Here is a 71134-nt window from a genome sequence, read left to right on the forward strand (position 1 = left end):
GTTTCGGTCTAAAGCTAAGGCTGACCAGCCAGGACATTGTCTGTCGGGATGGTGGCAAGAGCTCTGGAGGCCTAGCGTCGAGAGACCTTGAAAAGAGGCATCCCAACCTGTCGCCAATCTGGAACCATGACTCTGTCCGGCCACAAGAGGTCAGTGCAAGGCTGCCTTGAGTCAGAACAGCAGCTGCAAATGCTCCTGGAACTCAACCTTACCACCTCCACGAAGATCAATCAGAACCACAGTGACCAAGGATGGATGTGAGGCAGAGTCAGAAAACATCCCAGCCAGGCTGCACCTCCAGCCTCCAAGGCTGACCAGAGCCTTCACTTGTAGCAGGCTTTTTCCTTTGGGCCACCAACCAGCTCCCAAATCATGACACGGAGACTTATTAGTTATGAATGCTCAGCCTTATCTTAGCTCTTATTGTATCTGTTTCTCGTTATTTATGTTTTGCACCAGGGCTTTTTACATTTCCTTCCGGGTATCTCACTTTCCTGCTGTCTCTATGCCTGGCTGGCTGTCAGGAACCTGGCTTCTGTCCCCCGGCGTCTCCCCGCTTTTCTCCTTTGCTTCCGAGCCTAGATTTCTTCTTCTCCTATTTATTTCTTTTGCCTACCATCCCTGCCTATCCTTCTCTTGCCCAGCTATTGGCTGTTCACTTTTTAATTAGATCAATCAGGTGCCTTAGGCAGGCAAGGTGAAATAGCAACACACCTTTACATAATTAAACAGATGTAGCACAAACAAATGTAACACACCGTTACATGGTTAACAAATGCAGCCGAAACAAACATAACACACCTTTACATAGTTACCAAGTGCAGCCGAAACAAATGTAACACATCTTTACATGGCTGAATAATATTCCACAGCTTAATCAGAAGTAACACATCTTTACATAGTTAAATATTCCACAGAACTCACTGAATATTCCTACTGAGTCAAATTTAAAGTTGAGAAGACACACAGTCCTCTGGAAAAACCAAGGTGAAGGCCGGCAAAGATGGCCCAGAGGATAAAAACACTTGCCACACAAGCCTGATAAACTGAGTTCCAGGTAAGAGTGAAGCAATACTGCGAAGTTGCCCTCTGACCTTGACATGTGTGTTGTGGCCCACAAACACCCACACTCTTCTAAGGCATTAGGCTTTATGTACACACATGTACTTATACATTAATAATGAACATTTAGGAATTAGAAAAACCGAAATGAATAAGTCCAAACATACATTACCCAAAGGGGGTTATGATTCGAGCAATGTGGTTGGACTCAAAGGACAGATTATGAATCTCAGTCACGCACAAATCGCAATAAATTCATCTTCTGGAGGACAAGCTTAAAGTGGGGAAGGAAGGCGATAGTATCAGCGCCCTTATCATCGCTGTAACAAAATGCTTGACAAGGGCAGCTTAAGGAAAGACAGGTTGACTTGGGCTCACAGTTTGAGGGGATGACGTCCATCATGGCGGGGAAGGCTTGGTGAGGAGCAGCTGGAGCGTAGTGCAGCCACACCGCGTCCACAGCTGGAGCGTGGTGCAGCCACACCGCGTCCACAGCTGGAGCGTGGTGCAGCCACACCGCGTCCACAGCTGGAGCGTGGTGCAGCCACACCGCGTCCACAGCTGGAGCGTGGTGCAGCCACACCGCGTCCACAGCTGGAGCGTGGTGCAGCCACACCGCAGCCACAGCTGGAGAGTGGTGCAGCTGCATCACGTCCACAGCCGGAGCGTGGTACAGCCATACCACAGTCGCAGCTGGAGAGTGGTGCAGCCACACCACGTTCACAGTCTAGAAGCCATGATAGATGCTGGTGTTCTATTTCTTCTTTCCTTTATTCAATCGGGGATCCCCAGTCCATAGGATGGTGCTGCCCAGTCAGGGTAGATCTTCCTGCCTCAGCTAATGTTTTCTAGAAACATCTTTGCAAACATGGCTACAAGTTTGCCTCCCAGGTGACCCCAGATCCCATCAAGGTGACAAGATCAACCACCGCAGTCACAAATAATGCTCATGACTTGAGTATCTGCTGTAAAGGCACTGCTGTGTGGGAAGCCAGCCGCTGGATGCTCCATCCCCATACTGAGAATGTCTGGGACTTGACAATTGTTCTATTGATACCAGATTGTTGTCCTTAACTCTGGGAGCCTTTTCTGTCTTGCTAATTGATCTGAGCTGCAGCAGTGGAATAGCCTCCAGCATATGAAGGTGGCCCTCTTCAAGTTTATCCATCCCCCTCCCCAGTCCTCCTTTCCTCGCCTCCTTTTCTTTCTTTCTCTCGCCCTCCTCTTCTTTCTCCTCTTCCCTTTCCACCTCCTCTACACCAGGGATGAAAGCCAGAGCATTGTGTCCCCTCAGCGATGTTCTCACCCCTTCCCATAGCTCCTTAGTCTAACTACATCTTGGAAAACAGGCCAGGTGAAATGTAGGTTTGTGACTATGGTCAGCAGAGAGATCAACATGCAGGGCAATGAACCCAGAAGGATCGTGTCCCAAGCTTGCCCTGGTTTTCTTTGTCTACTGGCAATAAACCCGACGTGTGGATGTGCACATAGTTATCTTTTAATGGGGTTGTGAAAGTTAAGAGTTGCCTTTTGGGAGCTGGGTGGTGATGGTGCACGCTTTTAATCCCAGCACTCGGGAGGCAGAGGTGGGTGGATCTCTGTGAGTTCGAGGCCAGCCTGATCTATAGAGCAAGTTCCAGGACAGGCTCCAAAGCTACAGAGAAACCCTGTCTAGGGGAAAACAAAAAACAAAAAACAAAAAACAAGAGTTGTCTTTTGGAAACTGATATTCAAGGCTCTGATAATCTAATCAGATAAATAAGAACCACTTCTCTCAAAGCCTCCCACAAGGTCAAGGCTCCTTCGTTTCACATTATTTCTGGTTTTGTTTGACTGTCTCACTCTGTTTCTGAGACAGGGTCTCGATGTGACCTTTCTGCCTCCCTCTCCAGCTTCTAGAACGACAGACCCGTGTCCCTGAACTGAGCCCTGTCTTCCTTCGCTTCCGTTTCTTTGCAGAATCCCATACTGTTTTTTCCAAATGTAGGCTTTGCCTCTGCTCACAGTGGCTAAACTTAAAATCGGAAAGTAAATTCACTCAAGAAAATCAAAGCGAGGCGAAGTATCACCTTTATGTACTTAAAGTCCCTTCCCGTTTCAGTGTCCCACAGGCAGCTGGCCAGTCAGGGTCACACTGGCCTGTTGGCACTCAGCAGCAGAACAGTGAAGTTCTAACTCCTGGTAAAGAGCAGGGCGCCATTCAATAAAGAGGGCTTAGAACCAACAGCCCCGTCTCAAGTATTCCTTCCGCACAATAAACCGAAGATGAGAGAGTTATGATTCTCTGGGGTTCTGTCACTTGAAGCCACAATATTGGAGTAGACCCTGTCAGATGTGTCTTCATAGTTCTTTGTCCCCGGCTGACCCACATCCCCATGGGGTTGTGACGTAGACTTCAGGGCACAGTTTTCTGCCATTTGTAGCTCTTTCGAGGACTGTGTCATGTGTTAGCCAAGCTTACTAGCAGAATTTACTGACGCTTGAGGTCACTCTGAGCAGGGCAAAGGGGACTGGGTAAACTGATGAACTTGGTTTATGAACTGGCTTGTGTCTGGGGTGACTGTCCAAACTTGTGCTTTCTAATCAAATGACGAATGACCAGACTTTTGCTCAGCTCAGCAAATGTCTATGGCTTTCATTAGACTGGCCTGATTACAATAAGTTTACTGTAAATGGGTCACCCAAATAATTAGGTATAAGGTAGAACTGTGGGGACACTGAGTATCAAAATTCTATAAGCGTCTAATTCCAGGTGGATCTTTTTCACAGAATGAACGACCACCCTTGGTGGAGATCCTAATGCATTCACCGCCACTGTGTGTTTCCAGACACCGACCCTGGAATAGCACCGACAAACCTGCAATGGACTGCACTTTCAAGGGCTCTTGCGTACATCACCTCATCTGAGTTTGCTGTTGGCTCTAGGAATGGAATAGGCAGGTACGTCATGTCTAGTTCCATTATTAAAGGTGGATACCAAGACTCGGAATAAGCAAGCACATTTTCCAGCAGTGAGCTTCTTATCCGTGTAACCAGTACTGCCATCCACAGATGGCAGTGGTTAATTCTGTGTATCAATTGGTTGGACCGGAGAATGCCCATCTATGGTCATACGTCCTGGATGGGTCACTGAGGGCATGCCTGGATAAACTGAGTAAAGCCGACTTATTGTCTTTAAGATGGGTGGGGTCTCACTGGCTCAGTAGAAGACCCGAATAGAACAAAAGGCTGAGTCTGGGCGAAGTCTGGCTGCTGGGAGAGCATTCTGCCTCTTGCACCTGAATTAAAGCTGGGAGTGCACACACTTCTAAATCCTGGCACTTGGGAGGATTGGGAGGCCCTGGCTAACCTGAGCTAAAAGTGAAACCTTATCACCAAGTAAAACAAGAGCCTGGGTTGCAGCTCAGTTGGTAGGGGGCTCACTTGGGATTCACACAGTGCACAACACCATGCATGGCGGCGCACATCTGCAACACCAGCCTCTAAGGTGTAAGGATCAGAAGTTCATGATCATCCTCAGCTACATTGGGAGTTCAAGGCCAGCCTGGGCCACATAAGACCCTCTCTGCCTCCTGAGTGCTGGGATTAAAGGCGTGCACCACCACTGCCTGGCAAATTTGTCAGTTCTTATAAACTATTTCTTGTAACAAATGTCTCTGGACTCTCTCTCTCTCTCTCTCTCTCTCTCTCTCTCTCTCTCTCTCTCTCCATGTGTAAAATGTTCTCTTCTGTTTGATTAGCTATATTTCTCCAGAGCATCCTAGGACACCAGGTCTTTCAAATTGGTCGATGTTCTTACTGACACTTCCTTTGGAGCACTGCTGCCTGGGTAGAGAGAGGTCCTGGCTCTAGTGAGTCAACTCAACATCATGTTTCGGCCTGGCCTTCACCCCAGAACTGGATTTAGGGACTCAGACATCAGCAGTACAGCTGGAGAAGGAAGACTTCTCATCTTCGCAAAGACCATGCTCCTTCGCTAAGGTGCAGCGCGTACCCAAGGGCTCCTGATGAAAGACCTCGTTGCTTTGCCCGTACCGAGTGCAGTAAGAACCATTAGCAGGAATACTGAGGTGTAATGTGGGATGACCTTTTGTGAATGTGTTGCTCTTATTGGTTAATGAATAAAGCTGCTTTGGCCTATGGCAGGGCAGAATAGAGCCAGACTAGAAGAGATAGAGAGAGAAAGCAGGTGGAGTCAAGGAGATGCCATAGACCTGCAGGAGGAAGAAGATGCCGGAACTTGTACTGGTAGCCACAGCCTCGTGGTAATACACAGAATAATAGAAAAGGGTTAATTTAAGATGTAACAGCTAAACTAGGAATACACTTAAGCTATTGGCCAAGCAGTGTTGTAATTAATATAGTTTCTGTGATTATTCAGGTCTAGGCGGCTGGGAAATGAACAAGCAGTCTCGGTTTACTAAGGTGACTTTTCTCAGCCGCTCCAGGCAAGGAATCTGACTCTCCTGAAGGGCCCATGCAGGTCCTGTGTGTCTTCATCTGTTAGATTTTATCCCTGTCCTGTTTAAAACAAAACCAAAACCCGCAATGGGAAGAATCTACGTGCCACAGCTGTTTTTGTCTTGTGACGCTGGGCATGTGCTGGAAAGGTAGTCTACCCCTGAATGCTGTTGGCTGTCTTTAGGTTTGGAATGTGAGCTAAGTGGCCCTTCCCGCACTGGCACAGAATGGCAGGGGCAGCTGGCAGCATTTCAGGGCTGTTGTCCGTTTCCTGCATGTCATGTAACTCTTCCTGCAGTTGCAAAGGCTGCCTTGATTCAATTTTCAGTTTAGCAAATTGAGCCCCTGCTTTGTGCAAGAGGCTGTGCTAGATGCTTGGGCAAGACACAGAGGCTCCTAGTCCTTATGGAGTTTTGCAGTCAAGGAAAAAACAGAGACATTAGGCAATTTCAGTAAAGGGCAATGATTATGGTGAGAGCAGAAATGTCAAGGGAAAAGGGCAGGAAAACATTGCCCACATGAAGTAGGATGTAAGGCTCAGTGCTTGGACACAGGGCAAGGAGTGGGGGGGACTGGTAGAAGCCTAGTGGTGCTGGGTATTGGGGACCTTCGCAGGGCCCCAAGCCTGTTGACTACCAAGCACCTGCAATGTGGCTGGCCCCAGGTAGAATGTGCTGGAAGCATGGAAGAATGCATTTCTAAGCTTAGTTCCAGAAAAAACGGACTATAGATTGGTAGAAATTATATGGGCTCAGTGAAGAAATATTTTAGATATTCAGGGTTAATGTTAAATTAGTTCTCATTTTTTTTTACTTCTTTGATGTGACTACTAGAAAATAATTTGAGACAGGGTTTGACTCTGTAGCACTGGCTAGCCTGGCACTCCGTAGCCTGGCACTCGGGTCAAGCAGACTGGCCTTGCATTTGCACCCACCCTCACTAGTGCTGGAGTTGAAGGGGGCCCAGCGGGGCTGAAAATTTGAATTGCATGATTGGGACTTCTCAGGGTGTGTTGTTGCAGGCAGTGGCTCACACCTGGAGGCCCATGCAGGAGGGAGGCTCAGGCAACATTGCAACAGCATAAAGCCAGCTTGGGCTCCAACAAGTCCTCCTGCATGCCTGTGGTCTCTGCACATAGGGGTGGAGGCCAGAAGGTCAGGCACTCCAGGACAGCCTGGAATACCTGTCTCAAAAAAGTTAAGAAGGGAAGTCAGTATCCAGACTTCATCCTTTGTGCACGGCAAGTGTTTAAAATGTTTTAAACAGAGGTGATCCGGTCCGGTTTTCCTTTTCCAAAGGGAAAGACTAGTGACAGAAAATCAGGGAGGGGCTGTGAGGTGACAGATCTGAGTTAGCAGGGTGGGGCTGGCAGAGAAATCTCTCCAGCTTTGGCCACAAGCCTGTCTCCAAAAACCAAAACAGAAAGTAAAACCCCACCTCTTTAGAAAGCTGAGACAGGGATGGCAAGGCCAAGGCCAGGCTGCCACAGTGAGACTGTTTCCCACCCCTCAAAACAGTCACAACTGTTACTCCCGGAGGCGGGGAGGATGGGTTGAATCCCCATCACAGACTCCCCAACCCTTTCAAACACAATGGTTAGTGCCCAGAGCTAACAAGGGATCACTCACAAATTCCATAACTTAGGGAACAGCGTGCATAGCCACAAACCCATACTGACAGGACTAACAAAGTAGATGAACGAACATATAATGAAGGAATTAGCATACCACAGTAACTTTCTTAGGGAAGATTCATACAGGGTAGGCAGAAACCAACCAACCAATGGGGAGGTCTGAGCAAAAACAGGTTGTCTGGACTTGGAATAGTGATGCATACCCAATCCTAGCATTCCAGAGGCAGAACTACTGCAAGTTTGAGGAAAGTCTGGGTTACGGTGAGACTCAGTCTCAAAAAGTGAGTCAGATGTTAGACCAGGGGTTAACTTGTTCTTTGTAATGTTCTCACGAGCACAGTGAGATTTTTTTGGTCAACTAAAATAGTGACCTTATAAATACCACACCCTATTTACAACTTGCCGTGTAAGTACCCAGCAGTATGCCCACTGAGGCTAAGGTAGCACTTCTTGGTCTGAGTGACTTTACCTTGGAGACTAGGTCAGCATCTTTCTCGTCGGCCACAGCGCTTGCACTGCATATAAACTCACTGTGATCTAGTTAACTCCAGTGTACTTAACAAGGTTTCACTGAGGGTCAGAGCTACATCTGAACTTTAAATTATCAAAATGTACAAGAATATACAAAACTAAAACGTGAACTGACTGGTGGCTCACACCTTAAACCCTAGCACGTGGGAGGCAGAGGCTGGAGGGCCATCTCAAAAACAACCAAATGCCCCAAAATCATTTCTTTAACTAGCTGGCTCACCTAGCATCTCATCAAAGAAACCTGGCCTCAGGTTCCAATTGAGAGATGAGACAGAGAATGGAGTTTAACAAATCAACAAACCCACTGTTTATACCAAAGGAAACTCTTTATTGTAAACAAGGTATAAAGTACAACAAAAAATATTGTGCAAATTGGAACTCATGATTCATCATTTTTTTAAGAAAATTTTTTTCAAGGGTTCAAGTTTGCATGTCAGAAACCTACACCCAGGATACAGAAACAGTTTAAATGGGAGGTATAGCGAGTTTTTCACTATAGATTTTCAACAATTTACCTTTACTACCAAGTGAATTATCTATCCACTTTACACCACAACTCACTGTTCTAGGCTGGGGACGCAGCTTGGTGGGAGAGCACTTGCAGAACACATGCGAGGCCCTGGGTCCGACCCCCAGAACTGCAGTGTAACCACGCGTGACAAAGTCTCAGTGAGTTCCGAAGGTGCCCACACACTGTGGTGGCTGAGAGCACACCTGCATCGTGAACATCGTTTCAGGTTGGAAGTGAATGTTCTAATGACAGTTCTTCTACCTATCTATTCCCACAGCCTGAAAAACTCTACTATAAATAAAGAGGAAAATGGTCCATCTGTAACGGCTGTTAATTTTCTAATTTGAAAAAGCACACAGTGTATCTTTGACGTAAGTGTCCTTTATGATGACACAAAGCCATCTTTCTCAGGAGTTATCTCAGATTCGACATCCCTTCTCATCAATACATACTTTCATCTTCAGGGTTTTTTTCCTAAACAAAGTGCAGCGTATCTTACTTAAGTCTACAGAAAACACATTGGTATACAATTTCCAAATCTACACGAGAAACTGCAGGCAAACTAAAACCTAAAGTAGAGTAAAATGCCTAAATGTTAAAACTTTCAAAATAAAAAATGCACGAAGAAAAATATTTTAGCTGTGCTTCCAAGCAATTAAATTAATGAGGGTTCCAACTCTTTGACTCCCCCTTAACAATGTACAGTTGTCCAACTTTAAATACCAACAACAGTGGGGAAATGACACTTTTAGATATACTTACTACTAACCACACCCGTGGAGGGGACTGAAGGACGATAACTCCAGGAGAAGACGGCATCTCTGTGGAGCACAAGCTCATTCCCCAGCTCCACCTCTGTACCGGAACTTCCTAACTCCAGATTCTTGAATCCAATGCTTTAAAGAACCACATGGCCAAGCTGGCCTCAAGTATAAACTGCAAAAACTAAGTACCAATGCGGACATGATTCAAGATCTGTGCTGACCTCATCCGAAACCTTCATCGCTATTCAAAGGAGTAAAAGCTCTCTCATCTCTGTGTGGTAAGAAATGAAACCTGCCCTTCTGTGACCTGCCTGCGGCCGAAGCACTGGCCATCTAACCCAGGCTGGCCCTCCCCAGGCCAGGGGGCTTCTGCTTTGGCCCCTGCTGGAGGACCACAGACTCGCAGAAGCATCTCGACACCATCGCTGGCTCCTGACTGACCAAAGTTAGTTCTGATTCTTCATCCTGTGGCCTGTCACTGTGCAGAAGCGGGGGTCGGAGGTAGAGCGGCATCACTTAGCTTGCTCACTTCCATCTGCCAGTTTGGGAGCTTCTTGGCTGATAGGTGGCGCCGGGCGTGCTTGGTCAAATGGTCACTCCTCATGAACCGACGATCGCACATAGGACAGGCAAATTTCTTCTCGCCCGTGTGGGTCCGCCGGTGCCTGGACAGTTCATCAGAGCGAGCAAACCTCCTCTCACACCCTTTCCAGCTGCAGCTGAAAGGCTTCTCCCCTGAAACAAAGACAGCCAGACGGTTACTATCCCGACGAACCTCTAGACTGAACATCCTACCACATCTAGAGCTGTACGTGGAGACATCATTTAAAACTGAAAGCTAATCACTTTACAGATTACCGGAGTACATGCTAGATGTGCTTGGCGTGGCGCCTTAAGTCCCAGCGCTTGGGAGCCGGAGATGATCACACATTCCCAGATGTGTGCTGCTGCTGCTTTTGGCTCCACCCCCCAAATGCACCACGCAGACCAGGGACAAATTTAACAATTTTAAAGATACTTTATCATATGCAAAGCAAACCCTTCAATATACAAGTTTGTACTTGTGATTGTGGACTAACCCCACGTGCGTACTCATCGCTAAGACAACACACACGTGTGCAGTACCTGTGTGTGTTCTCACGTGGGCCTTCAGGTGGGAACTTTTAAAGTAGGTCTTGCCGCAGCCAGGATGGCTACAGACGTGACTCCTCACTCTGGACGAGTCCATCTGCGGAGTGACTCTTGCTGCCGAAGGAGAGAACCCGGGCGCCGGGGCGATGGGGGACAGTCTGGTGCCATTGGGGCTCACCACCGTAGGTTTCGGGCTCTGCACAACAGGCTGAGGAACGACGAACATGACGGTGCCCTTGGGCACCTGGGTGCCCATGAACAACACAGGGGGGCAGACAGCTGGTGGCTGGCTGGCTGGAGAGCTGGGGACAACTGTGGTCACCAGAGAGTTGTTTGCAGGAAGGGGAACCATCTGGCAGATGACAGGCAGAGGTGGCACGCCCGCAGGGGACACTGTAGGTGAAGGGACCAAGACAGACTTCTGCAATGGGGACGCAGGAGCCGGCTGAGACCGACAAATGACTGTCTCTGAGGACGGCACAGCAGAGTCACACGGCGGGGCGGCACCTGCCTTCTCGTCACCCTCTGCCGGTGCGTTTGGCTCACATTTGGATCTGTTTGGTGGCACGGCTGCGCAGGGTATGTTCTTTCGTGAAGCCTCGGTATTTAGGTGGGTTCTTCTCCGGAAAGAACTGTCCTGATGGCTGAGGATGCTAGCTGCTTTCACAGGGCAGGAGTGGTGGGTACAGAGCTGGGCATCAGCTGTGTGACGGATGACACTTGTTGCTTGAGCCTTAGGGAGGGGAGGGGCCGCCATAGGACTCTTTTCTTCCTCTTTGGGAGGAGCAGCAATGGGAGCTTTGGGGGCATCGGAGAATGATTTGAAGTGGCCAGTAGATGGCGCTGGTGCCATCAGAGTTGACACTTGAGAGGGTTCAAAGTCAGAGGGGCTGTAAGGCGGAGTCAGACACTACAAAGAGAAACACCAGCAACACTGTGAGATAGAATTCGTTTATGTGAATACTAAAAAATGCTGCAATTTACACCCACTTAAGAATACTCACAAACGCTGGGATCGTGTGAAGGTCGGGTGTCCCTGGCAGCAAGCTCTCCTCCTCTGAGGTGTCAGACACTGGAGTGACAGGCCTGGTCTCAAGGAATTTCTTAAAACCATGCTTCCAGTCACAGCTCATAGACACCAGCGCCTCCACAGCCTCAAAGTCACTCTTCTCCGTCTTGTTCCAGGGGTACACGCTCTCTCTCAGCTTTTCAGACATCAGCTCCATCTTCTCTTCCTGTACAAACCAACGTTAAACTTCATCAGCATTCCAGCTACTCAGGTGACAGGGATGTACAAACTTTTTGTTTTCAAAACACGCTTTGACGTTAAAGGATGCCACCTTACCGCAGCAAGGGAACCAAGACCAGGGTTGGTTGGTCCTAAGGTGCAGTTTGACTTAAAGCAAACTACTCCCAAGTTAATACTTACATCCAGTTATCTGAAACTGATAACTTCATTACAAAAGGTCAAGTAAAATAAATAGGGGAGGGGATCTAGCCAGGCACCTCAAAAACAAAACACAGAACAATCCAAGGCGGGAAAAACCCAGGTTTATTTTGGGCAAGTTTCAAGCTCTCCATCTCTATTACTTTACTGGATCTATCCAACACAACGGGACCAGATAGGCATAAAAATCGATGTGCTGAGAATTTGCAAAACAAACAAACCAAAAACAAACTCCTCAGACTGCACAAGTTGATTTAAACTAATTTAAAACACACCTTGGTAAGAGTTTGTTTGTGCAACTCCACTAAGAGTTCCTTGAGCTGCATTTCAAAAGAAACACCTACTATCTCTATTTTCCTTTTTAAACCTTCCAAATCCTCTGATCAATGCAGAGGCTGCAAAAATTATGAAGTCTTCTAAACTGGGGGAAGGGGGGACATAGAACAAGAGCTCAAGGCCAACTTGGGCCATATAGCAAGTTCAGGGCCAGACTCACTCAAAAAGACAGAGCAAAACTAACAAATAAAATTTAATTGTAAAGATAGTCTTAAATCTTAAAAAAAAAAAAACACAAAAAACCAGAACTCTATCTTCCTAATGAGGGTGTGGGGGAAACAGACATTGTTCTTGGACTATTACTAACAACGTCATTGCATAATCGTTCGCGCCTTTATGTAAGCTGCCATGCGAAGCCTAAGTGTAAAAAGCCTCTAGAGGCACCGACGCAAAGAAAGGGGTGGAAAAAAGGCAGGCAGGCAGGGGTGAAGAATGTGCGCCGGGAAGGGAAGCTGGGAGGGGGGCAAAGAGCCGGTGCGAGGCAGGAAAGGGAAGCCTGGCGGGGGCGGGGCGCGGGAGGCCGGCGGGGGAGATCCTTGCTGGCGGGGACCAACGGATGGGGCCGCCCTAACCTCAATGAGGCTGGCGGGTGAGTCACCGGGAAGCCTGCCCGCCGCGCGCACGTCCCCGCGCCCCACCCCTGCCATTGGCCAGCCGGCCTGCGGCCCGTGCCCGGATTGGCTGGGCGGCCCCGGGTGGGCGGGGGCGCGAGGAGGAGGAGGGGGCCGAGGCATGTGAACAAAGCGTGATCAGCGGCTGCTCCGGCCGGCGCAGGAAACGTGAACTGGGAATTGCCGCGCCGTCACCTTTCCCCTACTTCCTGAGCTCGGCCCCCGCCCCCGCTCGCCCGCCCGCCCGGGGAGGGGCCGCGGGCGCCGCCGCCAACCGCTCGCCAGTGCGCACCGGGCGGCGCGAGGGCTGGGCGGTGTCGGCTCCGGAGGCGCCCGCCCCTTCCCACTGCCCCCTCCCCGAGCCGCGGTTCCCTTAGGAACCGACAGCAGGGCCGGGTCTCGTTCCCGCCCCTGGCGGAGGCCGGGGCTGGGTCACTCGGGGACGAGGAGCTCCCCGGGTGCACCCTCTCGCCGCCCATGCCCGGGCCTCCGCCTCAGCTGCGGGAGGAGGAGCCGGGTCCCCGCGGAAGCACGACCGCCGCCCTCCTCCCGGGAACGACCGATCCGAGCCCCGGGCGCTCCGCCCACTCGGCCCGCGGGACCTCGACCCACCCGCGTCTCCCGCAGGCGCCAGGCGCCCCCTCGCTGCTGCTTCCGGCAGCCCCGGACCCCTCGCACGCCGCCTCTCTGCAGGCTCCCAGACGTGCGGGCGCCCACGGGCACGGGCTCCCCGCCTCGACACGCGGCCCCCGCGTCTCGCGGTCCCTGCTCCCCCGCCCAGCTGTCGGGCTCCAAGGCAGGGCCCTGCCCCCCCTTCCCTGCCGAGAGTAATCCACCGGCGGCCACCTGCCTCCAGGGATGGGAGTCCCCTCCCGACGTCAGCGGGGGTGCGCGTCCCCCCCCCCGGCGCCCAGAGACCCCGCGTGCCATCCACCTCCCCCAGCCCCGGGCGACCCCAGCTGTGTGGTCCCCACCTGGCAGCACCCCCTCTCCTGCCTCCCCGACGATCAGGCGCCCGCCTCTCGGGCAGGACTCCTGAGCAGTCCTTGCCACCGCGGGTCGCACTCCTGGTGCAGACAGGGGCATCTCCCGCCAGCTCCAGGTGCAGGGCGCCCCCTCCAGCGTAACTGTGCTTCCAGGGAGGCAGCCCCCCTTTCCTGCTCACTCTCCTCCTCGGGTCTCCCCGCGATGCGCTCCCCCTTGTCTGCTGGACACCCAGGGACAAGATCGCTGTCCCCTGGTGCGGGTCCCAGGCTTCCCCTTAGGGAAGACCCCTCCTCTGCACACGCCCTCGATGATTGACCCAGCCTGCAGGAAGGGAATCCCTACAGGACCCCTGCTGCAGCCTGGGTCCTCGTCAGGCGTGGCTGCTGGAGAAGACTCGGGCTTCGCGCCCCGGCTGGGAAGGACCAGCATCCCCAGGTGACTTACCGAAGTCTGCTGGAGTGAAGCGCCGAAGTTGAGCATGGTCGGGCTGCCCGGGCGGTCGCAGGGTGCGAGCTGTGCCTCTCGCTGAGCCTGGCTGTGCTGGCTGAGGAGCCACAGACGGGCGCGCTGGAGACACTAGACGTCGACGCCGCCGCGCTCCGCGCCGTCTGCCCCCCTCCCCATTCAGGTAGCCGCTCTGCCTGCCCCGCGCCGCGGGGCGGGGGAGGGGGCGGGGCCTGGCGCCGGCCAATCAACGGCAAAGGTGTGTGAGGCTTCGGCCAATGGGCTGGCGGGGCCACGCGTGATCAGCGGCTGCCCGGCTGCAAGAAGCTCTGTCAGTGGAGCGTGTACACAAGCCGAGGCGCCGTGTTCCCTCGGTCCTGCCCCGGGGAAACTCCGGGGACCACCTGACTCGGGACGCCCCGCGCCCACCCCTCGTCTCTCAGCCCTCCCGTCCCCGCCCATGCGTGCCCGGGGGCGGCGCCGCCGGTGGGGGCAGAGCCGAGAGCGGGCGCGGTGGCGGGCGGCGTCCAGGCTTTGCGGAGAGCCGGCCCCACGTGGGGGGTGGGGTAGGGAGGGGAGGAGAGGGGAGGGAAAGCCCGCTCCGCCCGGTCCCCCTTGGCGCCCGCGGTCTCCGGGCCCCGCCAGGGAGTGGGCGGGACCCCGAGCGAGCGAGCAGGGGAGGGAGGCGGAGGCCGCGAGCGCGGGGCCGAGCCTGGAGGTTTCCTCTGCCAGCGGGGTCCTCGTGGGTCTGGCGTGGAGGCAAGAGCCCGGTGGACCACCGAGCTGGCGGCATCTCTGAGCGTTGGCCGGGCTTTGTCGCTCTGAGCCGCGAGGACGGGGGAACCAGTGCGCGGCGGTGGCGGGGAGCCCTGTCACGGAGCAGACACCTGCTCGCACTCGCCGCCCACGCCCCGGCGGCGGGCGCTGGCTCGCCCTCCCATCTGCAGCACAGACAACCGGCAGCAAGGCCCGCCTCTGCGCGTCCCTCCCGTCCTTCCTCCTGGGGCGCCGGTGTGGGGACTGCGGGAAGCCCGGACCGTACACGAGGCTGGTAGCTTGGCCCGGAGCCCTAGACCCGAGCTCTCGGTGGCAGAACCGAGTTTGAACTTGGTGTTGTCACAGTTTAAAATACAGTGCCCGTGCGAGCTGGCAGGGTGGACCCCTGCCTCCGCCTTGCCAGGAAACCGTTTGGTGGGATGGGGCGAGGAAAGAGGGCCTGAAGGTGGGATTCCTGCCCGGGTGCCTGCCCGCTCCACCACTCCCGGGTTTGGAAGCCGCCCGCGTGCAGCGCAGCAGTCGGGGCGGGGGCTGTGGCCTCCTGGTCCCAGAGCTCTCGGCTCCTCTTTGGCGTCCCGTTGCCCTGCCCCCCTTGACCGTTTGTGCGGGTTCACAGCAGCTGCTGGAGCCGGAGGCAGTGATAACGGGGCTTAAAGCAAGCTAAAGATTTCTATCTTCTCCCTTGGACAGGCGGGTCGCGAGACAAAAGTCACTGCCCCCACAGCGATCTTTCTCAGCCCGCACGACTGAAAGGGCTCATGCTGTCCCTGTCACCCCAGGATGGGTAAGGGAGGGAACTGTTTTAGAGACCGCCAACTCTACCACCATCCCATGGCTCCTTCTGGTATACCTAAATTCAGCCATCAACAAGAGTAATGATAATACCGTGGGCCAGAGAGGCCCTGGGTGGGGGTGGGGGAAGATGACTGAATGGCCTCCTGTCACTGCCTGCTCTGAATCCGCTGGAGGAGCGCCAGCTCAGCAACCCAGGCAGCTCTTCCTGCCTCCCTCCACCCGGTGCCCCTGCTTCAGTCTGCAGGAGTGTCCCTCCCTGCAGGCTTCCTTCCGCTTGGGCTGGCCCATCCTGTTGATCTGAGCCTGAAGGGTTGGAGCAGCTGGCCTGGGCACCTGCTGCAGCGCAGGAAGCTCCTGTGTGTGCCCAGCGGCACGCCTGCCCGCCTGTCTTCCTGTCAGGGAGCCGCCCCCTGGAGTGGTCACAGCCAGACCCACCAAGCCTGAACCCTGTGTCTTCCAGAATGTGGTGCTGCTGGCGTGGTGCCCCCCACCCCCCGCTGAGTTGTAGGGATCTTTCCGGACTTAGGGTGACCACTACAGGAAAGAGGAGAGAAGGGTAAGAGGAGCGGGTCGTGGAGGCACATCCTGGGGATTCAGAGAAAGCTTTTCCCCAGGCACTTCAGACCCAACACTACCAAATCTAAAACCGGTTCTGTGCGCTCTTAGAGTTAGTTCCTCATTGCACATCCAGCCACTGTCACCTCCCTCAAAAACTTAAGTGGGATCCTGTTGGTCCCCAGCTCCGTGCAGCTTTGGCGCAGAAACACCTACTGTCTGCTTGGCAGTGTTGTCTGCCTGCCTTCACCCTCCTCCCCTCTTGTCTTAGAATCCAGGGTCTCTTTGTGTAGTCCTGGCTGGCCTGACGCTTGCCATGTAGAACACAGTGCTGGCTAATTCAGGCCAACCCTCCTGCCTCAGCCTCCCAGGTGTTGGGATAATGGGCACCAGGCAGACACCTGGCTAAGGTTTTCACCTCTTGCTTGGATGAAGCTGTTTCTGTCCGTAATCTCGGGACATCCACCCACACCCCAGCTTGTTTTCCAGTGCCCAGATTCAATGCTAAAACCTAAGGTTCGATCACAACCCTCCCTACTGAAATAGATGACTGACCTTGGCCTATTACAGGAAATCAAAGGCCACCCCTTTATGAACTAGGAGTCCCAGGTACTTTCTCAACCTTTCCAACCGTCTGCCAAATTCTCCCCGTGCCCATAGCCCCCATATAGTGCACTTTCACGGCTCCATGCCGCACCCCCATCCAATAAACACGGTTACTCATGCCTCCGATCATTTATCCACTGCATCCAACGAATGTTCCTGAGAATCTGTGTGTTCTGGGCTGGCCAGTAGATGGGCCTTGAACTCTTTGATTCTCCTGTCTCTACCCTCCAAATACTGGGATTACAGGGGTGTACCACCACACTCTGCTTTCCATTAAGGCTTGAAGTTTAATCCCTGCCTTTTATCCCATCACTCAGGAATCAAATGCAGGTGGATCTGTAAGTTTGGGGCTAGCCTGGGCTACACAGTGAGTTTCAGGTGGAGACCGATTCCTGAGAAATTTTCAGGCTATGGACTGAAATGGGAATTTTCTGTATGGTATAAAGAGGCTAGACTGTCTTTGGAAGAACATAATTTTTTACCTGAAGGTCCCCTTTTTCTTTCTGGATTCAGGGTTCTTGCTCCCTTGCCATGTTAGTGAAACCTTACTTGATAATTGCAGGCTGAATTATTTGTGTGCTCCACAAGCACCTTGTGCTGGAAGTAAAGTGCTTATTACATCATATTGCAAAACCTATTATATAATACTGAGTCTGGCCTATGGTCCACCCAGATCTAAGCTCCTATAAGATGGTGGCCTCTTCATAATGTCTCCCCACATGTATACTCAGGCAGGCCTGGAACTCTCAGCAAGCCTCCTGCCTCAGCGCCCCAAGTGCTAGGATTATTGATGTGCGCGGCTATACCATAATTATCTTCCTTATTTGATATGTGTTCTATAATAAACACTTTTTATATTTTTTCCAATGAAGCAAATAAAATTATAGATTGTCTCTGAAGACCCTGGTATTACAGACAGAATGTGGGTCAGTATATGAGTGGGCCCTTGCTTAATTTGTGTTGTTGCCAGACCCTTTATAGAATATAGTTATCTTAGGCATGAGTAAGAAAGGAGCCTTGGGAGTCATAAGTGACCTCAGATGCTGACCCTTATTGCTAATGGTGTTTCATTCCCCTCAATCAGAATAGTGAAGGAAGGTAGCGATCCCCACTTGAACTACAGATCTTAGGACACACTGTACCTATCGGGCAGCTTCTCTTTGCTGCCTACAGCCCCCGAGTCCCATCCCCTGTCATTCATTCATCTCCCCACCGTTCATCTCCTCACCGTATTAGCTGAACACTGAAGAACCATCATAACAAAAGAAGTCCCTGTGTTGAAGGAACCTCTAGGATAGTGTGAGAAGCAAGTAACTGTAGCCATTGCTGCATTCTGAAGATGCTAAGAGAGGGAATGCACAGGTTTAGTGGGTGTCTAGGAAAGTGTCAGAAAAGGTTCCCCGAGTTACTCCCCAAAGCCTAGAGTGGAGAGCATCAGCCCAGTGTACTCTAGAAGCCCGAGTCACACACCCGAGAAGCAGAGAGGAGCTTAGTCCTGTGCATGCCATTGTGTGGGTGTGATAGGACTTTGGTCCCACGGATGGTGAGGATGAGTGTTAGTGAGATGGTCGTATAGGTCGCTCGTTCTAGCCCAGTGTGGAGAATGGACCTGAGGAGTGTGTGAGTGTGTGTGTGTGTGTGGGGGGGGAGTCTAACACCAGAGTCAAGGTGTAGGTGGCAAAGATGAAGCCTAAAAAAAGGAAGTAGAGACAGGCCTAGAGAGGCGAAGACAGAGCTGTAACTTAATAACTGGATATAGGGATAAGAAAGGAGAGGGTATTGGAAAAGATTGCTAGGTTTCTGGCTTAGTCCCCAGATCTAATGCCACATCATCGCCTAAAGAAGGGACCACAGAAAAGTCATGGGTTGTGAAGGACAGGAAGTCATTGTCAAGTTGGTTTAATTTTTTAAAAAAGATTTATTTTTTAAAAATTATGTATACGGGAGGGGGCAGCAGCCACAAGAGGGCATTGGACCCCCTGGAGCTGGAGTTAGGGACAGTTGCGAGCTGCCTGTCACTGGTGCTGGGAAATGAATTCAAATCCTCTGCTAAAGCATTCCATGTTCTCAGGCGCGAGCAGGCTCTCCAGTCCTGACAAGTTTGGTTTAGGGCATGCAGAGGTGAGGTTCTGTGTGACACATCAGACGGAGATGTCTAGAAGTAGCGTTGTCTTAGAGCTGAGGTTTAGGGGAGGGCAAAGTGTGGGCTGGTGTAGTGGGAAGGTTGCTTGCTTGTTCCCGGCTGCTCAACCCCGAAGTAATCACACAGACACACAGAAACCATATTATTTGCAATACTGTTTGGTCAGTAGCTTAAGTATATTTCTGGCTAACTCATAGATAGTTAACCTATCTATGCATTAATCTATGTATTGCCACGAGGCTGTGGCTTACAGGGTAAAGTTCTGGCATCTGTCTCCGGTGGGGCCACATGGCTTCTCGCTGACAATGCCTCCTTTCTCCCAGCATTCAGTTTAGTTTTCCCTGCCTAGATCTACTCTGCCCTATCTTGCCCCTAACAGGCCAAGCCAGTTTCTTTATTAACCAATGATATTCACAGCATACAGAGGAGAATCCCATATCAGGCTAGAGATCAAAATTCAAGAATCCTTGGGGTATAGTGGCATGCGAACAAATGAGGTTCCAAAGGAAAAGGGAGACGTAGAGAGAAGCAGACACGTGCACCCAAGGATGTGCTGACTGAGGGTGCTCAGAAGACATGAGGTCACGGGACAAAGTAGAGATGGAAGGCAAAGAAGGGTGGGTGGAGAAGCTGCAGGTGTTGGAAGGAGTAGAGGGAATGTTGGTTTTGTCTCCATGGTATAGTAATTGCTTTTCTCATCCCTGTAAGCAAATAACTGACTAAAACAATCCAAGGGACCATTTATCTTGCCTTACAGTGTAAAGGGATACAGTCCATCATAGGGACTGCATGGCCCTGGGAACTTGGGATGACTGGGCACACTGTGTTCAAAGACAGGATACAGGGAGAAAGGAACACGGTGTTCAGTTCCCTTCCTCCTTTTCCATCTAGGACCCAGCATGCACCACAGCGCTGCCCACACTCACAACGCTGCCCACATCACAGCGGGTCATCTCTCTTCACTGCTTAAGATTTACTGAGGGGAACACCCTTAGAGAATCACCCAAAGGCACGTTTCCAAGACAATTGTAGATCTATTCAAGTTAACAATGAAGATTAATTATCACACTTGAATGTGATAATGGCGCACACCTTTTTGATCCCTGCATAGGAGAGTTCTGAGTTCACGGCCAGCCTAGTCTTCATGGGGAGTTCTAGGATATCCTGGGCTAGATAGTGGGCTCTGTCTCAACAAAAACAAAAAGATAAGCTGTCATACGTGATTTTAAACTTATTTGGTAATATTTTTTATTCTTTGAAAATGTCATAATCAAAATAAAGTCTATTTTGTTCCTATCCACCTACCACTTCCTCCCACACCCTCCAGTGCCCCGTTCCCTCATCTCCCTTCCAATTTCATGGGTTCTTTTGTTGCTCTTGTCACTGTCATTCACCTACAGAGTTCAGTTAGTGCTGACTGTGTGTGCGTGGCTGTGGAGCTGTTCACTAGGGCACGAGCAGCCTACCGCAGCTATGTCCCCAAAGGACAGCGGCTCTCTCTTCATCTCACAACTCCCTTCCTCCTCGCCCAGCTCCTATAGTCCTTTTTTGTTTCTTTGCTTGCTTGTTTTTTGTTTTTCAAGACAGGGTTTCTCTGTGTAGCTTTGGAACCTGTCCTGGATGGATCTCATTCTGGCTGGGCCTCGAACTCACAGAGATCCACCTGCCCCTGCCTCCCATGTGCTGGGATTAAAGGCTTGTGCCACCACCTCCTGGCAAGCTCCTATATTCTTCATAAAAAGAAGAAAAACATTTTTGTTAATACAGGGTAGATCAGGCTGGGCCTAAACTCAGAGATCCTCCTGTCTCTGCCTCCTGAGTGTTGGAATTAAAAACCCAACCAAGAAAAACCTTTAAACAAGGCATGGTAATCCTAGCACTCAGGATGCTGAACAAGAGAATCACAAGCTGCAGGCCAGCTTATACTGCATAATGGGCTTGAGGCCTGGTTGGCTGTATAGACTCTATCTCAAGAAAACAACAAAAGATGTATTTTTTTATCCTTAACTCTCTTCAACTAGTAATTCATTGTCTCCCATGCAGTTGCTGATTAAGCTCAATCCTGCTTAGCTTGCAAGAGCTGGCTCATTCAGGGTGCTATGGCTATAAACGACGACATTTCTTTCTAAACATGCCCACAGAGGATGAGGTGGTCCATGCCTATAAACCCAACACTTGGGAGGCAGAGGCAGGCAATGGCTGTAAGTTAGAGGCCAGCCTGCTTTGTGTAGAAAAACTCAGTCTTCCCCCAAAACAGATAAACTACTTTGCCTCCGTTCACAGCCTTTGCCATCCTCCACCTTGACTCTGAGGATAACTTGCTAAGTGTCCTTTTTTCTTTTTAAGTGTAGGTTGTCCTACAGAATCACGGGTCTTACCGTGGTGTCCTCATGCATGTATATCAGCGTACGTTACGTTCTTACACTAGTGGAATCGAAGGCGGTGCTGAGCTTCCCAGCCCGGGTCCCCATAAGACTTGGCAGTTTCCCCCTTTGCCCTGTTGGCAGGCAGCCATTAGACACTACAGCCTAGGCTAGCCTGCAGAACGGTGAGAGACTATGTGGAGGTGCGTAGTCATTCGGAGAAGAGGTTATTCAGCTGGTAGCCCAAGTGTGCCGACACAAGAGGAAGGCCGGCCGGGGCCTTGCACTCTGTCCCTCAGGCCCAGCTAATATCACATGGAGAGTGAACCAAGTTTCCTAGTCTATCTCTGAGTCATAAAGTCATGAACAATGACAGACTGCTGCCTGGATGGAATTTCCCCATAGGCCCTGCAGAGTATGTATGCATGTGTGCATGCGTGTGTGTGTGTGTGTGTGTGTGTGTGTGTGTGTGTGTGTGTGTGTGCATGCAGCACTGCCGCTGTCTCCTGTCCCCAGATTTCCCAATAGGGACTCTACCTCAAACTGTTAGTGCAAACCCTTCTCCCTTAATCTATGTTTGTCAGATGTTTTGTCAAGCAATGAGACAGTAACTATACACAAGGACATTAAATAATTCTCCTTGGGAAAGGAATCTTAAACACACAAGAGTTAGACCAGAAGAAGTGGTAAAGTAGAAAAGGAATGAAAAATGTACAAAGAAAGATCTTGTTGAACAGAGAGAAATAAAGGATGTGGTGCCTCAGCCTGCTGCCTCAGCCTGTTCTCTGTTCCCTACTGCCTGCTACCTCAGCCTGCTGCCTGCTGCCTACCTTTCTCCCTGCCTGCCTGCCTGCTGTCTGCCTGCTACCTGCTGCCTCAGCCTGCTGCCTGCCTGCTGCCTGCCTGCTGCCTGCCTGCTGCCTGCTCCCTGCTGCCTGCCTGCTCCCTGCTGCCTCAGCCTACGGCCTGCTCCTCCATGCTGCCTGCTGCCTCAGCCCGCTGCCTGCTGCCTGCTGGAGCGATCACCACTGTTGTTTGACTCACTGAGTACGGAGGCCTACTTGGACCCACCACTAAAATTTAACTAAAAATTATTTTGAGCCTGATGGTGGCGGCACACGCCTCCAATCCCAGTACTTGGAAGGCAGAGGCAGGTGGATTTCTGTGAGTTCAAGGCCAGTCAGGGCTATACAGAGAAAACTCTATCTACAAAAACAAAACAAAAATTTATTTTGAGCCAGGCGTTAGTGGCGCTCGCCTTTAATCCTAGCACCTGGGAGGCAGAGGCAGGCGGATCTCTGTGAATTTGAGGCCAGCCTGGTCTACAAAGTGAGTTAAACTACACAGAGAAACCCTGTCTCAAAAACCAAAAAATATTTTGAATGTGTGTGTGAGAGAGATGTGTGTAGTATATGTACACATGTATATGTGGATGCACACACGTGTGTGAGTGTAGGAGGGCACAGAAGGATGTTGGGTATCCTGCTCTGTCACTATCCTAACACGGTCTCTCAGAGGCCATTGAGCCAGGCTGTAGGCCGGCATGTCTCAGTAGTACCCGTCTTCTCACACCCTGGAGCCACGCTATAGGCCAGAGTGTCTCAGTGGTCCCCGTCTTCCCAGACCCTGGAGCCACGCTATAGGCCGGAGTGTCTCAGTGGTCCCCATCTTCTCACACCCTGGAGCCACGCTATAGGCCAGAGTGTCTCAGTGGTCCCCGTCTTCCCACACCCTGGAGCCACGCTATAGGCCGGAGTGTCTCAGTGGTCCCTGTCTTCCCACACCCACAACACACTAAACCAGAGTTGCAGGTGCTCACAGACCTTTACTTGGGTTTCCAGGATTTGAACTCAGGTCCTTGTGTTTGTACAATAAGCACTCTTACTCCTGAGCCTCTCCTCAGTTTTTTTTAAATTTAATTTACTTGTTTGTTTGTTTTTTTGAGATAGGGTTTCTCTGTGTAACAACCTTAGTTGTCCTGGAACTAGCTCTTGTAGACCAGGCTAGCCTTGAACTCATAGAGATCCATCAGCCGCTGCCTCCTGAGTGCTGGAATTAAAGGCGTGAGCCTTCATGCCTGGCGGTTTTTGTTTTGTTTTTGAGACAGGGCCTCAAACTTTCTGTGAAACTGAGGACGACCTTAAATCCTGACCATTCTCTGTCCACTTGCTGAGAACTGGGGTTACAGGCTGCACGGCCACACTCAGGATTGTGCAGTGCTGGGGAGGCAGCCCAGAGCTTCATACACCATGCCAGGCAAACACGGGCTAACCTACTGCAGCAACCTACAGGAGGACTTTTTTAGCAAAGCAGTTTAATTTGTCTACTCTCCAGCCTTCTCTTTACCCCTCTGAGACGTGAGACGCCAGCAAAGTGGCCTTTCAGGGTTACACGGGGCCTAAAAACATAGCCATCACTCACAGACTTTTACAAAATGAGGAATCAGGAAATCCTGGAAAGGCTGAAGTAGGAGAGTCACAACTTCAAGGGTTGACATGGTTACAGAGTGGCCTCCAACTTAAGATCATCCTGCCTCAGACTTCTGAGGGCCAGACTTGCCAGGCACATGCTACCATGCCTGGCTTCACTGTTAGCGTTCTAACATGAGCCTTGTCCGGCTCGGCTCTGCCTTCTCACCTTCCCTCTTTACGCATACCATAAAAATCAGCTACTTGGGGCCAACGAGGTTACTCAGCAGCTCAGCAGATAAAGGCACTAGTCATGCAAACCGATGACCTGAATTTGGTCCTAGAACCTGCGGCAGAAGAAGAAAACCGACTCCTGAAGCTTGTCCTCCAACTTCCAGAGGCCAGCCTGAGTTGAGCCCTGATTGTTATTTAGAACAGAAAAGGGGAAATGATGTGGGATTCCCCTCTGTATGCTGTGAATATGTCTTATTACCATGGGTTAATAAAGAAGCTGTTTTGGCCAGTGGCTTAGCAGAGTAAAGCCAGGTGGGAAATCCGAACAGAGATATAAAGAGAGAGTAGGCAGAGTCAAAGATACGTCAGGTAGCTTCCAACGAAGACAGACGCCGAAAATTTTACCCAGTAAGTCACAGCATTGTGGTGATACACAGATTAATAGAAATGGGTTAATTTAAGATATAAGAGCTAGCTAGAAATATTCTTGAGCCCTTGGCCAAAGAATGTTGCAATTAATATAATTAATATAGTTTCTGTGTGATTATTTCAGGTCTAGGCTGCCGGGAAACAAATGAGCAGTCTCCTTCTGCATACACACTTATTATTATTTCTATACTTATTATTATTTATCATCATCATTATTATTACCCAGGGTCTCACACTTGCTAGGTAAGCATTCTACCATAGACCAATATCCCCGGCCTTTCTATGGCATCTTTAATTGAAATCTTTCGAATGTTGATGTGCTAGAACAGGGGAAGAGGGTCACCGCTGCTCTCCCTTGGCGTTGTCAGCTCCCATGACAAAATGTCGGGGTATTCTGCAGAGTCCACTCTTCCAGGAAATCTCCCCTGAACACACACACAGGAGCCTTCACGGCTGTAAGTGCTAACTAGCCTTACAACTGCCAACGCCAGGCGTGCAATGAGGAGGGGGAGGCTCTCACCAATCCCAAACAACCACCGGAGACAAATGGAACCTGAGATACTGCAAAGGAAACCATTCTGCCAGTTGGCAAATCATCCAGTTATCATGAGGTGGTCATTTGCACTCCAGGGCTCCTGTCTAGCGTGGCTCTAACACGCGCAGCTGGGCAGAGCACAGATGAGACCCTGATGTACAGGACTGTGGTGCCCTGTGGATGTCTGGGGTTTCTGTTAGCAGCAGAGTCACAGGCCCCGCTGACACTCCTGTGGTTTTTTCCTATCATTATAGAAGGAAAATGCTGGGGTTTGGTTAAAGTTCAATAAAAATAAAGATACTAAAATCTTCCTGTCGGCTTCACAGACCCCCTAAATTCTACCCACAGATGCCTGGCATCTGAGACCCTCAATTATCACTCCTGCTTACCCTTAAAAATTAAATTATACTCAAAAATAGCAAAAATGTTAAGAATTTTTTTTTATTTCATGTATAGGGGTGTTTTGTCTACATTCATGTCTGTGCAGCGTGTATGTAGTAACCGTGAAGGCCAATGAGAGTGTTAGATCCCCTGGGACTGGAGCTACGGATGGTTGTGAGCCACTGTGTGGGAGCTGGGAGTCTAGTCTGGCTTTCTAGAAGAGCAGGCAGTGCTCTTAACCATTGAAACATTCTCCCCATGCAATACCACCCAACACCCTTTAAAGAACAAAAACGAACGGCAAACCCCACTGCAAGGAAGAACTCACTTATTTCTATTCATGCCCCCCCCCCCCCCAAGATCCAGCTGTCCTTGGTTCTTAGTCCCTTTGGGTTGTCATAACAAACCGCTAAGCTGTGCAGTTTAGAAATGCAAACATTTCTTTCTTGGGTTTCTGAAGGCTGATGCTCATTGGCATGGTACCAGGCTTGGTGAGGACCTTGACACGGACTGTGCCTTCTCATCTTCCAATGGTACTGTAACCATCCCTCATGATCTGCAATGACCTTCCCAAAGGCCCCCTTCCTAGTGCTGTCCCTTCGGGGATTAGGATTTCAACATAAATTTGGGGGGGGGGTTCACAAACATTCTGACATGGTGCCCTCAACTCAAAGTTGCTTTGAAGGTGGAGAGGGGTTAAGGCTCAAGTGGCAGTGTGTTTGGTCTCAAGCAGATAGCTCAAACCCTTGAGAACCACAAGACTGGAGACCCCACTCTCAATGGGCCTTTGATCAATTCAAGGATGACCTCTTGGGACTGGGGATGAATGAACTCTGGGTGTTTAAGAATCTGGTGTGAAGAAGATAGGGGGAAGGAGGCACACATAGTCTGCAAACCCATCTGAGGATCCTTCTGGTTTTCCGTGGACTGTGTAGTTCCCTCAGCAACCAGTCAGGAACGAGCAGCTATCCACAAGGAAACCAGGGGTGCTGAGAAGAGTTTAAAGCAGCCGACTGAGGAAGAGCGCTTGGTAACCGCAGAAGCATGGCTTCTCAAGCCTTTGTGTGCTCTGACTGTCTTGAGGCTCTTGCTGAAAGCAGACCCTCTCTCTCCTCTGCTCATGCTGTTGTTCTCGGTGCTAGAAACGAACCCCAGAGCTTGTGCATGCTAGGCAAAGGTTGGACACCGAGCAATAGGCCCTGGGAGTTATGTTGAGATAATAATAATGTTGAGATAGTCTTTCACAACATTCAGGCTGGCCTGGAACTTGAGATTCTCCTGCCTCTCCCATACTCAGCTTCGAAGCAGATTCTCATTTAATGGATCCGGATCAGGTCCCCAAATCCTGTATTTGCATCACATTGTGTCCTTGATCACATGAGACTTTAGTAGTAGTAACTGTGCAGGGGAGAAAATGGTGGGCTTCCATTCTCAGAGCCTTGTGGTCTTCAGAAAACCCGATTCTAAATTGAATCTGGTGTGCACAATGCCAGGTGGGCCACATAATGTCTATGACAAAGTCTCTTCTGATTTGGAGGCAAGAAACAACAGTCCCTGCCCATCTGGCAAGGAACTGACTCAGTGACATTATGATATTCCTCATCTCAAACCAGACTGTAATTGGCATCTGCTATTTGTAAGTTCTCTAGGAGGTTTTGGTCATGGCCTCTCGGGAGATTTAAGGAAAGCTAGCCCGGGAGAGGGAGGGGCAGCAGACTCTTGGTGTGACTGGAGAATTGCTCGCTCGCTAGCAGGTCAGTGGCCTCAAAAACTGCTCCAGGGAGATTCTGGCTAAAGTGCTGTAGGAACTCCCCAGGGCTTTCTCTCAAGAAAACACAGCTCAGGGCTGGAGGGGTAGTGCTGTGGTTAAGAGAGCTTGCTGCTCTTGCAGAGGACCAGGGTTCAGGAGCCGGCACCCTCTTCTGGTGGTTCACATGACCTGTAACTCTGGGTCAAGGGATCCAAAGTTTCTGGACTCCTTAGGCAGGTGCGGAAGGCAGAGGGAGGCGGATCTCTGTGAGTTCGAGGAAACCCTGCCTCAACCTTCCTCCTCCCACCCAAACCAACCAAGCAACAACAACAAAAAGACCTTTCAAAAGAATAAAAGAATACCCATCTCCTTCGGTTTCACAGGACTGAGGGAGGCAACGGGGGCCCCTTTCTCTCCCTTTTGCTGAGTGGCTAAGAAGGATCTTTGGTTCCTGTTCACACTCCATCTCCCCCTCCACATGCTAAAATAATGGCTGCCAAGCAGGGGCACTGAATATGAATAACTTAAAAAAAAAGTGGTTTTTTTTTTTTTTTTTTAATGAGTGGGAGGAAGTTTGATTAAACTTCCTGCTGAAAAGTGAAACTCAAAGATATTGACATCTATTTTCTGTGGTTTGGTAATCTATGTGCTAGTTCCTAAAGAATGAGTCTACTAGGTTTTTAGTATACTATTTAGTTTTCAGCTCTTGGTATTGGCCCTTGTGTGTGCTATGTAGTTACTTGTCAATCTACGTCTCCAGCGTCAGTCTGTACTTCCTGACAAAATTATCCCAGAACATCATCTATGTTGCTCAGACTTGTGAAACTGTCACCAAAGAGGCAAACTTCCGCCAGGCATCACAGTCCAGAGTGTGTAGCTTGCGGTGAGTTCCGGGATAGCCTGGGCTACACGGTAAGCGCCTGCCTCTGAAAACAAAGTTATTCAGGTATCTGTTTTACAAAACGCTTAAGATTTTATCCATTTTAAGCCTCTTTATGGTTGGATATTTCCCTCTTTTCCCTTCGTCTTTTCCAATGCCCTGCTCATCCGTTAGGCTTCTCCATCAGAGTTCATATGATATTTATGATATTTATTAACTGAGTTGTTAGGACAGCAAGTGACTGGCCTGCAGAGACCCAGTCCCAGGAGGAGTGGCGGGGAGTGATGGTAGCCGAGGACTGATGGCTTTTGGTGTTGTTGTTTTGGTTTTGAAATTTTATTATTTTAATTTTTAATTGCTTTTCTTTTCTTTTAAAAATATTTACTTATTTGTTTTACAATCAAACCATTGTTTCCCCTCCTTCTCCTTCCAGTCACTCCCCTCTGCTAATGTTTTAATAGGGAAATATTTTAGAAGTAATTTGTTCATAAACAAATGCTTTTGCTTTATTTATTTATTTTTTTGTTTGCTTATTTTCTGAGACAGGGTCTGGTACAACCCAGGCTGGTCTCCACCTCACTGTGCAGCTGGAACTGCCAAACTCTTGATCCTCCGGTTTCCTCCCAAGTCCTGGGGTTACAGGCTAGACACCATTGTCCATGGATATATTCAAGTTCCTATCTTCAAGAAGTTGGGTAGTAAACACTTGAATAATTATGAATATACATATGTTTATGACATGTGTCCTCATAGAAACACCCTGAAAAGCTAAATGTACACTATAAAGTGTACACAGCTAATACAAATTACTGTGCCTGGCATTGAAGATGGGGGACTATGTCTTGCACCTGGAAAAACGGGCACATGAACCAAGTTTTAGTTTCCAAACTCCAGTAGCAGGCAGTTTTGTGGCTGTTTCAGCATTTCAGCCTGTGTCCCCAGACAGGGACTCCATCTTTTTAGGTACAGTCACGCTAATGACATCCACCGAGCCAGGGCTCCCGTCCAGGCCCGGTCTCAGCACCACGGCAGCCCTACCGTGTGTCACACACGATACGATCTCTGTTTTGTAACTCGGTTCATGTGTGCAGGCAGCATTGCCAAGTACCTGTTGCAATCACTGGCAGCGCTCCGTGACAGATCTCCACACGCAGAGAGTTCAGCCTGAGCGAGCTTTCCTGTGCCTCCGGAGAGAAGGGAGGTGAGATTTCCATCCTGAACATCCAGAGTCCCAGAGCCGGCGGGGACTCCTCCTCTGACTGGGAAACAAAAAGGGAGATACATCTTGCCCGCACCAGCCTGGCTCTAGCTAGCTCTCTGCCTCAACCTCTCTATACTCCAAAGCCCAGCACCTCCAGGTAGGGTCACTCAGTTTTCAGTGTTAGGGACCAAATCCATGGCTTATCTGGTTTGGAAGGCTTCTGGTCTCCAAGTTTATGTCTTCGATCCTGTCTTTATTTTATTTTGATTCAAGCTATTCAAGAGGTTTGTGTGTGTGTGTGTGTGTGTGTGTGTGTGTGTGTGTGTGTGTGTGTGTGTTTGCCTCAAGAGGAAGTCTCCCTTTCCGAAGCCCCAACCGGCCGATGTCAGTTTGGTCACTGTGGGACAGCTAAGCAGGCAGCTTCCCTCTCTTTCCAGAGCCCGGGTCCTCCCCCAGTCTGTGTGAGAGGCGTCACCTGCAGAATGTTGGCTCATCTTAATCACTTCTCAGCAGGCTGGAAACCTTGCAGGGAAGGTTTTCCTGGACCTGAGCATCAATTAGCAAAGTAAATCAGGGCCAATTAAATAAAGGTTACACACAGGCCAAGAAAGAAATCACTTGGGAAAAGTCCTTACATAATCCTCCCCAAGGGAGGCTATTCCCCCAGATACCTGTGTACGCTGAGGTCCCTAAACCTACAAGAGGAGCCCCCTACTATGGGGTGTCACCAGTTGGTGGTCCCAGTCCCTGCAGGGCCCATCTGCCTCCTGGCAGAGCGTCTGACAACTGTCCCATAGAGGAAGCAAGGTTCCTTAATGCAGTGACTGGGTCTCTGCAGTGTCCATTGATCACAGCCTCTCTCTGGGAAATAGAGGAAGTCAGATGTGGTAGGAGAGGCCGCTCCTCAGGAAAGCAGGAAGACAGTGTCCACAGGGAAGAGGCAATCTGTCTTCCCTCTCTGTCTGTCCATCCATCCGTCTTCCTTCCTTCCTTTTCTTTCTTTGTTTTTTATTGAAAGAGGCATCTGAGCTTGGGTTGTTCAGGTCCTTTCTTTTTTGCCTGTTTTTTCCCTTATTTATTGGAGGAAAAAATCAGCTTAAGACAGCAACATGAAGGAAGGTGTAGCCAGGCATGGCAGCTCACTCCTGTGATCTCAGCACCAGAGAGGCTATAGCAGGAGGGTGGCCACGAGCCTGAGGCCATGGCTACAGAGTGGGGCCTAAGATGGCATACTCCTTTCTTGTGAGGGGATGGAGTCTTGCTGGGATGCTCCTGTGTGTGCACAGCATCAGTCACTTCTGAAATCACCGGTCCATCCTCTGAGCCTATTTAAACTCCCCAGGCTCCTCAGGTGCTGGGGAGGGACCAGAAGACCTTGGTTAGAGCAAGAAAACTGGCGATCCACAGAGGGATGTCTGCAAAGGTCAGTGGTAGCGCACTTTCCTGGCACGGCCTAAGGCCTGGGTTCTAACGCAGCACCAGTTGGTGAGGAGGAACAGAGATGAGGGTGTTCAGAGGTTTTATCTTTGTAACAATAAGATAGGGTGCCGCCTTCCCCTCCTCCTCTCCCTCTACCCCTTCCTTTTCTTATCTTGAAGAACTTGGTATGGAACCCATGGCCTCAAGTATGCTAAGCAAATATTCTGCCCTTGAGTTACATCCCAACCCCCAAATAACAGATGAAGGTTTGGTTTGTCTGTTTTGGAGTCTTACACAGTAGCCTTGAACTTGCAATCCTCCTGCCTTGGCCTCCCAAATGCTGGGATTACATATACGCAACACCATACCTGGCTCCAAAAGTCAAGTTTCTAATCCTGACTGTTGGGTCCCAGAAGGATGCTTTCTCTCTGGGGTTCACAACTACCCCTAAAATCTCCCAAGCCTCAATGAGAGTTGTTGAGCCCAGGTGACCATGAACTTGGGGAGTCCAGATATAGACAGGCCCTTTGTGTAGATGCGAAGGTCTTTGGTCTGGGGTGGGCACTGGAGGATCTGTATTGCCCTTGTCCTCCTCAGAGGTCTTGATAGCAGACCACATGTGGAATCCCTGGGTTAGATGGTTAGCAGGCCTTTTATGTTGACTTCTACCAACTACAAACTATTCTCAACTTAGACTCAGTTTTCAAACTGCTTACATACTGGTGCATATGCCTAGAACACTGAGCTGGCATTCAGTCATTAGGCAAGTAAACAAAGGGTGCTGTGTTAGACCCCTCCACTCCACCCAGTCCTGTCCTTCCCACTGGGTTTTAGAGTGTCAAGACAGCCAAGCTCAAGGCCGCTTGTCTCTTCCACACAAGTTCCCCCATCTGGGCCAGGCAGGGTCTCTGTCAACTTGACACAGGCTAGAGTAATTTTGGAAGAAGGGATCTCAGCTGGGGGAAATGCCCTCACCAGGCTGGCCTGTGGGCAAGTCTTTGGCCCATTTTCTCGGTTGACGATTGATGTGGGTGGGACCACCTCTGGGCTGGCGGTCCCAGATGATACCAGAAAGCAGGCTGAATAAGCCATAAAGAGGAAGCCAGTAAGCAGCCTTCATTCTTCCATGACCTCTCTTCCAGTTCCTGCCCCGCTTGAGTTCCTGCCCTGACTTCCTTCGATGATGGACTGGGATGTGGAGGTGGAAATGAAACAACCGTTTCTTCCCCAGGCTGCTTATGGTCACGGTGTTTATCGCAGCAATGGGAAGCCTCACTGAGATACCGATCTGTCCATTCCCAGACACGCGTTCTGTCTGACTTGCCGTTACACCCAGTTCTTTGCCCAAACCTCTTGCCAACCATTAGCACTCAGGGTGGGTTTGGCTGTTAAATACTCACTCATCAAACATTTTCATGGTGCTTTCTATTTGTCAGGCTTTGGCTTTTGACCCCAGAGCTTTGAAGAAAGCAAGGCAAGTGAGGAGTCCAAGGTACAAAATTTAAGGAGACTTCTGCTCGTGATGCCAGTGTGGGGCCAACCCAAGGGGCCTCCCGGACTTCAGTACCCCAGGCATTTGTAGGATGTATGAATCATCTGTTTGGGCATGATCTTCCTTCCCATCTAGGCTGCACAGTCTTATTTGATTCTGTCCCTTCCTTCTCTTCCAGTCCCACATCCGCATGCATTCTGTCTTGCGGTGTATCGCGCCCCCTTCTGCACTCTCCGCGCTACAATTCAGTTCGCGAGCTTCCGGCAAGGGGCTGGAGGTTGAGAAAACACACAGAGAGACAGACAGACACATGGACCTCCAATCACTGGTACAAAAGCCCTTCTTTAATAGCACCATGGAGGCTTAAATACCCTGTAGTCAATGGCCAACAGGTGAAAATCCCATCCTCTGATCCTCTAGGGAAGGCACAGCTTTTACTAACTCCAATTAGAAGGCTCTAGCAGGGAAGAACAGCTGAAGGCCAGGACTCCTATTGGTCCCAACACTGCCTAGTCCAATGTTTTCCATAAACTTGCCCCTGCCCAGCTGCCTGGGAATCCCTGGGGGCACTTGTTTTAAATGCAGCTTCCCTAGTCTCCCCAGTGAGTCTGCTTCTCAGAAGATGGAACTCAACTGCAGATAGCACTGGCGAAACTTGGGAAGGGGGGGTGCAACAGGACCACCAGATCACTGCTGACCCTGACAAATGCTAAAAGGAGATGGGTGGAGCCAGAAAGGCCTTCTTGTGCATATTCATGGTTCTCTTTGTGAGGACAGAACTAGGAGGCACAGGTGGGGCTGCCCGCGGGGGCGCATGCTCCCCTCTGTAGAAAACTGTCCATCAGCACGGCCTTGAATCTTAGCTGAGCCTCTCGCTGCGTCTTCTGGGCTCTTCCTCAACCTCCTCTAACTCTTCCCACGTCTCTGCACTGTTTACCCAAGGAGCTGAGGGTGCCGCCACACAGTCAACAGCCTTGCAGCAGGGTGCAGCTCTCTGTGGAGTGAGTGGGTAGGTGGGTGTGTCTGCGAGCAGCAGGGGCAAATGAGACCGGTGGGAGGGTCTCTCAATCTGTTCATCTTGACCTCCAAGGCAGGTCCCTGTCATTTTCACTTGCTCCATACGGTATCCCACATAGATGCCCACATACGTTGGGGTGTCAGACACAAGCTGCTTAATGGTGATCTCTGGAATGGGACCAGTCAATTGTGTGAGTCACCTGCCAGCCCGGCTTGCAGGGTGGGGCATACCTCTGATTTCCCAACTCATCATTCCCTTGGCCGTATGGGCGTGAGAGCCTGCTGGCTGGCCATCCACACCCAGCAGCTGGCTCACCAGCGGGCTTGCGAATTGGATGCATGTCGACTTTCTTAGCTTGCTCTGAGAATCTGGAAAGGGCTGTGACAGCAAGACAGGACAGAAGAGGACATCTGGCTCAGAAGGCAATGTGGGGTAACCTCAGCAGCTGGGTCCTCGTCTCAGTGTCCCCACACAGCTAGCTGTTGATGGAGGTGTCCCACGGCAGGCTGTTCAAGCCGAATTCACTGTGACTTGTTCCGTTGGGGGAACAGAAGATTGCAAGCTTTCCTACACACCGCACCAGTATCACCTGTTGGGCCTTTAAAAACAGAGGCGCGCGCACGCGCGCGTGCGCACACTCACACACACACACACACACACACACAAACATACACACACACACCATACTGTGAGTTCCCGGTTCATGACCCTAGGACCGCCTGTGAGGTTGTTTGCTTGTTTGTTTCTCTGTCAAGTCAGGGTTCTCTGCCCCCACCAATATCTACTTTAAATGTAAGGGTTGAGCCCTTCAGCTTGGCACAGCTGGAGCTGCTCTTCCCAGAGTGAAGGGGGACCAGAAGGCGAACTCACAAAGTGGAGATAAAGAGAAGCAGTTGCTCGTCCTCTCTGAAGGTGATCCAGGTCAGCTAGGGGACAGACCCAGAGGGCCATCAGGCTGAAACATGTCCATCTCTTATTTATTGGTGTCTCCAGCTCTCCCTACGTGCTCATTTGAGGGCTCTCGAGCCTCAGGCCCACTCCCACTGGGCTCAGCTCCTCAGGACCGCTCCTCAGCCTCCCTCTGTGGTCCTTCCAGAGATGAAGGTGCTCTCAGCTAGTCAGCCATACTGCCTGCCTGCCGGCTCCTTCTCCAACTCTGCCCTTTCCTGGTCTCCACCACCCAGCTCCTCCACCAGCCGAATAAAATTCCACTCCTGTGGGAATTCAAGAGGGCTCTCCTTCTCTGAACCCTGGCTGACCAGGCGAGACATGTCCCCCCATGTCCTAACATGGCAACTCGTAGGAGCTGGCTTTCCATCTGGATCCAAAGGAATGGTCAGAGGGTATCAGCAAGAGTGAAAACCACAGGGCAGTGAACAGGCCACCAATTCAGTTTTACCTTCAACAATTACAGAAAAATGGAAAAAACACAGTCACGGTAATTCATGCCTGTAATCCCAGGCTGAGGCAGAAGAGTTGCCATGAGTTTAGGTCAGTCTGGGCTCTAGGCTATACTAGAGTTTCAAGCAAGCCTGAGCGACAGAGGAAGCATACAAAACAAAAGTCTGAACAAGCAAAAATCTTAAAGAAAAAAAGGGATGTGGGGGAAGGCAGGAGAGAGAGAAGCCATGATTCCCTAAATTCTCAGAGGGCAGATTCCGCAGTGTGAGCAAAAGCAATAAAAGCCACCTTCTCCACCTGTCTCTTCCTGCCTTTCCTGTAGGCCGGGTCCTGCCCAGCTGTCCATGGCAGCATGAGGTACTGATGCTTCGTACCTAGTAACTCAACTTTCCCAACTTAGGTACCCAGTCTTTAGCTTCCTCTCGGTGTGCTCAAGCACAGACCAGCTGTAAGGCAACCTCATCAAAGCGCTCCAGGGAGGGACCCGAATTCTTTGGCTCTGTGTGCAATGCTTTCCCGCCCCCGGGCCATGGGCAGCCGTGCTTCCTGCCCACCGTGTGAACAGGCAGCCTTTGCTGTCATTGCTGTAGTGTTACCGTGCATGTTACATCTCTGCCCACTAGACAGAGAGCACATTTAGAATGGTGTCCCTGACCTGGCCACCTTTGGATCCCTGGTGGCCAGCACTGCACCTGGCACAGGGAAGTGCGCAGTAAATATTTGTGAAATTGACTGAAGGAGCCATGCAGAGGTCACATCTGGTTTGGAAGGATTTAGAACCCTTGATTGTATTTCTGTCTCCACATGCATGTGTGTGTGTGTGAGAGAGAGAGAGAGACAGAGACAGAGACAGAGAGAGGGAGGGAAGGAGGGAGATAGAGAGAGGAAGGGAGGGATATATATATATATATATATATATATATATATATATATAGAGAGAGAGAGAGAGAGAGAGAGAGAGAGAGAGAGAAACTGGATGCCAGTGACCACCCAGGATCTGCTTGGTCTGCGATGTCCTGATATGTGGTGACTGTCATCTGGCCACAGACCAGGTTAAGGTTGATGAACATGGAACACCAGAGTGTCCCTCTCTTTCCCACAAACTGTCTCAAGCCCAGAGAGTTACTGTCAACTAAGAGGGTTGTCATACCACATAGAGTCTCCGTCCTCCTTGGGGTAGCTCCTGAGTCATCCTCCTGTCCCTGAAGCATAGCCAGTATTTGAGTTGATGGGGAAGTCCTTACTAAAGAAAACCAATACTTGCAGTGGAAAATGACTTGTAAATCCTTGGTACCATGGTCGTGAATCTTGAGGAAGCAACAATTACACACATACACTACACCCCACAATTCACTGGAAAATAAACCAACTTTAAAAAAAAAAAAAAAGAGCCACTAATTCCGGATGGAGGGTGTAGAAGTCCTTATCCCTAGAGACTGCCTGCATCCACTCCAGGGCGGGTAGGAGGCTCCACATCCTACATCTCCTGACCCTTGGCCCTCTGCGGCAGCGAATGGAACCCCTGGCATGCTGTCAGGCTAGGCCATGATGCAACGGACGTGGGTGACCAGAGGCAGCTGTGAAACTCTCTGCTCCACTTCTGCCGTTTACAAACCGTGTGACTAGGGACAAGCCAACATTTTTGAGCCTCCGTTTCCTCATCTGTGGAAGGAGTTTGGGGGAGTAGTTGCTTGTTGTGTGTGCACCTCTCATGGGGACACTGGGGACATGACATCGAATCAGATCATGTGAAAGCGCTTTAGGTGAGGGTGGGAAGATGAAGATTTGCCCCAACCTGAGAAGCAGCCGCCGTTCGCTCTGAGGGTGTTTGTGGTTACGCGTAGTGACACAGACATGGAGGACCGGCAGGTTCCAGCTTGTCTCCCATCTTCTCCATGACACCTCCAGCTCCTCTGATTAATGAAAACCCAGCAGCCCCAGGCCCACCTTCAGATTCCGTGTGGCATTTGCATGTGGTCGGAAGTCACGTAGGTCAGAGACCCTTCAGGGTGTTCTCCTGGCTTCTCATAACATGTTAACCCACACTGTAACATGTGGGGTGTGGGGAGAAATGCTGGCTGAATGAATAGGTGTGAAAACAGCCGTCTTACTCTCCTGGGTGTGGGAAGGGACTGAAGTCAGCCAGGGGATACTGATAGGGCTTCAAATGCCAGAGAGAGTCTGGGGCTCGGCTGATATCCAGTTATGGGCACTCTGCAACTGCTGCTTGGGTCTTGATCAGGCTCTGACCCCTTTAAATGGCTCATAAAGGCACTTTAAGTATTAATGTGAGGTTGGAGCATAGCTCAGTGGTACAGTACATATTTAGTATTCTAAGGGACCCCAATTCAAATCCCAGCACCTCTCCAATAAAGAAAAAAGAAAGCCTTATGACAGGAAGATAAGGCGTGGCTCCTGGGCTGCCTCTGCTCTAGCCCGGAGACTGCTCTGAGCGGTCTCACTGAACCCACAGAGGTCTCCTGTTGGCACCGCACACGTCTGGGTTGGAGGTAGCCATGGAAAATGGGGAAATCCGAAACCAAGACTCGACAGGACACCCTTTGAAAAGAGAGGGAATCTGTGCTCAGTTGTCTGTCAATTACGTGGGTCACTCATAATTGAGCTGGTCCCCGGCGCTCTGGGGAGCCATGCTGTCCTTACCTGGGTGCTGGCCTCTGTCCCACTTCACCTTACCGATTCTTACTCATCTTTCAAGTCCTAACCCAGCTGCCATCCTTTCCGGTTTCTCTGAGTCACCGCGCTGCATGGTGAGGCAGGACTCCACCTTCGCACACCAGTAACAGCAGTTCTAGAATGAGCGTGGTTTTGTTTCACAGAGGGACATGGGGCAGGGTCTGGAGACATTTTTAGCTGATGCGACAGTGGGGTTGTCCAGACGTGCCACCGGGTGCTAGACAGCCGGACATCCCAGATACACAGCCGGACATCCCAGATACACAGCCCAGCCACCCATACCAAGGAATTACCTGACCCCAAATGTCCACACTGCTGTGGGGGTAAGAGATCATCTCTCTGGGTCTCACTGAGACCCATGCTCGTGCTGAGCAATGGCCTTGTTGATTCAGCCTTTAGTCCCCAACACTATACACACAACTGAGAGCCCTGTGTCCCTCTCCCGGATACACTTACCTAAAGCTGTCTCGTCCGCTCAGTCAAGTATCGCGAGGTGCATCGTGAGCTAAGATGAGTACAGAGCCTTAGAGCTGCAAAGAGGAAAAGGTCATGAAGCAACCTAATTATTCACAAGACAGATGGAAGAGAAGGCCACAGAGGAGGACAGTGGAAGGCTTTGGGGGATTGGATTATTGAACCAAAAATGAAGCTGCTGACACCCTACCTTTTAATTGGGAAAACACTATTTTTGTGCAGTCCACCTTAAATGCGTCTCTGCCGCTTTGGCCTGGATTGGGGGCGGAGATCAGATGTCACAGAAGAAGGGGGTCCCATCCCCCCCTCCTACCCCCACCCCTGCCACAGTTCCTGCAGGACAGCCTTGTGTCTCTAAGCAGTAGTCGTTTTGATCGAGTGGCACTTAGGTAGGCCGGCTATGTGGTGGCAGTAATGTAGCTCTTCTTCAGCTCTGGAGACTCTACAAAGAGCAGTGTTCCACAGGCAGAAGCCAGACATGCTTTCTTGAGGGTGTCAGGTGTGAGAAAACAGTCCCCGCAAACCAACAGGGGCCACAGCTTCTGGAAGCTGTGTGGTCATGTGCTACTGGCGTGTAGGGCGGCCTCACACTTATACCCACGAGCCATGGCCGCTTACTCCCCTCCTGTTCTGGGCAGTGGAGGATAAACATTTCAAAGCTGGACTTAGAACTTGGCCAAGCCTTGCTTTGAGTCATGTGAAAGCCAGAATAATCCAAAAAAAAAAAAAAAATCGAACTGCTTTCGAAGGGTCAGACGTGGGCAAGTCTGGTAAGAGGTCTGGCCAAGAGGCCGTCTACCCTCGTGGAAGAATCGCTGCCAGTGTGGATGTCTCCAGCGGCACCGAGTCTGCTGCTGCGTAGAGTCAGCCTCATCCGCCCCCACCCTACACTGCCCCATGCAGGTCTGGGCAGAGGAAGATGAGCACAGGTTGGTCACAAAGGTCCAGCCAGCTGCCAGTTGGGTCTGTAATCCTAGGCCCTGGTGACCCACACAGTGACAACAGACTCAAGTGGCAGGAAAGTGTGGGATCCACCGCGCTCCTCTCTAGGGGATCCCTAGGCACACAGGCAGCGCCTCTCCTCCCACATGAAGCAGGGACCCCTCAGGACGTCTGGCTGGGTGAATGGCACCGAGCGCTTGGATGTTGTCAGTGCTGTGGACTAAATGGTTGCCTTAAAATCTGGGTGCCAACTTTAAATGGTAAGGGTTGCTTTTAGTAAAAGAATTCAGGGTATTCCTTCCTTGGAGACCTTCCCACTCTTTAGAGCTCTTTTCTCACGACGCCTTAATAATTTGTTCTACTTTTGAAAAAGAAGTCACAGATGTAAAGTCTTTCTGCTATTTTATAACAGCATACATATCCTTATTAATATTGTCCTGTGGGAGGAAAGTGGCAGAAATTTGGCTGGTGTTTGCAGGCTCTGACTATTTAATGTTTACATAGAAGTGGGGTGACAATGGGGTGTCCACCATTTCTCCAGGGGGTCACTCGGTCTCTGAGTTCTACGGTTTAAGGGCAGGGTGATGGTAAGGAAACCTAGGGCTTTCTGCGTGACAGGGGAGTGACCATAAAGGACCCCACCCACCCAAGCCCCTGAGCTTGACAATGAATTTGCTGTGCTTCAGATTCTAATCTGGGCATTGTTGTGATATTTTGTTATGTTTTAACAAATAAAGCTTGCCTGGAGATCAGAGTGCAGAGCTAACCACTAGAGGCCTGGAAGTGGTGGCACACACCTTTAATCCCAGGACTGAGAGGCAGAGGCAGGGGGATCTCTGTTAGTTCAAGGCCATCCTGGGCTACAGGAGATTGAATCTGACTAAAAGAGAAACAGAGCTCACACAATGGTGGTCCCTGCACTTGGGATCACAAGCCTTTAATCCCAGCCCTAAGGAGGTGGAGACAGGAGTGATATGGCTGGGCAGAGAGGGGACTATAAGGCCGGAGGAGACAGGAGCTCAGTGCAGTCTGGGGTTTGGTGGAAGATGGAGCCTGGAGATGCAGTCTGAGGACAGGACCACTCTTTGGTCTGAGCATTGGTAGAGGTTAAAGGACTCTAGTGGCTGGCCTCTCTGTTTCTCTGATCTTCAGCATTAACCCCTATCTCTGACTCTGAGTTTTTATTATTAACACCAATTAGAATTCGTGCTGCAGGCTCCAGGGCATGAGAGCTCACAGCTGTAATCCCAACTGTGGTGGTTTGAAGGAAAATGACCACCAAGGGAAGAGGCGCCGTTAGGAGACAAGGCTTTGCTGGAATAGGTGTGGCCTTGTTGGAGGAGGTGTATCACTGTGGGGATGGGCTGTGAGGTCTCCTATGCTCAAAGTATGCCCAGTGACACAAGGCAGTTCTTGTTGCCTTTGGATCAAGATGTAGAACTTTCAGCTCCTTCTCCAGCACCATGTCTTTCTGTGTGCTGCCATGTCCCACCGTGACGATAATGGACTAAACCTCTAAACTGTAAGTCAGCCCTGATTAAATGTTTTTCTTTATACGAGTTGCCCAGGTCATGGTGTCTTTTTACAGCAATAGAAACCCTAAGACACCAACTCTTGAGAATGAGGCAGGAGGATGGCTGTGAGTTTGAGGCTAGCCTGAGTCACAGAGTACATTCTAGGCCAATCTGGGCAACAGCGTGAGACACTGTCTCAAAAGAACAGAACAGGAGACTGGAGAGATGGTTCTGCTGTTAAGAGCACTGACTGTTCTTACAGAGGATCCCGGTTTGGTCCCCAGTACCTACTTGTTAGCTCACGACAACCCGTGAACGAGTTTCAGGGAACCCCATGAGAGCCCTGCACATACAAGGTATATCATACACATCAAGTAGACGCTAGTGCACATGAGCCAAACAAATCAATATGAAGAAAAACGTAAAAGAATAGAACACAGCAACAAGAGTGGATTCCACTGTGGTGCCATGACCGCGTAGCTACTGGGCGAGTCGGCTCTATGCACTTGTCAGTCTTCCCGTGAAGGTGCCGTTTCTGATCTTGGCACTACCGGTTTGTGATGAGGAGCTTAATGTATATAAAATTGAATTAAATCACTAATAAGAAAAGTGTCGGTTTTTAATTGATCTTTTCATATAATATATTCTGATCACAACCCCCTCTAATCCCTCCTGGGTCCTACCCACCTCACCACCCAGTTCCACCCTCTGTCTCCTCTAGAATGGAAAGCTTCATTTAACTTGTCTTTTTCTTTGCTGTAACTATGATAACTCTTAACTCAATTGGAGGTTCGGTTCTCAGCAATTTATGTAAAGCCACCAGTGTCTTCAGGGCAGGGACTCTACTGAAGGCTATGACAATGTTGAATGACTGTGTACCCCAGAAGCCATATGTGTGTATGTATATATACATATACATATATATATGTGTGTGTGTGTGTGTGTGTGTGTGTGTGTATAAGTGTTAATAGCCAGGTGTGGGGTGTGTGTGTGTGTGTGTATGTGTGTATAAGTGTTAATAGCCAGGTGTGGTGGTACATGCCTTTTGTTCCATCCTTGCACTTGAGAAGCCGAAGATGAGAAGTTCAAGACCACCCTACGTTACATAGCAAGTTTGAGCAGAGCCTGGATTACATGAGACCCTGGCAAAAGGAAAGGTAAAGCAAACCTCACTTCCCCGATTGTACAGGGGTTAACTTAAATATATGAGACCTAATTTATGTGGTTTTGGGTACAAAAAACTAATGACATCTTCTCTAAGTCACAGGGGGAGAGGGGACAAGCAAGCAACAGCCACGAAATCGAACCGTTACAGAGGGGTGTGGCACAGCCTGTGGCCCCAGCACTTGGAAGGACAAAGTAGGAAGATTGTGATGTTTGAGACCCATTTGAGCTATAAAGCAAACAAGACTGTGTACAACCAAATAATAACAAATTTACAACAGCGCAGATCTACTTAGTATGTGCCAGGAACCGAGCAGGAGAGCCAGCCCCCTGTCGCAGACTACAGGAGTACCATCACTTCTGTCTGGGCTCGGAGAACTGTATTTGTATCAGCTTAATAATATGGGATGTCAACTTAGTAAAAAACAAACAACGACCACATTAATATGGGGGAGGGGCCAGGAGGAAGAACACAACAAAGTAAAATGATAGGAGTATAAAAAATGCCACTGTAAAACCAGTAGTTTGTATGCTGACCTAAAAAGACAAAAAAGACAACACAAAAGCACTGATTGTAGTTCCCTCAACTTTATGGTCCCCTCAGCACCATTGCTCAGAAGTCATCAGTTCCCATCGCAGAGGAACTTGACGGGTTCTCACTTAAAGGGCTTGGATTTAAAGCTGCTTCTAATTTTATTGGCATTTGAGTCAATCATGTAAACTCCCCGAACCCGAGGAAACTAGGAAAAAATGCACCTGTGCCTGCGCGCGCGTGCACACACGCACACATCCCCACATGCACACACTCACATGTACACACACATACACACACATACTCACTTATGTATACACACATACATACTCACATGCACACACATACATACACACACATTCTCACACGCACACACACTCGCATGCACACACTCACTCACATGAACACACACACTCACATGCACACACTCACTCACATGAACACATGCTCACTCATATGCACACACACTCACTCACATGAACACTCACACGTGCACACACTCAAATGCACACACACTCACTCACGTGCGCACACACTCACACACGTGCACACACACACACACACACACACACACACTCACACAGTTGCAATGAGAATCCAGTAAGATCATGGTGGGAATGTGTTAGAATTATCACATTGTGTTCTATAGCAAACCTGTGAATTATTTGGTCAGAGGAATGCAGACGAAAGGCAAGCGCTTTCTGCACAGGGACTGCAGCACTGGCCTGTGAAATGCTCTCTTCAGGGTTGATTCCCCATCTCCAGCTACTCTGTTCTTCCTACAGCGGTCAGAGGGGATGTTCTGGTCTCTTCTACACAAAAGCGCATAATGATTTCCGTGTTCAGCCATATGTGTGGTGTTCAACTTCTGGAATAGACCCTGAAAATCTTAAAAAAAAGACCTGAAAACAATAAAACATTGTTCAAAGGACCTAATTTAATAAAATTGGGAGTTCAGGAATGCCAACAGAGGGTGGACCGCCCAAACTCTTAATGCCTCTTATCAGAACGGCTTTTACAGATCAAGCCTTGTCCAGATCTGGCTTTCAGACCCCAGAGGCTGGGGTGGGGGAGGGGACGGTGGTCAGCATTCCTGCCCTGACGTTTATAGCCATTGCACCTTCCTGAGACTTTTCGAGACCTCAAAGGCTTGTGCCTAGCCTCTGCCTGAAGAGGTGTCTGCTACGCAGGTGAGAGGGTTGCATCGGGCAGACTTACAGAATTTTCTGCCTCCTAACCGGTTTTTAATTCTCAGCCTCACTTTTCCCTTCCATGGCTTGTGAGTCATTTCTCTGTTTTTAGGCAGAGTGCCCAACACCTAATGGTTCCCAATTCCTCTTCCTTTTCAGGAAGTCCACATCTCGTCTGGGGCATATCCGTCAACTGGCTGAACTTTTCCCAGAAGAGCTGGTTTAAGAACTGGATGGAGCAGAGGCAGAGCCTCCCTGTAAAACCCCAGGCCTCAGAGTGGACATCTGTGCAGCTGTAGCTCAGATGACAGAGTGTTTTTCTAGCCTAGAATTTACCAAGTCCTTGTTTTGAGCCTTAGCTTCTATAAACCAGGACAGGCGGCACATACCCGCAGTCCCAGCACAGGAGGTACCGACAGGAAGGAAAGAACAGTAAGACCGTGACCTGGCCAGGTGGTTCAACTGTGAAGGGCATCTGACAACCTGAGCTGGATCTCAGAACCTGAGTGTTGGGAAGAGAATCCCCTCCTTCAAATTGTCCCTGGAGCAACCGGCCTTTAGAGGTAGAGGCAGGCATACTTCCATGAGTTCAAGACCAGCCCTGGTCTACAGAATAAATTCCAGGACAGCGAGGGCTACACAGAGAAACTCTGTCTTGAAACCACAAACAACAAACAAACAAAAGCAAAACAAAGCAAAAGTTAAAATTTTTTTTTTCACCATGCCCTACAGCTGCTTCTAAGAGTTACCGTCTGGGAGGGAACTCAGCAAAAAGCAGAACCAGGACCTGAAACGGTCTGACTAAAAATTTCATGCTTGACAAGAGAAATCAAATAATACCTGGAGTCTAACACGTCCGTAAATAACGGAGAGATTTCACTTGGGTGCAGACAGGGATGGTGGCGCACACCTACAATCCCAGCACTTGGGAAGTGGAGGCAAAGGGATCAGGTCAAGGCCTATCTCAGCGTAAAATCATAGAATAGCGGGTTCAGGGCCATCAGACAATATAAGACCTTGTCTCAAAAAACAAAACAAAAAACCCCCAACTACCTGAATTTTTGCATACCATTTAATTGCAAGAAACGAAACAACTAGAACTCACCTAAGCAAGATGGAAATAGAAAGAGCCATATTGTTTTGCAGTGCAGAATTTGAACAAGAGGTGAATTATCACATTTCAGAAGGCACAGAGGTTAGGAAAACTCTTGACTAGTCTGGCTCAGCTTGGTGACTTGGTCACCTGCTAGGATGAGGACGGTGCCTAAACTGACAGGCATGGCTGCTGATCAGTGTGTGAGGTGGGGCTGCTTCCAGAAAACAAGAGCTCATTGGGAGGGTGCAGTGGCTTCCAGGGTCATGTGAGGTACAGTGGATCTCCTAAAAAGAATCAGAGGCTAGGGAGATGGCTCTGTTTGAAAGGAGCTTCCCATGGAATTGTGAAGACCCAAGTTCAAATCCTCAGAACCCGTGTAAAGGCAGACACATAGCAGCATCTGCAGTCCCAGGGTCCTGTGCTGAGACAGGAGGTAGAGACAGATGGATCCCCAGAGGCTTCTGCGCTGGTCAGCCTGGCATACGTGGCAGAGAATAACGAGAGAGAATATAGATATATTTGGTGGTTTTAGGTAGGGTCATTGTTGTGGTTTAGATAAAATGCTGCAGGTCCCCAAGTGGCAGCAGTGGGTAGTGGGTCCTGAGACCATGGCGGGTCATGAAGGCAGCCAGATCCATGAGGGCCAATGGGTCCTAAGCAGGGAGCCGCTTGGTAGGTGAGAGACAGATAGATAGGCACACCATGCAGAGTGAGGTTGGATATTTATTTAGTGGGCTATGGAAGGGAAGGGGAAAGGGGAGAAGGGAGAAGAGCAGAGAAAGAGACAGAGAGGAAGAGAGAGAGAGAGAGAGAGAGAGAAATCATGATGATAATGGACTGAACCTCTGAACTGTAAGCCACCTCCCTCAATTCAATGTTTTCATTTATAAGAGTTGTCATGGTGTCTCTTCACAACAATAAAAACCCTAACTAAGACAATGGGTGTAGCATTGTCATCAGGAGTCATTTTACTGCTATGCTCCTTTAACAGAATAGTAGTAGTAGGTTTTCCCCAGGCCATGGCCTATCCAGTCTCAAGTTCTTGGCCACTTTAGCAGTGTCAGGTACAGGTTCTGTCTCATGCAGTGGGCCTTAAATCCAATTTTTAAAGTGGTTGGTTACTCCCATAGCATTTGTACCACTATTGCACCAGCGTACCTTGCAGGGAGGTTACTATTGTGGGTTTCAGGGTTTGTAGTTGGGTGATATTAAAATATGGAACATAAATACATAGAAGGACTTAAAGCCATCAAGGAAATAACAATTAAAAATAAATTGAAGGTTTTATTTTACCAGAAGGGCTGAGATCAATAAGACAAATGACAGCTAATGCTGGCAAGGATGCAGGGGAAAGGGATCACTTATTCATTGCTGGTAGGAGTGCAAACTGGTACAGCCACTATGTAAATCAATGTGAAAAGTTCTCAGGAAGTTGAGAATCAATCTACCTCAAGATGCAGCTATACCACTCTTGGGCATATACCCAAAGGACTCCATATCCTACTATAGAGACACTTACTCATCCATGTTCATTGCTGCTCTATTTATAATAGCAAGAAATTGGAAACAGTCTTGATGTCATCAACGATAGATGGGTATTGAAAAGTGTGGTCCACTTGCACTGCAAAACATTATTCAGCCGCTAACAAAAATTGAATCATAAAAGCTGTAGGCATATGGATGGAGTTAGGAAAAACCATCCTGAGTGAGGAAACCCAAACCCCAAAAGACAAGTATTGCATGTTATCTCCCAGATGGAGATATTAGCTTTTTAAGTTGTTGCTATGTGTGTTACAATTTCAACAACTACAAAGGTTGGATACTAAGTAAGAAACCAGGGCAGAGGAGAGGATCTCCCAAGGAAGGGGAAATAGAATGTAGAGTAACGGGAAAGGAAGAGTAAACAGGAAGAGGGTCGAAAGCACGAGGGAATATGGGAAGGGACAGCTGATACTAAAAGTCATTTGAAAAACCACACAGAAACCTACTACTTAGGAAGCTTCCTAAAATACACATACCTATGAAAGGAACCTACAAGGAGTCACCGCAGACTGGGGGAGACAATGCCTCAACTATTCAAGTAAAACTTCCAGAGCCAAGGATAGGTTGCATCTTATTGAATTATTTGCCAAAGGGGTCCTGTGAAATCCCCAAACATCACAGGCTACCTGTTGCTGTCCACAATCTGATGGTAGGGCCCTATTGATGATGACATGGAGAAGTTAGCTGGTGTCCAGCTAGAAGTTTCACCCGTACGGACTAGGACTAGTGTCCATGGTGCTGAAAGGAACCCTGTATGCTACAGAAGAGAAAGCTGAACACATCTTTCTAATTATTTATTTACTCTTATTTTATATGCATTGGTGTTTGGCCTGCATGTGTATCTGTGTGAAGGTGTCTGAACTCTGGAACTGGAGTTACAGACAGTTGTGAGCTGCCATGTGAGTGCTGGGAATTGAACCCAGGTCCTCTGGAAGAGCAGCCAGTGACCTGAACTGCTGAGCCATCTTTCCAGCCTCACACATCTCTTTTAAGAATTAAATTTATGTAGTAACTTTTGAGTTTTAATAACCTATACTGTGTAAACTTAAGTGCAGTTCATATATAGCACAGATATACAGCTACACACCCTGTCTGGGGTTGAACTGTGAATCTATGAAGTAATTCTGAGAGTCCAGGTAGCAAGTGTCGGGCTTGAGCTAACTCTACTGCCCTGATCTCTGGTTGGGGGTTGGGGAAGACAGTGTCTTAGGACACGGCTCAAAAATCTGCTGAGTTCTGACAGCACTACAGATGTTAGAGCTCAGGAAACTCAGAAGGAAACCATCACTCATAAACCCACTCATGCAAATCTGCAGCATGGGACTCTATGGCATGGGACTCTATGGCATGGGACTCTACGGCATGGGACTCTACAACTTGGGACTCTATGGCATGGGACACTATGGCATGGGACTCTACGGCATGGGACTCTACAACTTGGGACTCTATGGCATGCCCAGGTCTTTACTGGGTTGTTGTCATGAGTATTTTAGACTACTCAGTCTCCAGAACCATGGTGTTTGGTAGCAACACATGAAGGCTGTGCTTTATATAAAAGGAACAGACTTGGCATCAGAAGTGAAGCTGATATTTTTGTGAGAAACACTGACGTATGAAAATCTATAAACCCGATGCCATTAGCCAGTTTCCAATGGGTGGAAGTTTCTGCCCACTGTTCGTCGATAGGTGATTTCTGAGCCCCAAATGCCACATGGCCATGTTCTCCCTGCCTGCCTGCCTGTGGGATGGCAGCTCTGTCACTGGCAGGTGGGGTGTGCCGAGCACAGAAGGTACAGAGGACCGACAGGAAGGAGCTGGAGGCGATGCCAACAGCCTAGCTGACTGATCAGTGGTTCTCAACCAGCGGCAGGTCCACCCACCTACCGAGCGGACATTTGGCAATGTCTGGAAATAGTAGTGTTTGCCACAGCTTGGGGTAGGGACGGGGTGTTGATGGCACCTAGCGAATATAGGCCAAGTAAACTGCTAAGCATCCTGGGACACACATGGACACATCTACACAAACACATTTTCTCTGAAGGTTTTCCTTTGAAGTAGTCAATGACTGTTCTTAGACAATTGGGAAGCACTTGAGTTTTTGATGTTCTCAGTTGGCTATTGTGATGGAAGGGTGGGGGCCAAGCTGAGGTCAAGGTTCCTGGGTATTTCCACAAAATTATCGTTCATTGATACTGATGCAACTGGAGTCCCTCTTGCAGTATGAATATTGTGCCGTCCTGAGTCAGACAGCTGCTCATCAGAGCAGCCCCCACCCCACCCCAGCGAGTCTGTGATCATGTCACTGGCCACAGTTGGTTCTGGTGTGTCAGAGAACATCTGAGGAGCATAGCTTAGCAGAGAAAGCTAGGCTGGTGCAAAGGAGGCTGCAAATGGGCCCAAACAGGCAGGACTCGGGATCCAGGGGTTCTGGCCTTGGAAGAAGAAAGAAGAGAAAGGGTGCCTGCTGCCGGCAGTGTAGGAACTGTTCCTGTCGCTGGGAATGTGTCTCCTTGCCACTAGAAAGCTAACTGTAAAGTGTCTTGCACCCTGAGCAGAGAAATCCCTTCTCTCACCCACCTCAGCTCTGTCTGGAGACCTCATACCCTTTTTATGAAATCCCAGGTACTTTGGGTTCCCGGAGAGCAGGGAACTGAGAAAAACCACCTTGTTGTCTTCTGGAGTCTGTGCTCTCGGGTCTGGCAGCTGGGGCTTCTGGGGCAGTCTGTGCTGAGGGCTGAGAGGTACCAAGAAGGACTCTTGGTTCGTGACTTCTGATCAGACATATTGTCTAGCAGTTCCATGAGCCATTCTGGTCTCCCTCTGTCATAGTTTCAATTGTCAACTTGATAGACATTTAGAGTCACCTGGGAAGAGAGAGCCTCAGCTGAAGAATAACCTTGGTCAGCTCGGCCTGGGGCCGTGTCTGCGAGGCGTTTTTTCCATTACGGTTGATACAGGAAGGCCCACCCATTGTGGGCAATGCCATCCCTCGGCAGGTGAACCTGGACTATCTAAGAGAGGTAGCTGAGGGGTTAGAGAGATGACTCCACAGTTAAGAGCCTGCCTAATCTTCCAGGAAACCCAGGTTCAAATCCCGGTACCCACCTGTTTACTAACAACCATTTGTAACCCCGGTTCCAGAGGGTCTGATGCACTCTTCTGGTTTCAGTGGACACCGGGCATATATGTGGTACACAGACATATGTGCATACAAAACACTCACAGACATAAAGTAAAAATGAACATATCTTTATAAAGTTTATTTTTAAAAGAAGGAAGCATAGCAAGTCAGAATGCCTGTGAGGGGCATTCCTCTGTGGCTTCTGCTCCAGCTCCTGCCTCAGCTTCCAGTGATGATGGTGATGATGACAGAGGTAGTGGTGACGATGGTGGTGGTAGTGATGATGGTGATGATGATGACAAAGGTGGTGGTAGTGGTGATGATGATGGTGATAGTGATGGTGATGGTGATGATGATGATGGTGGTGGTGGTGATGATGGTGGTGATGATGATGGTGGTGGTGATGATGGTGGTGATGATGATGGTGGTAGTGATGGTGATGATGATGATGAACAATTTCCTCCCCACACTGCTTTTGGTCATGGTGTTTATCACAACAACAGAAAGTGAACTAATGTAGCCCCTAATCCCTAAGTGGACAAAAGAAGAAGCAAGGACAGCAGTGTGTTTGGATCTTATAAACAGTATGGGAGAAGGAGAGAGAGACGCTAAGAACAAGGTGTGGGGTTGTAGATACTGGGAAGTGAGGAAACAGGGGTGTGGGAAGGAAAGCAAACAGTGGAGAAACAAGGCTCGGCTATTCCAGAGGGTCTTTGAACCTGTCCCTGAGGTGTGGAGGTCAGGTGACCCTAATAGGTTTTGCAGCAGCCTGGGGCTGTCCACAGCTAGGAAACCTCATATTGCCCAGGCTGACTGGGAAACTGGCTGTGATCTGTCAGGAATTCCTTGAAGTTGTTGGCAGATGTGTATCAGCAATCTGTGCTTTTTCGAGGAGGAGGAGACGGAGCCACCTGTCTTAATTTGTGTTGCTATAATAAAATACCCAAGGTTGGGTAATTTTAAGGAACAAAAATCTATTTGTTACAGTCCTGGAGGATAGACGGTTCAAGTTCAAGGTACCCACAGGTCTGGCGAGGGCTGCTCTCTGCTTCCAGGTTGGCGACTTGTAGTGTTTTTCCTATCGAGGGAAGAAAGCCAGAAGGAGAATGGTTAGGTAACACAAAGCCATCTTTGATAAGTGACGTAATTCCACTTACAATGGAAGCCCCCTGGTGGCTAACACCTCTGAACAACAGCACCTCAGAGTTCTCCTGGCACCGGGAAACTGGTCACACCCTGGTGTTCTTGGCAGTGGGCGTGTGCAGAAGCCTCCATTCTGGGAAAGCTGCACCATGGATTGGGCGAAGAGTTGATACGGAGATGGAGAGAGGTCATGGGTGTCCATAACCTTGGATAGGTCTAGCCTGAGGTAGCCAGAGCTTTGGATGGTCCCTAGTGAAAAAAATAAAAGTCCTGAAGTGGGACAGGGCCAGAAAGGGCCAGAGAGGTGTGAGTAAAAACCTGGGCAAAGAGCCAGGAGTGGTGGCTCACTTACGTAATCCCAGCACTCAGGATGCTAGGTAGATAGATTGCCTTGAGTTGGAGGGCAGCCTGGGCTATGTAGTGAGTTGAGGAAGAGAGTGAGACCCCTGTAAAGTTTTTCCTTCCTTCCTTCCTTCCTTCCTTCCTTCCTTCCTTTCTTCCTTCCTTTTTCTTTTTTTTCCGGACAAAGTTTCTCTGTAGCTCTGGAGCCTGTCCTAGAACTTGTTCTGTAGTTCAAGCTGACCTTGAACTCACAGAGATCCACCTGCCTCTGCCTCCTGAGTGCTGGGACTAAAGGGATTAAATCACCACCTGGCAAGTTTTTTTTTTTAAAGCTAGACATGAGTGTTAAAGGCAACCAAGAGACATGGGTATTTGGCAAATTCGGTCAAGTGGGACTTGTATGTCATAGATGACATTCTTGTACAGGAGACCAGCCCAACCTATGTCCCAATGCTGCTAAGCCCAGAGACCCCTCCCCCTAAAGTCTATACATGTAAAGACATGCCTCCACCTCCATTACATGTGGCCAACATTACTGAAGGATATTTCAACTGAAATCTGCCTCAAGCAAGGATCAAGGCCTGAAAGTGTCCCTTGGGTGTTAGTAGTTGTGAGGTCACCACACCCTTTGTTTCTGTGGGGGAGCAGGTAGAGGTGCGGGCAGGTGACAGGAAAAGCAGGACCGCTCTTCGAGAGGCTGACCTTTGGAAAGGAGGCCCAAACACGTCCCAGCCTCAGGAAGTAGAATCGAAGAAGCTGTTTTTCCATGGGCAAAAGCTCGGCAGAGAGCGAAGGTTAGGTGGACAGCGATGGGCTAAAGATTTTATCAAGCAGGCCAAGCGGGATGGGATGGAGCAGAGACTGCAGTGTGGAGCTGGGGCTGTCCCTGCTGGGAAGAAGTGACACCTGTTTCTGGAAGAAGTGGCTTGAAGCAATGGGAAGCAGCTTTGCTCATCAGCACAGAGGCCGACCCCACAAAGAAGGTTGCTGGGTGCTGGTGGCGTACGCATTTAATCCCAACACTCTGGTGACAGAGACAGGTGGACCTCTGCAAGTTCAAGGCCAGCCTGGTCTACAGAGCGAGTTCCAGGACAGGTTCCAAACCTACAAGAAGCCCTGTCTTGAAAAACAAGCAAACAAACAAACAGAAAGGTAGGAGTAGTTGTCCTGATACAAAGAATTGCTGAGGGGCCAGGGGGAGGGTGAATTTTGCTGAGAACGAGTGGGCTGATGGCTGATGTGGAGACTACACACTACGGCATTACTGAGTGTTCTCGAAATAAGACTCTAGGAATGCCCCATTCTGGCTAGATTTCCTTCCCCATCTCCTCGGGTCCAGCCTACAGCTGCCTACCCACCGCCGCTGCAAAAGCAGCAACAGTCTAAGGAAGAAGTGTGTGTGTGTGTGTGTGTGTGTGTGTGTGTGTTTAAAAGCCCCATCTATTGCCTGAAATAAATTCACTCCCCTATGAAAGCTGTCCTGTGGACTCAATCCTACCCCCAGTCAGCCTGAAATTTAGAACCCCCAAACAATCAGACTTTGTGCCAGGTGATGGTGGCACACGCCTTTAATCCCAGCACTCAGGAGTAAAGGCAGGCAGATCTCTGTGAGTTTGAGGCCAACCTGGTCTACAAGAGCTAGTTCCAGGACAGGTTCCAAAGCTACAGAGAAACCCTGTCTTGAAAAAACAAAAATAAAAAACCAAACAAACAAAAAGCAACGGACTTTGTTAGCTGTGATAGACACCGGACACAAACAGTTTAAAAGAGGGAAGGTTTATTTTCATCATGGCGGAAATGCTCCCATCGTGCCAGACAGGAAACAGAATGGAACCAGAAAAGGGCCCGGACAAGATAGGTCTTCAAGGCTATGTCCCAAAGGACCACCATCCTCCCACAAGGACCACCATCCTCCCACAAGGACCACCATCCTCCCACAAGGCTTGGCGGTGGGACCTGGAAGAGCGGAGCCGACAAGTAAAGCAAACTGAAGTCTAATGCAGTAGCCATCTTTATTCAGATTGTCAGACAGTTTGACTCTGAAGGTGAAGAGAGGTCACATGAGTCAAGTGGACAGTCACGGAGCAAGACACATGTGGCAAACACATGTTTGTCCATAGAGACACACAAATAGCAATAGCAGCTGTAATGAATGATCTGAAGTAAGCTCACTCCTATCGGCTACACCTGAGGGGCACGAAGACACATTCCAGGACCATTCTGTGTTCTGAAGAAACTGAGGTCACAAGACTCTTGTCTGCTTTTCTTGGAGTTTTCTCACAAGCACTCAGAAATCTCCTCATGTGACTCTCTTCCTGAACCGTGTCCCAGCATCCACGTTCCACAGTTTCCACTCCTCCCTGCAGTCTGTTCAGACACGGAAACCATCAGTGGATTAGCCAATGATTGGTGAGAACTCCAGGATCTAATCCTCCCTGGAAACAGTGACAGACACACCCAGAAGTATGATTTACTAACTGGCTAGGCGTGTCCTGGTCAGTCAGGTCAGCCACCCTGGTCCCCCTTCTCCTGTGTCCCTTCTATCTCAGTCCAAATCCTGTGTGTGCCCCTGGCCAGCCGCACATCCTCAGGCTGAGTCTTGCCTAACAGCTCTCTACTTCAGCTTTCCGAGCAGTAGTGTCAGGAGGAAAATGTCACCTCAGAGGTTGCAGAAGGCGTAAGTGAGAAGCGGTCAGAGCATTTAGAACGCTTTGCCCCAGGTATGAGGTCTATGTGGTCACCATAGCAACACGAGATGAGGAACAATGCCTAGCCTGAAGTTTATCAATGTTAGTAATAATTAGAATCATGGTTCTCCAAAGATTGAGGCGATGATGACCCTCCTTTCTGCAGTTTGGCCGTCTTCAGGTTTTCCCTGACATTTTTTGCTAGGTTGACTTTTTCAACATCCGTTTCTCCGGGTGCTGAGTCTGTGTTCCCAAAGAGAGACTCAAATAGAATGTGAAGACTCCTTGTCTGTGATGTTGCGAAGGGAACCGAACTTTAGAAAAACTAGATTTAATTTTTATATAGGAGCGTTTGACATACATGCATGTGCACCACATGTGTGCCTGGTGCCCTCGGCGGTCAGAAGAGGGTGTCGGATCCCCCGGAAGTAGAGTTACAAAAGGTTGTGAGCCACCCTGAGGGATTAACCCAGGTCCTCTGAAAGAGCAACAAGGGCTCTTAACAGCTGAACCATCTCTCCAGTCCTGAACTTTGACGGCCGCTTGTGTTGTTTTGAATTAGAACAGACCTCAGAGCTCATATATTCGAATGCTTGGTCACCAGGAAGTGGCGCTGTTAGGAGGTGTGGCCTTGCTGGAGGAAGTGTGTCACTGGCAGTGGGCTTTGAAGATTCTTAAGCCCAAGGCGGGCCCCATAGCTCTCTCTCTTCCTGCTCCCTGCTGATCTAGATGCAGGGCTCTCAGCTCCTTCTCTGGCACCATGACTGCCCGCATGCCACCATGCTCCTGTCGTGATGATAGTGGGCTAGACCTCTGAAACTGTAAGCTGTCCCAATTAAATGGTTTCCTTTATAAGAGTTTTGGTGGTCATGGTGTCTCTTCACAGCAATAGAACAAAGGCTAATACTTGAATTAAAAATTCTCTGTGTTTTTTTCCATCCCCATGTCCTTCCAGCTTCTTAATAGAAAAATAAGACCAAAACCCACAGTGTGTGAAGAACGCTGGTCGGTGCCACAGGAGCCGGTCTTGTTAAGGCTGAGCTTTTAATAGGAATAGCCATCCTCTGAACATTGAATTGAACAGAGAGCTCATTAAATTATAGGATCTCAATACCATCATGCTCCATTCCTAAAGTCATAAAGTATATAATTTGCCATTCAATAAAAATAACATTTATGGCAGCCAAAATGGTCCCACAGGTAAAGGCTCTTGTTGCCAACCAAGTCCACTGACTTGAGTTCAATGCCCAGAACCCATGTAAGAGAAGTCAAGAACTTCCTGCAAGTTGTCCTCTGATTCCACACGTGAGACACAGTGCTTCCACTCCCATACACAGACACATGCACACGCACAAATAACTAAATGTAGTAATTTTTAACAATAGCACTAATATTACAGTCCTTTAACTCTGTGTGTTCCCTTTGTGTTGGCTGCCTTGGCCCTCGTATCTCTGCTGGTATCCTCATCTACAGAGTGGAAACAGGGCTCAAGGGGTTAAGAGGTATTCCAAAGGTCACGTAATAAATGCATGTTAAACACGGTGAATGCTAAATTGAGTCCTTGAACCCAAGTCCTCTGGCTTCAGGCTCCTTTTCTTCCACAGAATCTTCCTGCCTCTTCTGTGAGAGCAGAGCAACAAACTTCACTTGGACCTGTGATACCATTTCCAAAGGATCTCAAGCCTCTTGTCTTAGGGTTTCTATTGCTGCGAAGAGACGCTATGACCATGGCAACTCTTACAAAGGAAAGCATTTTATTGAGGCTGACTTACAGTTCAGAGATGTAGTCCATTATCGTCACGGCAGGAGCATGGAGGCATGCAGGCAGACACGGTGCTGGAGAAGGAGTTGAGAGTTCTACATCTTGATCTGCAGGCAGCAGGAAGAGAAAGTGAGCCCCTGAGCCTGGTTTACACTTCTAAAACCTCAGAGCCACCCGAAGTGACACACTTCCTTCAACATAGCCACACCTGCTAATAGAGCCCCTCCCTATGAGACTACGGGGAGGGGGAGGCTTTTATATTCAAACCACCACACCTCTTAAACTCCCTTTTCAGCTGGAAAGAAGCCTCTGAAACCCTGTTGTGAGCCAGCGCCATGTTCTGGAGAGGGACACCAGCCCGTGGGCCTTTGCCGGGAGCCAGGTCTTTGGTTCCCATCAGTAGCATCCTCTACCCACCCCACTATTCATCCCACCATTTTTTTTTTTTTTTTTTTTTGGCCCTAAAGCCCCGTCTCTGGCCTTATGGGATGCTGGCTGAGAAGATTAGTGACACCATCTGGACCACAGACTTGGCCAGAAGCTTTCAAGAGGGATAAACTGGGCCCTCTCTACCGGAGAAACTCTTTTGCCGGGTGCCACCCTGGGCGAACATCCTTCTCCTCCAGATCCAGAGGCCTCTCCTCGGGAAGCCCCACTCCCGTCTGTTTGTGCTGAGATCAAATAAACAACTTCCATCCAGGAAGGGTTAGGAGCAAACTGGGAATTCTCTTTCAGAAGCGCAACTTGATTGGGAACGATTCCAGATGACTAGTTATGACTTCAAGGGGAATTCACAGAGTCGGAATGGTTTCGGCAGAGGGACCCTGCTTATAAACTGGGCCATCTCAGAGCTCTGAGCCTAATAATTTAATTAGCCCCGTACATAGTTAGGCCTTATCAGAGTCAGTGCAGCGTGGTGAGCAGATGATTTTGCAATCAGCGTGCAGAAGGCTTGGCGGTCTGTTCCTGTGAGCAGCAGTTGGCTCGGCTGGCTGTGCAGAGGCTGCGATACAGTCAGGGCTCCCCTGGGCTGCCACTAGCAAATCCTGGTAGAATCACACCACGTACCTATTTTCCATTTGACTGCAGCTTAGAAAGCTCTTCAGTTCAGCCAACACTAGCATGTGTAACTGTGTGCATGTGCGTGTGTGTTCGTGTGTGTGTGTGTGTGTGTGTGTGTGTGTGTGTGTGTGTGTGCCTGCAGAGACTGGAGGACAAGCAGGCATTGTTCCTCAGGTACCCTCCCTCCATCAGTGACCCTGAACTTGCTGGCTGGGTTAGACCAGCTGGTCAGTCAGCCCCTGAAACCTGCCTGTCTCTGTTTACCCACATGGGGTGACAACAGGAACCACCCTCCTGCCCTCACTTTATTTGGTCTAATTTGGGCTTTTGTTCATTTGTTTGTGTGTTTTTACATTTATTTCTTCTCTGGGGCATGTATGTGGAGGTCAGAGAACTTGCCCAGGTTGTTCCTCTCCTGCCACCGTGTGGGTTCTGGGGATTGATTGAACTCAGCTGGTCAGGTTTAAAGACAAGCGCTTTTACCTGAGGAGCCATCTTGCTGCCCCTCAGGAAGTTAATTCCTTTGATTTAGCTGAAGTGGAGGAGTTTGACCAGACACGATAGAGAGAGTGGCAAATACCGCGTCCTTTGTGCCGAGTTTCACCATGGCCTACGTCTCTTTCCCATTGTTCATTCGGACCTCTCTGCTCTGGGCAATTCTACTTAGGGTTTGTGCTGGAATAGTTTAAATCTTGTTTGTAAGATGTCATTTCCTATCCGTGTCAGGGTTTATGTCCAGTGGAGAGGTACTGACAATATAATGTGGCACCGTTGTCACGGGGAACCTTACTCAGCACGTCCACCATTCCTGATCATTTAATGTCCTGTTCAAGGTAAGTCTTCCCCACATCTTCTCCTCCCCCCAAAAATGGTTTTTAGTGTCTGGATTTTTTGAAGAGAACCTAGTGAATTTCACGTGTCAAACTTCTTTTTCTTCCTTTCTTTCTTTCTTTCTTTCTTTCTTTCTTTCTTTCTTTTCTTTCTTTTCTTTTCTTTATTCTTTTGTTTTTGTTTTTCAGGACTGGGTTTCTCTATGTATGTCTGGCTGTCCTCGAACTCACAGAGATCTGCCTGCCTCTGCCTCCCGAGTGCTGGGATTAACAGCGTGTGCCACCACCGCCCGGCTTCACCGAACTTCTTGAATCCCACTGAGCAGCAAACAGTTTTCATCTCCCACTGTGCTGGTTGATTTTGATTGTTGTTCAACTGGGTGGAGAGCCACTCAGGAGACTAATAAAGTATAGCACTGGGCGTCTCTGTGAAGATGTTTCTAGAAAGGATTGACTGAGGGGGACCCCTTCCCCCGCCCCAGTATACAGTACCATCCCATAGATCACATGGCTTGGGGCTGAGGGAACAAAGTGGGGGGATCCCATTAGTCACTAGATCAGTGTGTTTCTCTCTCTCTCTCTCTCTCTCTCCCCCTTCCTGTTTACTGTGAGCGAGCTGCCCACCATGAAACCTCCATTCTAAGTTGTTCAGCCAGATGCTATTGTCCCAGTCAAACAGAAGCAGCTAACACATCAGCCCATTCCCCTCAACAGGCCACGCATTTCCTGTATTTGCTAGAAAACCACATCATTGATCCTGTGTGCCCCCCTCACTGTGAGTGTGACCGCTTGTGTCTCCCCTGTACTGTCGCAGAGAGATGAAGAGACCCGACTGGAGTCAGGTTGTTTGTTTTGTGGGTATTCCTCACCAGCAGCTCTGGGATCCTCCTGCTGTGTGGCCTCTGGGTGTCCACAGGGTCCGTGGATCCTCTTAGCGCAATTCCCGCCCTTCAAGAGGAGGCCAGCCGGATCTGCCCATGCTAAAGCTGCCATCACGGTGCAGGTCCATTTTCAGATCAGGGTTGCCCAGACAACCAGATTTATTAGACACTTTAAAGAGGGATAAACTTAAGCATCTGTTAGTGGCGATGTCCCATTTATAGCACCAGATTTCACTTTCTAATTTTTCCACGGCTTCTGACTGCGCTTTGCTCCTGTCTAGAAACGATTGGTCCCCTCAGGACAGAGTGTTGGCTGGACCTTCTCCGGGGCTGCTGAGCCAGTGTGCTGTATCTATCTGATTCTTTGATTTGTGACAGGGTGTCAGTGCTGGCTTTATCTCCCAGGCTTCCTGCCTCTGACCCCCCAAATTTACAGGGGTGCACAGCACACCTGGCTTCATTTGGAGTTCTGTGATATGCCACTGTTACTGAATTGTGTCCCTCTTGCCCAATGTGCAATATGTCAACCCCTGAAATGACAAGTTTCGCAAAATAGAGTTTACTCCTGAGGCTGCTGGAGAGCCCGCCTGCCTCCCCAAGGATAGGGCTGCGGCTGTTCCTGGGCAGAGACAAGGGAAGGCGGAGGTTACAGGGATTGTGTGAAATGGGTCCTCTGGTTTGTTCAGGTTTTCCGGGGCTTCAGCCCACCACAGCTCTAGACTCTTTCCCTGAGAAAGCAAGTATTTTCCTCTGTGGTTTAGTCTGTTTGGTCTTGTCTTGTTTTCAAGGCAGGATCTCACAGTGTAACTTGGTGTTGGCCTTGAACTCATCCTCACTGGCATGAATTATCATGTCCATGGTGGAAATAAAACATTTTGAATGTGTTATTTCTTTACTTCTTTTATTCTTTTCTTTCATTCCTCTTTTCATAATTTTAAGTGATTTTTTTTAAATAATATTTTTACTTACCTGTATGAGTGCTTGTCTACTTGTGTGTATGTGCATGTCTGGTGCCCCCTGAGGCCAGAAGAAGGCATCAGAACTTCTGGACCTGGAGTTACAGGAGACTGTGAGCTGCCACATGGTGCCAGGAGCGGAACCTCGTCCTCTGCAAGAGCAGCAACTGCTCTTAGCCCTTGAGCTGTCTCTCCAGCCCCTCCTTTCATGATTTTAGATTGATGGACACGTTGTGTTCACAGTAGATCTGGACACTGGGGTCTCCCATGCTCTTCTCGCCCATGGGTCAAGGTGACCTTAGTTGAGCAGGCGCCTGTGTCTGCCATGCACATATGTCTGTCTCTCTGGGGATGAGTGCTCAGAGTTCCCACAACCTACTTGTGATGTGCTTCTTCTTCTCAGCCTGCTTTCAAATGAAAAAAAAAATCTTTCGCACGACTAAGACACAAGAGTCCCTGCTCTCTGCCACCATGTCACAGGGTTCCCCAGGCAACGCTGAGGACTCTGCCGGACTGTATCCCAGGCATGCCCACTTGGTCAAAGACTGCTAATCTGGAGGTCATCGGGGACACGGCATCAATGTGGAGTCAGGCAGCGCGCCCTGCCCTTGAGCACCCAATCATTAAAATGTGTTGAATGAACCAACCTAGTGACTTGGTTGTCCCGATCCTTAATTTGTTATTTTTTAAAAGCTCATGAGAAGAGGGTCTTGGCAGGGTTGTTCACAGTAGCTGGCCCAGTGTAGTTATTTCATGATGGGGTTATTATCATTCAATGGGCTTTAACAGGGACCCTGTGGTTACATGGTGGAAGCGGGGTGGGGGTGGGGTTGCAGTTTTGCAATCTGAACAATGCAGTCCAGATTTGAATGTTGAAATCCTAACCCCTATGACAACATTGTCAGGTGATGGAGCCTTGGGTGAACACAGAACCAGCAGCCCAGGCCTTGTGTTAGCTCTCAGGTTAGATGATGTTGTTATAGCAGCCCCACAAATCAACACATGCACTTGCTAATGTACACTGATTGCCAGGCTGTGGTGGTGCATGTCTTTAAACACAGCACACTCAGGAGGGAGAAACAGGCAGATCTCTGAGTTTGAGACAACTAGAGCTACACAGAGAAACCATGTCTTGGAGAATCAAAAATAAAATAAATAAAAATTAAATTTATATTATCTATCTGTCTATCTATCTATCTATCTATCTATCTATCTATCTATCTATCTATCTATCTATCTATCTATCTACCTGTCTATGTATGTATGTATGTATCTACCTGTCTGTGTATGTATGTATGTATGTATGTATCTATCTAGTATGTGTGTATGCATGTGCAAGTACATGTGTGTGCATGCACTTGTGTGTGCTCTTTCCTTTCACTGTGTGGGTTCAGGGGATTGAACTCAGGTCATTAGACTTGATGGCTGACACCTTTCCCTCCTCCGCCATCTTGCCAGCCCAAAACATTGCCTTTTCTGATAAGTAACATCAGCCTCCTGCTCTGTTCTTGCTGTGGGACAATGGTTTTACCCTGTAAACATTTGTTTCTTGTACTTGTTTAATAAAATGCCGATTGGCTGGTAGCCAGGCAGGAAGTAAAGGCGGGGCAATGAGAATTCTGGGAAGAAGGAAGTCCTAGTCTACTGCTGGAACTCCTTCTGTTCCTTCAGCCAATAGCCTTCACTAGTCTGCAGTTGTGACCCAGCCACAGAAGAAGCAAGATATGACTGCCTTGCCAAATAAGGTACTGAGCCACGTGGCTAACAAAGACAAGAATAATGGGCTAATATAAGTTATAAAAGTTAATAAGAAGTTTGAGCTACTAGGCCAATCAGTTTATAGTTAATGTAGACCTCTGTGTGATTTCTTTGGGACTTAATGACTGCAGGAACGGGGCAGGACAGAAACCTCAGAACCTCCGTTCTCTTTAGAATACACTGAAAACCTGTTCCATAAACTTTCGATATGATCTAAAGCACATGGTTCTAGTCAAAGAAAACAAGAAAGGCTCCAAAAACTCAGTGTGGTGGTACAAACCTGTCCTCTCAGGCCTTGGTAAGAGAAGACAGGAGGATCAGGAGTTCAAGGGCATCTTTAGCTACCTCGTTAATTAGAGGCTGGCCTAAACTATGTGAGGCCTCGTCTCAAAACACCAAAAGCCAGGTACTGTGGGCTTTCTTCTGTGATCCTAGCACTGTAATCCTAGCACAGAGACTGAAGTAGGAGGGATGAAGTAAGCTGGAAGCCAGCCTCGGCTACAAAGTGAGTTCCAGGTCAGCCAGGGTCACAGTAAGACCCTGCCTCAGAGGTGGGGTGTAGGCCCATATTTCTTTACTGTGTAGCAGCCAGGCTCTGAAGCCATTGGGCCCATCCTAAGTGATCACGTAGCCCTGCAGACAGGCTGTCTCTGCCTGACAAAGGTCAGGATGTTGGCTGCTCCTTTCTTTGTAATTTGGAGGATGCCTTGTAGAGATGCTAATTCAGGCCTATGTGACAGCTAGCATACTCAGCAGACAGGTAGATGCGGATGTGACAAAAGGCCATTCACCTGGTTGCCTAGGTGACAGAATGATGATGTATTTTCCCGCCCAGTTTATGTATTGGTATAAAAGATGTTTGGAGAATAAACGTGGAGAGATCTTCAGGAGGAAGAAGTCTGAGATGCCCTCTTTGTAATAATGGTGTAAGCCGTGTCTGGTTATTCCTTGCGCCTCTGTACCAGTCCAGTTAGGGAAAATAGATATCTGTGTTGGAGCCACACAGGCTGTAACAGTGGAGCACACAGAGGTGGTGGTAGTGTACACTTGTAACCTCAGAACTTAGAAGTGAAGGAGACTCAAGAATTGAGTACGGCCTCGGCCATACCACACCTGGTAAATTTGAGGCTAACCTGGACTACATAAGACCCCATCAAGAAGTAAAAGCTAAAGCTGCCTGTGAAAATCAGCACTAAAGAAAGCCACTAAATTCAAGTGTCTTTAACACCTTATGGTGGAACCCTTTCTCAAGTCACACCCACTGTAGCCCCACAAAACAATGTCTGCAGGCCACCCCGGGGCTAGGTTAGGCAGGTATTAAAGACACCTTCCCCTTCTGCTCTCTTCTAAGGAATGCTGCATGCCTAGTCACCAGGACAGACTCCAAGGGTGGTACTAATCAAAGTGTGCCACTCAGTCCTTGGAGCAGATAAGAAAGACAAGCTGGACGGGCAGAGAAGCCCGACATGGCTGGAAGAGAGAAGCATGCTTGCAGTGCGGGGACCAAGGTTCATCTTCCCGAAAGCTGCGCCTTCCCAGTTGCTGGAAGCTAATGTTCCAGGACTGTCTGGCTCTAATTATTTCGATTTATCTGTTTGGAATTAACTTTTCCTCTGTGGATGCCCAATTTTTTGGCTTCCATCCACAAGATATGAGCACAAAATCATTAGAGAATATCATGAGAGATAATCGGAGCCTGCTCCAGGCAGGCAGGCCCTCCGGGAAGGGCTAGAGTGCTGTATTCTTTGTGTTTTAATAAATAAAGCGTGCCTGAAGATCAGAGGGCAAAGCAGCCACACTAGTCAGCCATACAGGCCAGGAAGTGGTGGCACACACCTTTAATCCCAGGACTGGGGGGACAGAGGCAGAGGGATCTCTGTGAGTTCAAGGCCACCCTGGGCGACACAAGACTGAATCGGTCTAAAAAAGATAAACAGCTCACACAAAGGTGATCCCAGCACTTGGGATCACAGGCCTTTAACCCCAGCTCTAGGGAGGAGGAGACAGGAAGGATATGGCTGAGCAGAGGGAGGAATATAAAGGGAAGAGACAGGAATGCACTGGAGTGTGGCGTCTGAGGATTCGTGGAGACAGGATCTCATCTTTTCCATCTGAAGATTTGGTAGAGGTAAAAGATCTCTGTAGTGGTTGGCTGCATTGCTTTTCTGATCTTCAGGTTGAATCCCAATATCTGTCTCTGAGTTTTTATTATCCTTGCTACAAAGGGCCTTGCTTGTGGCAATAATTTCCTATTATGGATGAAACCAAGGAAAGACGAACACATGAGGCTCGTTTACTGTGAAGAAGCGGCAATCCAGGGCCTCCCGGATCAGTTTTGCTGTATTGGATTAACATCTGTATCTTCATTGGCATTTCCAAACGTGTTTCTTCAAACCATCTCCTCTTTTAATTAAAAAAAAATGAAATTACAGAGTACCTCATAAGTGGAAAGTGACTATCACCATAAAGATAATTTTTAAATTGCAATAAAAATCAAATAATGTGCTAAATTTAAAAATTAAAGGAAAGAATAAAAGCAAAAAGTATGTCTAATGCGTTTTCAAAAATACACATCAGGAGGCAGAGGAGACAATGCAGTTGGTAAAGCGTGTGCTCTTTCTGGGAGAGGGCCTGAGTTTGGGTCCCCACAGTCCGTGTACAGCCAGGCACAGCTGCACACCTGTAACCTCAGCACAGGGGAGTCAGAGACGGGGGATCCCTGCCCTCACTGGCCAGCTGTGCCGGGCAGCTTTTGTCAACTGGACACCTGCTGGAGTCATTTGGGGAGAGGGAACTTCACTTGAGAAAATTCCTCCGCTAAATTGGTCTGTGGGCAAACCTGGGTCATTTTCTTAGTTGATTGCTGTGGGAGGGCCCAGCTCAATGTGGGCGGTGCCACCCACAGGTTAGTGGTCCCCAGTGCTAGAAGAAAGTAGGCTGAGTGAACTAAAAGGAGCAACCCAGGAAGCAGCCCCTGTCTGCGTCAGTTCCGGACACCAGCTTCCTGTCTTGAGTTCCCTGGATGATGAACTACAAGCTGTAAGCTGAAACAAATCCTTTCCTCCCCAAGTTGCAGGGATTTTTTGTTTGTTTGTTTGTTTTTGTTTGTATTTTTTGAGATGGCCTCTCTACAAAGTCCCGACTGTCCTGGAACTCACTATGCAGACCAGGCTGGCCTCAAACTAACAGCTCCATCTACTTCTGCCTCCCCAGTACTAAGATTAAAAGCATGCACCCCACATCTGTCTCCCCAAGTTCCTCTTAAGACATGTTTTTTCATCACAGCCGAACTGAGACATTGGCCAAATTGGTGAACTCCAGGTCCAGAGACCTTGTCTCAAAAAATAAGAAAAAGGAAAGAAAGACTAAGAGGTGGCTCAGGGGAAAAAGGCCTGTGCCGATCCTGCTGACCTGAGCTCCATCCTGGGGACATACATGATGGAAATAGAGAACCAAGTTCAGTAAGCTGTCCTCAAACCTCCAACCACATGTGTGCTATGGAATGGCACACACACACACACACACACACACACACCCCACAAATAAATAAATGTTTAAAAAAAAAAGACAAAGAGCAACTGAGGGAGGATTCTGAAGTCAACCTCTGGCCTCTACATGTAGATTCACACATATTAACACACACATGCCTGCATATTGGCACAGACACGTGAACACATATTAACACACACATGCACACACAGGCACAGACATATGTATAACACAAATGCTCACCCAGGAAGGCTGAGCAGGAGGATCATTTATTGCAAGTTCAAGGCTAGCCTGGGCTACAGTGAGACCCTCTCTTAGAGAAAGAGAGAGAGAGAGAGAGAGAGAGAGAGAGAGAGACTTAGAAATCAAGAAATATCAGAAGACATAGTTTCTATTTTTTTAAAATTCTACTTGGAATTAGTGAAAGAGGATAACTTAATCATAGCCATCGAAGTGAGAGATGTGTGCACCTCGACATCCTCCTTGGTTTTGATTCTGTCGACGCTATCACACAGGAGTGGAAGAGAGCACAACCTGTGTGTTGTTGTGTGTTTTGTCGTGAGACGGACTCGGTCATGCCATCCATCCACGCAGTGGAACACGCACAGGCAAGAGCTGCTATCCGGACGGTGTTGTTTGTCCTGACCACTGGGATGTACTTTATAAACAAAGCAAAGCAAAATATCCTGTAAATTAAGTTTTTAGAACGTAGAAATAAAAATTTAAAATCTGTCTTTGCTCTCACAAGGTAAGCAAATCCAGAGGGATGCAGCAGGTGGTACGGGTGCCTCTAGGGAACAGAATTGTGCTGTATCTAGGAGTCGAGAAATACTTATTTAAGTGCATTAGAAAAAATATGGTTTCTAAATGTAGGAAGGAGCATCTTTGGCTGAATACATTTTTGTTTGACAATTTTTGAATTTTGAATTAGGCAAGTTATGGAAGACCGCATGACAGCCTTGCTAACTAACACCAGGAACATACATGCTTGTGTTAGGCCAGTGCCAAGAAGGAGTTGAGTTTACTGATGGGATGAGGTGTGCATTCAAATGACATTAAAATAAGATTATTCTGGGCAAGCAATTATAGATGAAGAAGGGAGAGACCTGGCGGACGGTATCAGAGAGGAATGGAAATGAAATGCAGAAGGTGTGGGCAAGGAGAAGAGAGGGGTCAGTTCCACAGAAAGGAGTTGAATCCAGTCACCCTTCAGGTGTAAGTTTTACTAATGTCGCAGCAAGAATATTGGAGTCCAAGCAAGAAAGGCTTCAGTCCCAACAGGAAAAGTGAAGCATCACTCTTGAAGGTTCCTAGGGGAGGAGGAGAAGGCCCTGGACTGCGAGGATGGACACAGGCTTGCTGACCATGTGATCTCTCTGCAGTCTGCAGTCAGATTGCCTCAGAAGCCCCAGTGGTGGGGAGTTCAGAGTGCTGGCCTTTTGTGCGAGTTGTAGGGAGAGAAAGCCTAGAGAAGGATGCAGACGGATCCCTGGGGGGTGTAACAACTACAGGGTCTGGTCTGGTAAGAAGTGACCATCGCTGGCTTTGAAGATGGAAGTATTTGGCAAGAGCCAAGAAATGCAGGCACCTCTAGAAGCTCCTCTAGCTTCTAGAAATACAGCCCCAAGCCGCCTTGATCTGAGCCCCACAAGACACATCCTAGCCTTCTGACCTTTGGAAATCTAATGGAATAAACTGATTTGTTTGTTTTGTTTCTGAGACAAGGTCTAATTGCGTAGCTCCAATTGGCCTTGAACTTGCTATGTAGGCCAGGCTGGCCTCAAACCCACAGAGCCTGCCTATGCCTCCCAAATGCTGGGATTAAAGGAATGAGCTGTCCTATTCAGCAACATAAGATGATTTTAATAGGTCATAAACACAGTTATTTAGAAGGCAATTTGATGGGCCCAGCGTGTATTTAATAAAACAACAGTAGCAGCTTCCTTGCTATGTCCTTTGACCTCGCCAGTCACAGGCTTTTGACCAGGTTATGGTACCACATATGAATTCCCTCTTGTGTATTAGACCTCAAATGCAATCTGAAATTTAGGAGGTTGGTTACCACCCAAATGCTTGTGGCACTATTGCACCAATGGGTACACAGCAACTTAGAATTCAAGGCTAGCCTGGATTACGCAAGGCCCTGTCTTTAAATTAATTAAATTTAAATGATGTAATGAGGCAAACTGGGCTGAAATAGGAGAATCTCATGGTCAAGGTCAAACAATACTGCATATAGTAAGACCCTGGTGTGGGAAGTCCTTTCATATATGTATTACTTGGTTAATGAATGAAGCTGCTTTCAGCCAATGGTATATATATATATATATATATATATATATATATATATATATATATATATAGAGAGAGAGAGAGAGAGAGAGAGAGAGAGAGAGAAGGCGGAGTCAGGGAGAAGCCATGTAGCCACCACAGGAGACAGATGCCTCCCCTGGAGCCTGCCGAAACTTTGCTGGTAGGCCACAACCTTGTGGTGATGCACAGATTAATGGAGATGGGTTAATTTAGGATATAAGAGCTAGCTAGAAATACGCTTAAGCTATTGGCCAAATAATATTGCAAATAATATAGTTTCTGTGTGATTATTTCGGGTCTGAGCAGCTTCTGACAACAAGACTCTATCTCTCACCATCACCCAAAAAGAATAAATAAAATAAAGCTACTTAAGTAGAACAAAACAATGTCAGTGCCTACTTTAAAAACAAAGCAAGCAGCACTTGGGAGGCAGAGGCAGGAGGATCTCTGAGTTCGAGGCCAGTTTGGTCTACATAGTAAGTTCCAGGACAGCCAGAGGTATATGGTGAGACCCTGTCTCTAAAAACCAAAACCAAAACAAAACCTCACAAACCAACAAGCATTTCAAGAGCCCATTTCCAGAATGTGTTCCAAGAAGTGACTTGATAGCTTCATCAAGTGTTTGGAGATGTTTTTCACTTGTTTCTTTATGGTCGTACTTTGTTTCACAGCAATGGAAATTAAACCCAGTGTCTTGTTTGTGCTAGGTTTGTATTTTTGCAATTCTTTTAAGTTTTTGTTTACCAAATCTTATCTCCCCAATCCAAGTGTCTTCCCCATGGTCCCAGATTGCTGCTGCTGGAAACCTTTGATCTTGAGAGTGGGGTAGCCTACACAGCTCCTGATATTTGTAGGAACCTTTGATCTTGAGCCTGGGATAGCCTACAACTCCCGGTATCTGTAGGGAACCTTTGATCTTGAGCCTGGGATAGCCTACAACTCCCGGTATCTGTAGGGAACCTTTGATCTTGAGCCTGGGATAGCCTACAACTCCAGGTATCTGTAGGGAACCTTTGATCTTGAGCCTGGGATAGCCTACAACTCCAGGTATCTGTAGGGAACCTTTGATCTTGAGCCTGGGAAAGCCTACAACTCCCGGTATCTGTAGGGAACCTTTGATCTTGAGCCTGGGATAGCCTACAACTCCAGGTATCTGTAGGGAACCTTTGATCTTGAGCCTGGGAAAGCCTACAACTCCAGGTATCTGTAGGGAACCTTTGATCTTGAGTGTAGGATAGCCTACACAACTCCCGGTATCTGTAGGACCATGGATCAGCAACAGATGAATCCTGCCAGTCCTATTGATCCGGGCCTAATATCTCATAGGGGGAAATTCTTCCAGTTTGAATGAGTGAACAAAAACCTTTCGATTTAAAAACAAAGGACTTCCACTGGGAACACTGAGCATTTTATTGCAAAGCCAAGAATAAAGGTCTGATCTTTAAAGGCCTGCTATGCCACGATGGAACATTTCATGGGGTAGGTGCGTATTGTCTCAGCAGTTCGTGCCTGTGGTGGCTTCCTGTGTGCAGTTACTCTGGGGAGGTGGAGTCTTGTTCTAACAGCCTGACTACAGGAATGAGGCTTTCTCGTGGTACCACCCAGAGCCTCTGGCCATGGTCTCTGCTCCTCGATACTCTCTTCTAGTGTATGCCAGGACCCCATCACTCAGTAACTCCCGCTCTCCCCCAAGTTTCATATCAGCACCATGAATATCCCCCCAACCTTCTTCACCTGGGTCATGGCTGACAGCTCCAAAGAAACACAAAAGCCAAGACATCACTGTATTTGCCGTTTCTCAGTGACTCCCTTATTCTGTAGATTAACACCCACTGCATTACGTCATCAGCAAAGTGAGCCGACCACATCTGTGCTTATCACTGTGCCGGCTTTCATCACTGGACGCAGGGATCCTGTCAATCAATTTCCTTACTCTGCAATGAGCATCAGCTGTGACATTTCTCTGGCGACAGGACTGACAACGTAATGAGTAAACTTAGCAATTCTGTGCTCTGCAATTAAATGGGATAACATAAATAATTTGACTTCTGTAGAGTGTGCATTTTTATCTCCCCAAATGGTATGTTCTTGTTCTAACGTTAAATTATTTTGATGGTTTTTATAGAACACCGTAGGACTCTTCAAAATGGGACTTGAGAAGGTGTAAGCTTGGCCCAGGACAACATAGTTTCCTTCTCACTGAGGGCCCCTCATTCACGTGTGCTTTATTCTGTTCTCTCAACTGTGTGACCCAGGACGACATAGGTTCCCTCTCACTGAGGGCCCCTCATTCACGTGTGTCTTATTCTGTTCTCTTAGCATTGTTTGATTTGAATCACGTTGCCATACTAATAGGCAGTTCTGGGGTATTCGTTAATTTGATTATCAGACTTGTTTAAAGGCAAATGCTTTTCAAAATCAAAACCTATTCACATACTGTGGAGCACACTTGTAGTTACTGCCCTTGGGAGGTAGAAGTCAAAGAATCAGGGGTTCAAGGTCATCTTCAGCTACTTTGTGGAGTTGAGGCCAACCTGGGCTATAAGGGAACCTGTCTCAAGAAACTAAAGACGAACCTTCAGCAAGCACACGACAGGGACGACAAGACTGCCCTCCCCAGAGACCTCCCCTCCTCCAGTTCCACCAAGATGGCCGCTGTTTTCAGCCTGTGATCTACAATGCGTTTGACTGGATTTTTTTTTTTTTCTATTTGAGATAATGTGTCACTGTGTGGCCCTGGCTGTGCTGGAACTCACAGAGATTCACCTGTCTCTGCACCTGAATGCCGAGATTAAAGTGTATGCCACCACATCCTACAGAAAATATGTTTTTGAAGAATTCAAGTAGAAACCTCGTTCCCGTGCACATTATGTATTCTTACACATGCAAAGCGAGTGACCCTCAACTCCCCATAGGGATGATTTTGTTTACCTAATGGAAATTGGGTATCTGAGACTCCATTCTGTCAAACTGCCCTGGTTTTTTCCACAGCACTTATAACCTTCTGGCAGAATGTTGGCTTGTTTATTTTTGCTGCCTTGAAGGCTTGTCAGTCTTCTCTTCCTGGCGCAGGAAGGCACAGATTTTTGTCTATATTTATTGTTGAACTCTCAGCATGTCAACCATGCCTGGCATGTAGTAGGTATGCCATAAATATCTGTAGAAGGATTGGGCGGTACAGACAGAAAGAGACTTCTGAGTAAAGCCTGAGACCAACAGCAAAGAGATAGCACCAAGGACCAGATTCTCTGTCACATCTCAGCCATCCTCAGTGAAAGCTTGCCCCAGGCTGGCTCCCTGTGGTGCCAAGATGACTACCAGAGGCAGAATTATTTTGTTCTCGTCTATGAGGAAAGAGTAGGCTCTTGGGGCAGGAGAGGTGTCTCAGTGGTTAGAGCACTTGCTCTTGCAGAGGACCCAGCTTTACCACATGTCGGCTCACAACCATCCGTAACTCCAGTTCCAGGGGACCCAAAGCCCTTTTCTTTAAGACCTTTTTCTTCTATGTGGCACACACATATACATGCCGGGAAACCACTCATACACCTAAAATAAACCACTAAAAATAATCTTTAAAAGAGTAGACTCTTGATAAACCAGCTCATGAGCTGTGCCCTCAGTATTGGGTGGGAAGATTGGTCACCCTCTCGATCCAGAGAATGACTTAAGTTAATCAAGATCCACTTCGTTGTTCATGTGATCACTTATACCTGTAATTGTTTGGTTAGAAGCGCCGCCTCAGTCCCCTGGCACTTCTATACCCAGAGTTTGGAATGCTTGTGTCCAGGCTTCTCCCCAGCCCCTGGCATTCGTGTGTCCAGGGAGTCTGAAATGTTTGGGTGGAACTTTCCATTCTGGCCCCCTCCCCTAGGAGTGGCCACAGTCCAGACTCCACCTCTGAGAAAGCCCGCCAAACGGTGACCCCTCCCCAGAGAGGGTCAAGACCACTCCCACAGGGTATTTAAACTGCCCCCCAGAGAATGAACATGTGGTCTTCCCTGTTCTCCTTTCCCCTTTCTGTAGTTTCCCGGTCTTCCTTCCCCTCCCACTCCCCCGGGAGTGCTGGCATCCATTAAACCTGGGCTTTTTCTAATTCGGTTTGATTTGGTCTGATTTGGATTACCGCATCAGCAGAGAGGCTTATTGGGCCATAAAAACCTTTCCGTAATCCCAGTATGTAGACAACGGAGGCAGAGAGTTGTCATGAGTTTGAGGCCAACTGGGGTACACAGTAAGTTCTATGCCAGCCAAAGCCATAGGATGAGATAATTCATCTCTTCCCCACCCCAACACACACACCAATATCTCAGGCTGGGGAATGTAGATGAGCTGGTCCAGTGCTTGTCTGCTATGCCTGAAACCCAGGGTTGATCCTCAGCACCAGATAAAACCAGGCAAGGTGGCACACATCTATAATCCTGGCACTGGAGAGGTAGAGGCAGGAGAATTGGATGGACAAAGTCATCTTCCACTACATAGAGAATCCCAGACAGTCTGAGCAAAATATGATCCTGTCTCAAGCAAAATAGTAAAATTTAAATCCATCTTCTCCCTGAGAACCAAGATTGGATGTAGATAGAGACCTGCAGTGAAGGTGGAGATGGAGTGATATGTGGGAAGCCCACCCTAGCCCCCATTCCCTCCCCATCCGCACCCCATCCCTGGTGTAGGAGGTCCTTCTGTCCATGTGTTGCTTTCATTGGTTAATGAATAAAGAAACTGCCTTGGCGTAGTTGATAGGGCAGAACTTAGGTAGGCAGGAAAGACAGAACTGAACTCTGGGAGGAAGAAAGGCAGAGAGAGAGAGAGAGAGAGAGAGAGAGAGAGAGAGAGAGACCATGAATCCACTGGAGACAGATGCTGGGAATTTTACCAGATAAGCCACTGCCATGTGGTGATACACAGATTAATAGAAATGGGTTAAATTAAGATGTAAGAATTAGCCAATAAGAAACTAGAGCTAATGGGCCAAACAGTGATTTAATTAATACAGTTTCTGTGTGGTTATTTCAGGGCTAAGCTAATCGGGCAGCTGGGACAAACAAGTGAGCCCTCCTTCTACATATTCCCCATTCCCTCCTCATTCCCACCCCATCCCCCATTCCCTCCTCATCCCCACCCCATTCCCTCCCCATTCCCACCCTGTTCTCACTCCATTCCCACCCCATTCCCTCCCCATTCCCATCCTGTTCTCACTCTATTCCCACCCCATTCCCACACATCCTCCACAGCTCTGTCGTTTCAGAATGTAGCAAATAGTTCAGAGCATGAAAAGGCAAGATCTGCCTTCCACTCTTCCTTCCAGCCCAGTTGCCGAAAGTAACCTAGTGACATCAC

General features: G+C 48.8%; 1 protein-coding gene and 2 long non-coding RNA genes across 3 annotated transcripts; 1 reads left to right on the forward strand and 2 right to left on the reverse strand.

Moving 5' to 3' along the window:
• Window positions 1-7994: 7994 nt before the first annotated feature.
• On the reverse strand, window positions 7995-14104 carry Klf10 (KLF transcription factor 10). Its single transcript, XM_085679078.2, has 4 exons — window positions 13919-14104; window positions 11098-11328; window positions 10088-11003; window positions 7995-9697 (listed from the first exon to the last, which is right to left on the reverse strand). Exons 1-4 carry the CDS (start codon window positions 13952-13954, stop codon window positions 9438-9440), a joined length of 1443 nt encoding a protein of 480 aa, XP_085535204.2. The 5' UTR covers window positions 13955-14104; the 3' UTR covers window positions 7995-9437.
• Window positions 14105-28726: 14622 nt separating this feature from the next.
• On the forward strand, window positions 28727-31802 carry LOC146891120 (uncharacterized). The gene is made up of 2 exons (XR_015735581.1): window positions 28727-29132; window positions 31537-31802. It is a non-coding gene; the product is annotated as an uncharacterized LOC146891120 (long non-coding RNA).
• A 16938-nt stretch (window positions 31803-48740) lies between these two features.
• Window positions 48741-54621, reverse strand: LOC146891119 (uncharacterized). Its single transcript, XR_015735557.1, has 3 exons — window positions 54519-54621; window positions 49774-49966; window positions 48741-49652 (listed from the first exon to the last, which is right to left on the reverse strand). It is a non-coding gene; the product is annotated as an uncharacterized LOC146891119 (long non-coding RNA).
• Between the last annotated feature and the right edge of the window lie 16513 nt (window positions 54622-71134).

The sequence above is a fragment of the Myodes glareolus genome, chromosome 19, assembly GCF_982192425.1.
Source record: "Myodes glareolus chromosome 19, mMyoGla1.1, whole genome shotgun sequence".
Taxonomy (NCBI): Eukaryota; Metazoa; Chordata; class Mammalia; order Rodentia; family Cricetidae; genus Myodes; species Myodes glareolus.

Coding starts and splice junctions, on each gene's coding strand:
- Klf10 (XM_085679078.2), bottom strand. CDS start 13,954: ATGCTCAACTTCGGCGCTTCACTCCAGCAGACTTCG. Junction 11,329..13,918: donor CTTCACTCCAGCAGACTTCG/GTAAGTCACCTG, acceptor TGGTTTGTACAG/GAAGAGAAGATGGAGCTGAT. Junction 11,004..11,097: donor TTCACACGATCCCAGCGTTT/GTGAGTATTCTT, acceptor TTCTCTTTGTAG/TGTCTGACTCCGCCTTACAG.